The sequence below is a fragment of the Hylobates moloch genome, unplaced genomic scaffold, assembly GCF_009828535.3.
Source record: "Hylobates moloch isolate HMO894 unplaced genomic scaffold, HMol_V3 SCAFFOLD_2, whole genome shotgun sequence".
NCBI classification, from domain to species: domain Eukaryota; kingdom Metazoa; phylum Chordata; class Mammalia; order Primates; family Hylobatidae; genus Hylobates; species Hylobates moloch.
The window spans coordinates 17,432,242-17,504,330 of NW_026652277.1; the positions used below are offsets into that span (position 1 = coordinate 17,432,242).

At 41.3% G+C, this 72,089-nt stretch overlaps 2 protein-coding genes across 2 annotated transcripts in view; both read left to right on the top strand.

Moving 5' to 3' along the window:
- Positions 1–2,387: 2,387 nt before the first annotated feature.
- TMEM236 (transmembrane protein 236) lies at positions 2,388–43,514 on the top strand. The gene is made up of 4 exons (XM_032163393.2): positions 2,388–2,644; positions 17,754–17,826; positions 22,821–22,962; positions 42,931–43,514. The coding sequence occupies exons 1-4, from the start codon at positions 2,388–2,390 to the stop codon at positions 43,512–43,514; spliced, it is 1,056 nt and encodes a 351-aa protein (XP_032019284.1).
- A 13,052-nt stretch (positions 43,515–56,566) lies between these two features.
- Positions 56,567–72,089, top strand: part of MRC1 (mannose receptor C-type 1) — a 103,163-nt gene continuing 87,640 nt past the window's right edge. Inside the window, exons 1-2 of the mRNA XM_032165380.2 lie at positions 56,567–56,745; positions 70,212–70,613. Coding sequence (XP_032021271.1) covers positions 56,685–56,745; positions 70,212–70,613 — 463 coding nt within the window. The 5' untranslated portion in view covers positions 56,567–56,684. The remainder of the gene's footprint in view (positions 56,746–70,211; positions 70,614–72,089) is intronic.

Here is a 72,089-nt window from a genome sequence, read left to right on the forward strand (position 1 = left end):
TCAGTGTGACAGCAGGCATAGGGAAAGCCCCAGAAGGGATGGGGCTCAATGTCTGCTGGTGTGACGCCCCCCTCATCACTCTCGCTCCATCTGTGTTGGCCGGGGGGCTCTTACCTCTAGCCCAGGCTCCTCTGTGGTTCCCAGCTGGCCTCCTGCCTCTAGGGTAACACTGCTCTGTCCTTCCTCCACATCAGCATTGCGCCTCCTTTCCAGATGACCAAAGGACTGCTGTGTTCAGAAAACCTCGCTTTTTCACTACCGGCTACACACACCCCCCTAAATCCTTAATGGGACACGACATTCTTACCCCAACCTATTTTGTTGTTGTTGTTTTTGTTTTGAGATGGGGTCTTGCTCTGTTGCTCAGGCTGGAGTACTGTGGCACGATCACAGTTCACTGCAGCCTCAACCTCCCAGGCTCAAGCAATCCTCCCACCTCAGCCTCTGGAGTAAGTGAGACCATAGGCATGAGACACCGTGCCTGGCTAATTTTTTGTAGTGTTTGTAAAGAAGAGGTTTCACCATGTTGCCCAGGCTGGTCTCAAGCTCCTGGCCTCCTCAAGCTATCAACCCACCTTGACCTCCTAAAGTGCTGGGATTACAGGTATGAGCCACCCCACCTGGCCCGCAAACTATTTTTCTAACATTGCCTCTTCCTGTTTCCTGCTGTGCCACACTAGATTCTCACCAACCCCTGCAGCCTCCTTGGCTGTGTCTGAAATGTCACCGACACCACAGTGCCCCCATCCATCCTGACCGTGCTTATGTGCCCATCCTCTTCCCACAACACCAAGGTGAAGCAAGGTGAAGTTCACCTGTGTCCCTGTAGCACTTCGTTTACACTCTTCTGACCTTGGTTTTTTGTTGTGGTTCCTCAGTTTATCTCCTCCGTTGGACTTCAAGCACTTTCAGAACAGGAACTGCTGTCATTCATTCATCTTCACACCTTAACACATACTAAAATGCTCATTGTTTAAGTGCTCAAGTAGGTTTTTCTTTTTTTTTTTGAGAAGGTGTCTTACTCTGTTGCCCAGGCTGGAGTGCAGTGGCATGATCTCAGCTCGCTGCAACCTCAGCCTCCTAGGTTGAAGTGATTCTCCTGCCTTAGCCTCCCAAGTAGCTGGATTACAGGCATGTGCCACCACACCCCTCTAATTTTTGCATTTTTTTTTTTGAGACGGACTTTCGCTCTTGTTGCCCAGGCTGGAGTGTAATGGTGCAATCTCGGCTCACTGCAACCTCCGCACTTCCCAGGTTCAAGCGATTCTCTCGTGCCTCAGCCTCCCAAGTAGCTGGGATTACAGGCATGCACCACCACATCCGTCTAATTTTGTATTTTTTTTCTTTTTTTGTGCAGATGGGTTTTCACCATGTTGGTCAGGCTGATCTCGAACTCTTGACCTCAGGTGATCTGCCTGCTTCAGCCTCCCAAAGTGCTGGGATTACAGGTGTGAGCTACCGTGCCTGGACTTAATTTTTGTATTTTTTATTAGAGACGGTGTTTCATCATGTCGGCCAGGCTGGTCTTGAACTCCTGACCTCAGGTGATCTGCCCGCTTTGGCCTCCCAAAGTGCTGGCATTACAAGCGTGAGCCACCATGCCCGGTCTTAAGTATGTTTTTCGAAGGAAGGATATTCATGGAGACAACAGTCATCCTTTAAATATTTGATATGCATTTGAGCTAGTCACAGATAGCTGTTAATGTGTAAATCCTGATAACAGGCTTCTAATGTCACCATTTCAGTTTGCTGGGCAGCAAAACAAAAATAACATTAATTTGTGTTATACGGCAACTAATGCACAATAATGAATGAATATCTTAAGTATTAGGGAGAATCCTGGTTAGAAAGTTGATAAAGTGAATTCAAACTCCCTTTTCAAGGACTTGAAAGGGAGGGGTGGTTTTCCAAGATGAAGACTTAGGTTTGATTATCTCCCTTTGCCTGAATTTGCTTTTATGTAAAAATAGAGGGTTGGATTCTGTCCATTCCCTTTTAACTCTAAAATTATATTATTCCAGCAGTTTTACTTAACAAGAGTTGACTGTTACACAAATGGTTCCGTGCTAACATTAGCAATAAACACCTTTTTAAAACCCTGCTTTTACCCATGCTCCCAGGCATGCTCTAAAGTTCATTTGACTTCTAATAATGGATGTGCAAATATGTTGAGTGATCACTTCCACAACGGCCCTGTTCCTTTAAGAGACCACGGTTGTTGAGTTAGGAGATCATTGAACCATATGAGGGTCAATAAAAGAATAAAAAGTCGCTGGTTAGCGATTCAAGGACAAGGAACTTGATCCCAGTTCAGTGTCTGTGGGCCCGTATGCTGCCCACAGTCAAAGAGGGAGTCCCAGGTCCTTGGCAGCTTGCTTTTCCTCAGGATGGCTTCTGGAAGGCTCATTAAGTTCGTGGTTTTTGAGCTCCTAGAGTTTGCCGCTTTCTCCATCCCCACACTCGTGATCACAGAACAGTTTGCCACCGCCTACCAAGGAACAAGGGCTGGATCTGACAACACACACTACTGGCTGATCGTCTCCTGTTCTATTGCCTATGTTGCGTTAGTGACACTACTGATCTGGGTTCCTGTAAAAGTTATACTGCACAAGAAACGTTATATTTACAGAAAAATTAAAGGATGGTAAGTAAAAGAATTTTTTTTTTTTTTTATGTATGGAGTCTTGCTCTGTCACTCAGGCTGGAGTGCAGTAGGGCCATCTCACCTCACTGCAACCTTCGCCTCCCGGCTTCAAGTGATTCTCCTGCCTCAGCCTCCTGAGTAGCTGGGATTACAGTCGCGCACCACCACACCCGGCTTATCTTTGTATTTTTAGTAGAGATGGGTTTTTGTCATGTTGGCCAGGCTGGTCTTGAACTCCTGACCTCAAGTGATCTGCCTACCTCAGCCTCCCAAAGTACTAGGATTACAGGCAGAAGCCACCATGCCTGGCCCATAAAAGAATTCTTTAGTAGGGAATCCCCGTGATGCTGTCAAAGATACGTTTGTTTGTTTGTTTGTTGTTTGTTTTAACTTTTAAGTTCAGGGGTGCAAGCGCAGGTTTGTTACATAGGTTAACTTGTGTCATTAGGGGTTTGTTGTACAGATTGTTTCACCGGCATGCACCACCACGCCAAGCTAATTTTTGAACTTTTAGTAGAAACGGGGTTTTCATGTTGGCCAGGCTGGTCCCTACTCCTGACCTCAAATGATCCACTCACCTCAGCCTCCCAAAGTGCTAGGAATACAGGAGTGAACCACCACGCCCAGCCCGTAAAAGAATTCTTTAGCAGGGAATCCCCGTGATGCTTTCAAAGATATGTTTGTTTGTCTGTTTAAGTGCAGGTTTGTTACATAGGTTAACTTGTGTCATGGGGGTTTGTTGTACAGATTATTTCATCACCCAGGTATTAAGCCTAGTACCTATTAGTTGTTTTTCCTGATCCTCTCCCTCCTCCCACCATTCACCCACTGAAAGGCGCTGGTGTGTGTTGTTCCCCTCTGTGTGTGCATGTGTTCTCATCATTTAGCTGCCACTTATAAATGAGGACATGTGGTATTTGGTTTTCTGTTCCTGCCTTAGTTTGCTAAGGATACTGGCCTCCAGCTCCATCCATGTCCTTGCAAAAGACATGATCTTGTTCTTTTTCATGGTTGCATAGTATTCCATGGAGTATATATACCACATTTTCTTTATCCATTCTATCACTGATGGACATTTAGGTCGGTTTCATGTCTTTACCATTGTGAATAGTACTGCAACGAACATACAGGTGCGTGTGTCTGTATAATAGAATGATTTATATTCCTTTGGGAATATACCCAGTATTGAAATTGCTGGGTCAAATGGTATTTCTGTCTTTAGGTCTTTGAGGAATCACCACACTGTCTTCCACAATGGTTAAACTAATTTAGACTTCCACTAACAGTGTATAAGTATTCCTGAAAGATATGTTCTAACATACTGTGGGTAAGGATGTGAGCAGAGCGTAAGGATAGAATGTGACATTAACGGGAGGCTACAATTACTGCTTCTGTAAATGTATGGATATTATGGTATCTTCCATAATTTTTCTGCAGTCATTTATACTGAGTGAGAATAACACATGAGATGGGTGAGTAAGACTGGAGTTTGTGCCAGTTCATGCTATTCTAAGTAGTAAATGTTGGACTTAATTCTCCTGGACACTAAACCACATAAACTTATTGGAGTGAGCTTACACAACTCATAATCAGAAGATGGTAATGTAGAATTTTAATTTTGTGTAAAACTGAAAGTAATATCTATTTTTAATTATTTACATTGCATTTTGCAGGCTTACGTCATACTTTGACCATTAACTAAGACTTTTAAAACAACTGGTTCCTTTAGACTTTTTATGTACTTATTTATTTATTTTGAGACTGGGTGTGGCTCTGTTGCCCAGGTTGGAGTGCAGTGGCGTGATTGTTGCTCACAGCAGCCTCGACCTCCCCAGGGGGCTCAGGTGATCCTCCCACCTCGACCTCCTGAGTAGCTGGGACTACAGATGCGCACCACCACACCCGTCTACATTTTTTGTGTCTTTTTATAAAGATGAGGTTTTGCCATATTGCTCAGGTTGGTTCCAAACTCCTGGGCTCAAACAATCCACCCGTCTTGGCCTCCCAAAGTGCTGAGATTACAGGCGTGAGCCGCCAAAGCTGGCCTACTTAGACTTTAAAAATAAGTAATTTACGATGTTGGTAAATTCTATTACCCTTGTAGGGGAGGAAAGTACTTCAATAACAATACAGAGATACTTTAAATAAATCAAGATTTAATGTTGGTTTAACTAGCATCTTAGCTAACGGGTATACCGATCCACATAAGGGTATTGAGAACAAATAGTCTCTGATATCAATGTATTTTTCCTTTTAGATCTTCAGATTTGATTCTTACTCATCTTGGACTTCTCTCTTTTCTTTAATAAGTTAACATAAGCTAATTTTTCTTTCATACTGATGTTTTATTTATTTATTTATTTGAGACAGAGTTTCACTCTTGTTGTCCAGGCTGGAGTGTAGTGGCGCGATCTCAGCTCACTGCAACCTCCACCTCCTGGGTTCAAGCACCTCTCCTGCCTCAGCCTCCTGAGTAGCTGGGATTACAGGGTCCTGCCACCACTCCCAGCTAATTTATTTATTTTTTTAAAATTTTTAGTAGAGACGGAGTTTCACCATGTTGGCCATGCTGGTCTTGAACTCTTGACCTCAGGTGATCTGCCAGCCTCGGCCTCCCAAAGTGCTGGGATTACAGGCATAAGCCACTGCTCCCGGCCGATGTTTTATTTTGAAAGCGAATGACAGAACACATGTGAAAAGTGAGGCACTGGGAATTTGCACATACACGCAAGGGCAGAGATGTAAAAATAATAGACTCTGCAACAGAGCTAGACATACCATTGCTGAGGTTGGGAGGATGCTGATGGGGAGCTGACATGTGAAGTTCACAGTGCTCTCTTTAGGTACCGATCCCGGATGTGGCCACTTCTGTGAACCTTGCCAGGAGACTTCCATTTCCCCGAGAGCAGGGGTCTTAAGGGGTTTCCGGAAAGAAAGCATTTTGTTGTTGGCACTGCGTTTATCAGTAGGGTTTAGGTGCTTTCCAAACCTTGACCAGAGCCCCAGGGTCACCTAAGGGGTAGCTTGTAGCTGGGCTTGACTCTCCACCTCTCACACCCTGTAGGGGTGGCTTTGACTGTCCAAGATTCCTGGCTGGGTTGGAATTTTGAGGGAATGGTGGAAGGTTCAAATGACAACAGGAATAAACCGATGGGAAACTGGCCCGCCATGGCCCAGGAAGAAGCTCTTGGGTTTTTTTGTGTTTTGGTTTTTTGTTTTCACATGGACTCAGATCCCTAAAACTCTAGATCCTGAATGTCATTTAGGCAGCAAACCTTCCCATATAACTTACTGTTGTTATTATTAGGCTATAATTGATTCTTTATAGATCATTGATTATGTGCCATGTAAGTACTGATATGGGGTGGTACAGAAATATATACTTCATAGGCCAGGCCCAGTGGCTTACACCTTTAATCCCAACACTTTGGGAGGCCAAGGTCGGAGGATTGATTGAAGCCTGGAGTTAGGGACCAGCCTGGGCAACATAGTGAGACCTCGTCTCTACAAAACATCAGAAACTCAGCAGGACGTGGTGGTGCATGCCTGTAGTCCCAGCTATTCAAGAGGATGACTTGAGCCCAGGAGTTTGAGCCTGCAGTGATCTATGATTGTGCCACTGCACTCTAGCCTGGGTGACAGATGGAGACCCCCAACTCTGAAAAACAAAAAGAGAGAGAAATATCTACTTCACCTCATAAAGTAGTTTTTTTTGTTTCGTTTTTGTTTTTTTTTTTGAGATGGAGTCTAGCTCTGTTGCCCAGGCTGGAGTACAGAGGAGCGATCTAGGCTCCCTGCAACCTCTGTCTCCCAGGTTCACATGATTCTCTTGCCTCAGCCTCCTGAGTAGTGGGGATTACAGTTGTGCACAACCACACCTGACTAATTTCTGTATTTTTAGTAGAGACAGGTTTTCCCCATGTTGGCCAGGCTGGCCTCAAACTCCTGACCTCAAGTGATCTGCCCGCCTCAGCCTCCCAAAGTGCTGGGATTACAGGCATGAACCACTGTGTCCAGCCTAAAGTAGAATTTTTATGAGTTTATCGTTCTTATTCCCTAGAGAAAATTACTGATTAGAGAGATTCAGCAACTCTCCCAAAGTCAGTGAACTAGAGAGAGTGGAAGAGGCAGACTTTGGACCTAGGTCTACGTGGCTCCATAATGGGTACTTCTAGCCACTGTCCCAAACTGCCTCTTTGAAGGACAAGGTCCCATTCTCCTGGGGCAATTGAGATTAAGGAACAGAGTAGGCTTTCGCTTCTGCCCCTCAGTGCACGTGGTATACCAGTCACCTCTAGTGTCTACTCTGATTTCATTTTGTACATCTGGCTCAGGTACCGCCCCTGTGCTAAAGTGTTTTCGGTTGTCATAACTATATCTCTCGGTGATTTCTTTTGGGAAATACACTTCCAGTCTTTAGTTTCTGTTTTGCGGGTGTGGCTGGCCACACGTGTTTTAAATAGTGTTTAGACAGTGGGCAGGTTTTCTGTAATTTCAGTGAAACTGAAACCGTTTCCTTCTGGCCACATTGATGAGCATTATCATATAGTTATCTTTTACTGGCATAGAAGAGAAGCAGTAGTTTCTGATCACTGTTCTAGGAGCTTTACACCTTCTGTACTATTAAGTTTAAACTTTACAACAACTCAGCGAAGTGTACGTGCTAGTGTTCTCATTTTATAGACAAAGAAACTGGAACTTGAAGTAATTAACTTTGTCAACTGATAAAGCTAGCAAGTGGAGCCAGGCATGGTAGCTCCTCCCTGTAATCCCAAGACTTTCAGAGGCTTAGGTGTGAGGATCGCTTGAGCACAGGAGTTCAAGACCAACCTAGGCAACATAGTGAGACCCTGTCTCTACAGAAAAATAAAAAAATTAGCCAGGCATGGTGGTGCGTGCCTGTAGTCTCAGCTGCTCTGGGAGCTAAAGGGGGAGGATCACTTGAGCCCTGGAGATCAAGGCTGCCGTGTGTTAAGATCATGCCACTGCACTCTAGCCTGGGTCACAGAGCAAAACCCTGTCTCAAAAAAAACAAAAACAAAAACAAAAACAAAAAAAGCTATATAATGGGGGAGCTAGGATTTGTGAGCCTAGGTCTGTCTGATTCCATGCAATTTCCTCTATCTCATGCAACTTTCTTTTCCTTTATTTTTTCTGACTTTGAATGCCAAGTGTGTTTCAAGAAAAATGCAATGCGTTTTTTTGTTTGTTTGTTTTGCTTTCTGTTTTTTGAGACGGAGTCTCACTCTGTTGCCCAGGCTGGAATGCGGTGGCACGATGTCTGCTCACTGCAACCTCCACCTCCAGGGTTTAAGCTGTTGTCTCATCTCAGCCTCCTGAGTAGCTGGGATTACAGGCGTGTGCCACCATGCCTGGCTGATTTTTAAATTTTTAGTAGAGACAGAGTTTCACCATGTTGGCCAGGCTGGTCTCCAACTCCTGACCTCAAGTGATCTGCCCACTTTGGTCTCCCAAAGTGCTGCGATTACAGGCATGAGCCACCAGGTGCGGCCAGAAAAATGCAATGCTTTTAATATCATTAACATACATTTCACCCAGAGGTGTATTTGGCTCTTATAATATATGGGGTAATATATAGGGTGTCATATCTTGATTGCTACATGAAGATGATGCAAAAATAATTGCTACTAGACAAAGTAAGGATTGAGCATATGAATTATTTTTGAGGAATAGTCAAATAGTTGTTTATGTGAAATTTCATAGACTCTGAACATTCAAGATTTGATGTTGATGAGGCGTATCTGAGAGCTTCCCTGAAGGTCCAGGCTGGTGTCATGAGCCCTGTGAGGCTGGTCTTCAGGAAAGAGTGAGTCATCAGTCAGTAAAGGGTGTGCCCCAGGAATATATGTAAAAGAAAAGTGGCCTGGATTCAAATCCTAGCCTTGACATTGACCGTGAAAACTTATGTGAGTTATTTGAATTCTTTGAGCCTTAATTTTTTTGTGAGCAAAACAGAGACAACTTAGTTTCTTTCTTGGAGTGCTGTTTTAAGAAACTTCATGAGATCATGCGTGTAAAGTTCCTAGCATAGCAACTGGTCTGTAGTCATTAAATGAATGTAAGTGTTATGACCTCAGACTGAATTTACTATTTTCATTAAAAATGTGATCGTGTTAAATCTTCAGAATGACTCTGAAAAGTGGTAGAAGGGACAATAAAACTGAAGGAAAGTATATCCTGTCAGTAATATTCCTCGATTTTGGAGAATTTTGCAGGTTTCTTTTATTCTTTGAGAAGAATGAACACCAATATGGTGAGATCATTAGTATCTCAGAAATGTTTTACATTAACAGAATTATTATGTTTTATTTTATGTCATATTTATGTTTTATTCTGTTACTTTTTTCGTTTCATTTTTTCTCTAGGCCTACATGCCAGTGTTGTAAAGTTGACCAAGCAGACGTAATTCCCATTTTATGAGGGAGGAAACAATTTCAGAGAGCTTAAAACGTACTGGAGGCTGAACTTTAATCCAGTACTTTCCCCTTCTCTCGTTAACACTTCCTGATTTTTCTGGAATTATGGCTCCATTCTGTGGATGCCTGCCAGAATTCATAATCCACAAGTGAGATGCTTGGGGGAATGAAGAAAGCTATTTATATACACACCAAACTGTGTATTCCAGTAAATAAGAGAGTTATTTTCCTGGAGTATCAGTAAATGTGTGATAACATTGAGCTACAAGGCTAGCCTGAAACTGGAGCAGATCTTCATTGAGAAGGTACATTGGCAGTAGGATCATCCTAGAATATTTGTGGAGGTTCCCAGACTGTCTTGGGACCTAGAGCTATATTTCGGGTGTTCTTTGGGTCCTTTGGAGTACAATTAATTCAGACTATGAACATGTCAGGAATCCTGGGCAGGGCAAGTTTAAAAGACCCTACCATTTTGGGCAACATTTTACCTGGCTTAAGTTTTTAACATATTCCGTGAGATTTTGCTGTTGATCTGCTTTAGGTAATGGTGGTGGTGATCATAGCAGTAGTAGCTGTTGTAGTTGTAGTAAAGTAAGAGCAAATATTTACTGAGCAAGTACTATGTACCAGGCATAGTTTTAAACACATAGTCTGTATTATTTTAGTTGATTTTCTTATCTTGATATGCAAGAACAATGATAGTCTCCCCTTTACAAATGAGGAAATTGAGGCACAGGAGTTAGAAGATCACAGAGCCAATGAGTAGTTGAGTCAAGACTGCCCCAAGGGGACCATCCTGGCTAACACGGTGAAACCCCGTCTCTACTACAAATACAAAAAAATCAGCCGGGCATGGTGGCGGGCACCTGTAGTCCCAGCTACTTGGGAGGCTGAGGCAGGAGAATGGCGTGAACCCAGGAGGTGGAGCTTGCAGTGAGCTGAGATAGCGCCACTGCAGTCCTGCCTGGGCAAAGAGCGAGACTCCATCTCAAAAAAAAAAAAAAAAAAAAAAAGACTGCCCCAAGGGAGCCTTGAGCCCCTTACTGCTGCTCCACGCTGGCCCCGATAACTAAAACACACAGCACTGGTGACATCTGTGCTCTGCTGGACACACGGGTTAACCTGAAGGAAATGGAGCTCACTTTTCAGCACCTCTGAGAGATCATTAATTGGTAAGACCCCATTAACTAAACACTGCTGCTTACCAGTTACTTCTCAGAACATTCCAGTTTCTCTTAGTGAATCTATTGTCTATCGTGTTTAACATTTTCTCATAGATCTATTGGCTATTTGTATTTTCTAAAAATCATATATTTTTGTCCTTGATCTCTTTTTCTGTTGGTATATCCATTTTTTTTTGCTACTGATTTATGAATTCTATAAGCATTAAGGATGTTCATTTGTTTAAATTGCACAAGATCATCAAGCAATAAGTATGTTGAATTTGATGTAGCATACATTTCAGAGTTATCATTAGTCTTTTAATTTTACTTTGGTGTTTTTGATATGGAGAATTTTTATTTTTCACGTAGTTTAAGCTATCCATATTTCCTTTACAGTTTGGTCTTGGGCATTATACATGAAAAGGATCAACAATTTTGTCATAGTTGACTGCAGGCTTTATCTTCCTTGCCCTACTATATCCAGTGTATTAGTCTGTTCTCATGCTGGTAATAAAGACATACCTGAGACTGGGTAATTCATAAAGGAAAGAGGTTTGATGGACTCACAGTTCCGCATCGCTGGGGAGGCCTCACAATAATGGCTGAAGGCAAATAAGGAGCAAAGTCATGTCTTACATGGCAGCAGGCAAGAGTGCATGTGCAGGGGAACTCCCCTTTATAAAACCATCAGATCCATGAGACGTATTCACTATCACAAGAACAGCACAGGAAAGACCTGCCCCCATGATTCAATTACCTCCCACCAGGTGCCTCCCATGACATGTGGGAATTCTGGGAGCTACAATTCAAGATGAGATTTGGGTAGAGACCCAGCCAAGCCATATCACACGGTAAACCAGCAGGAGTGTATTTACTTTTTCTTTTCTTTCCTTATCCTATGCAGGAAGTCAGCACATTCTGGTAATTCTTCCTCTTCCTCTCTCTTGCATCAGCTCCTTGTTCTCCATGGCTGTTTCTCTCATCCCAATTAGGCCCTTATTTCAAGACCATCAAAACTTCAGTTTCTGACATGGTCCCCCAAATTTTCATATATTCAAATCCAGTGTCAGACCTGATTTGTCCTGATTTTTTCTGTTCAAGGCAAAATGAAGACCATTTCATTAACTAACGCTTGGGCTCTGGCAACCTTCACCCACTGGTCTTCTTGCCTCTTGCTCCTTTTCTCCCCCCCGTATTCCCTCCCACTCCTTGTCAATAGGGTAATTCTCTTCTTAAAAAAATTTTCTGGGCCAGGCATGCTGGTTCACATCTGTAATCCTAGCACTTTGGGAGGCCGAGGTGGGTGGATCACTTGAGGTCTGGAGTTCAAGACCAGCCTGGCCAACATGGTGGAACCCCATCTCTACTAAAAAATACAAAAGTTAGCTGGGTGTGGTGGCTCGTGCCTGTAGTCCCAGGTACTCAGGAGGCTGAGGCAGGAGAATCGCTTGAACCCAGGAGGCAGAGTTTGCAGTGAGCCGAGATTGTGCCACTGCACTCCAGCCTGGGCGACAGAGTGAGTCTGTGTCACAAAAAAAGAAAAGAAAAAGAAGTTTTCTGTATCTCAGCCCCACCCTTTAAAAATCTCCTCTTCCCCTTGCTTGTAAATCAAATATTGACATTATTCCACAGCGTCCTGGAGCTGGGTGAACTCTTAATGTTCATCTACAAAATGATTTCTCACAGTACAAATACCTCTGATTCTACAGAGAACTCACTACTTTCTGTGGCTCTACGTGGAACAGCCTTCCTTATTCCCTTATGTTGAAACAAAACCTATCACTATGTAGCTGTCTTTCCCATCCACTTTGTAGACTTCACCTCCTCTGCCCTTTCTTTCTCCATGGCCAGGAGCTGTGCCCATCACTGCCTAATTCCCCATTTCTATTGCTTTTTGAGCACTTCCATCAGCTCTCATAATGTAAACTGCCACTTGTAGGATGACAGCTCCCCAAATTGTGTCTCTAGGGGTGACTTCTCTGAGCTTAATGTGTCTGTGTTAAATTTTTGCACTGTTTGAAGGCAGTGGCATCATTTTGCCATCTCAACCACGCCACATCTCAGTCCGCTAAGTTTTCTCTTCTCCCGTGGGCAGTTTCATCAGCCATTCCTATCCTATGATTTCTGGACCTTTGACTCTTTTGAAAGTCTCCTTGGGATGCTGGCTGGATTTTTAATGCCTGGATATTATCTCAGTGACACCCTGATGTCCTCTTGATGCAGCTACTGACTTCACGTATTGATATAATGCAATTGGCTTCCATTGCAATGATGTCACCTGTTTCATAACTGAGTGTATGATTGACTAAACCTAGTTTTACTAGAAATCCTCTGGGTTAATAGTGATCTATGAGTCTGCTCTATGGGTTTGTTTAAATAGGTATACGTTTACCTATCTGAATTTCATATATATATATATAATTCAGGTTTTATTATATATATTTATAAATGTATATATTTAGGTTTTTGTCAAGACAGGGCCTTGCTCTGTCACCCAGGTTGGAGTGCAGTGGCATGATCATAGCTCACTGTAGCCTCAACCTCCCAGGCTCAAGTGATCCTCCCACCTCAGCCACCTGAGTAGCTGGGACTGCAGGTGTGCACTACCATGCCTGACTAATTTTTAAATTTCTTGTAGAGACAGGATTTGCTGGGTTGCCCGGCTCGTCTCGAACTCCCAGACTCAGGCAATCCACCTGCCTCAGCCTCCCGAAGTGCTTGGATTATAGACATGAGCCACCATGCCCAGCCTCCCTCCAGGAATTCTTCATGTTAGCCAGCATTGTTTCCAGGCTGCTGCAGGTACATGCCTTTGTGCTCAGGTACTGCCTCCATCCCCAGGGACTCTGTAGTCCACTGTGGAGTCTGGGCAGTTATATATGAAAAAACTAGAAAGTGATGTAAACCACTGTACAACAAACCACCAAATTTTATGTGGCCCACCACCAGTCCTTTATTATCCCAGAGAAGAGCATCATCAAAATTTAGTACTGACTGGGCACAGCCTTGGAAGGCTGAGGCAAGAAGATTGCTTGAGACCAGGAGTTTGTGACCACCCTGGGCAACACAGCGAGACCCTGTCTCTACAGGAAGTTTAAAAAAAAATTACCTGGGCATGGTGGTGCATGACTGTAGTCTCTGTTTCTTGGGAGGCTGAGGTGGGAGGATCACTTGAGACCAGGAGTTTGAAACCAGCTTCAGCAACATAGCAAGACCCTGTCTTTCTATTAAAAAAAGAAAATAAAACCCTCAATACTGACAGTAAGGGAGATGTCCTATTTGATTCATCCTTCCTACCCATCCCTTTCTACCCTGCCCCATCAGCCCACCACAGTGCCTTGAACTCGGCAGCTTTTTAGTGCATGTGGTTTATGGACTCAGGTTTATTAGAAAAACACTATGCTTTGGAGTAATCAGAGAAAGTCTCATAAGGAAAGCTTGATTTGCACTGAGCTTGGAAAGATGGGTGTGGGAGGGCCTCCAGAGAAGGAGGATGAGTACAAGGAATGAGTTGATATAGTCAATTATTTAAGGGCCTGTAATCCCAGCTACTCAGGAGGCTGAGGCAAGAGAATCGCTTGAACCTGGGACGCAGAGGTTGCAGTGAGCCGAGATCAGCCATTGCACTCCAGCCTGGGTGACAGTGAGACTCCATCTCAAAAAAAAAAAAAAAAAAAGAATGTATATATATATAAAAGCATATAGCATATCCTAGCAGTAAGTCAAGATTTTCAAACACAGGTTAACATAACTTCTGGTTAAATAAAACATAGACTTGGGTTGTATTTATTTATTAATGAGTCCATTCATTTAGTATTTACTGAATTCCTACTATGTGTTGGACATTCTCTAGCACATGAAGTTCTTGAACTTGGATGAGTAACAATTTACACTGTTTCTTTCATTAACCTCTAATTGAAAGCTACCAATCTTTTCTGATGTGGATGTTGATAACAAACCACAGTAGTATTAGCAGGACCTGTAACTTTATTACATAGAGCTTTTCAGACCATGTGTCACAGATCTTTTCATATGACACAACAGTTGTAGGAGAGACTTCAGCATATGGCTTATGATCTTCACTATCTTGAAATTATGAATGATTACAATTTTTACTAGATCTTAAGTACTCCTCCCAATTTTTTTTTTTTTTTTTTTTTTGAGACAGAGTCTGGCTCTGTCACCCAGGCTGGAGTGCAGTGGCGTGATCTTGGCTTGCTGCAACCTCTGCCTCCCGGGGTTCAAGAGATTCTCCTGCCTCAGCCTCCCAAGTAGCTGTGACTACAGGTACACACCACCACACCTGGCTAATTTTTGTGTTTTTCTTTCTTTTTTTTTTTTTTTGTAGAGACGAGGATTTGCTGTATTGCCCAGGCTGGTCTCGAACTCCTGGGCTCAAGTGATCCACCCACCTTGGCCTCCCAAAGTGCTAGAATTACAGGCATGAGCCACCAGGACTGGCCTGCTTCAAAGAAAATAAAAAAAAGACAATGTGTTCATAGATAGACACATATATTGTTATGAGGTTAATGAAAGGAATGATGCAAATTGTTTCTCATCCAAGTTTAAATTTTTAAAAGAATTTGGATTACTACATAATTCCTTAAAAAAGAACCACAAACTTATACAGTTTTTAAAAAAAGACTTTAGGTAATTTTTAAAATTTGGATAATTTTAATATAATTGATTTATTTTCTAAAAATCTGTATATTTTATTTTACTCATTTAAAAATGTCCTGAGAAGGGTTCGTAGGATTCACTAGGTTCTCTCAGAAGTTTCATTGCACAAAAATGATTCAGGAACATTATTCTAGATGCTGGAAATAAAGTAGCAAACAAGTCAGATAAGGTCCGGACTTCCACAGAACTTACCTCAGGGGATGAGGAAAGAGGAAGATGACAAACAATAAACAAAGAATCAGCAGATTTCTAGGTAGTCATAGGGCTATGTATACAACTCATATGTGTGTGTGTGTGTGTGTGTGTGTGTGCGTGCCTGTATGTGTTTCCTATACTATATATGAGAGTAGGAGCAATAAGAGAAACCATATCACGTTCAGCATGTAGACTAGGGTAATAAGTTTCAGTTTCCTTCTAACCACATTGTGTGTTCATCAAAGATTTTTTTAAATTGTGATAAAATACATATAATGTAAAATTTACCATCTTAATCATTTTAAGGGTACAGTTCAGTGGCATTAAGTACATTCACATGGTTGTGTGACTGTTGCCACCATCCATCTATGAAACTCTTCTCATCTTGCAAGACTAAAGCTTTATACCCATTAACCAATAACCCCTTCCTTTCCCCAACACTGGAGCAGTGACAAGACGTGTTTTACATTTTAAAAGCATGACTTCATTTCAAAAACATGAAGACAATGTTGCTAGGCAAGAATAGAACCACCAACAGGAAACCAGTTAGGAAATATGGCAGATGAGAGGTGACAGTGGATGAACTATGGTGTTGGCAGAAAAGGAGTTTGAAATGGACTTTGGCAGTAAATCAGACAGGATTAGATGATGGACTGGAACAGGTATGGAGGAGGACTTGGGTTCTCTTTCGGACATGGTAAGTCTGAGTTGCGTCTTTGCCATCCAAGTGGAAGTGCCTAACAGTTGAGTAGATAAGTCAGAGTTCAGGAGAAACACCAGAATATATTGTGGAGTCCTGGGCAAACGAGTGGTATTTGAAGCAATGGGAATGGATGAGATAATCCAGGAAGATAATATAGATAAAGAACAGGCCCAGGAATAATCTCTGGGGCATCGTCATCGTTTAGAGGTCAAGTTGAGAAGAAGAGAACTTTATGAGTGGCTTGTCCAATCTTACTTAGAGAACTTAGTGTTGTAGGAACTTGGATCTTGGCTCAGACAAACAGACAAAGCTACCAGTTGAAAATTCCATCAGACTAGTCTTAGCCAGGTTATACTGGGTCTGGCCATGAGAGAGGAGTAATCTCATCTTCTAATTTATATTTACACCTAGGATATCTAAGATGGCACTGGGATGGGGGAGGCAAGATAGCGCCAAAGAGAAATTGTTCTCTATTGTTTTATTCTTTATAATTTCAACTTGTATTTTAGATTCAGGAGGTACATGTGCACGTTTGTTACACTGGTATGTTGCACGATGCTGTGGTCTTGGGTGAGACTGATCCCGCCACCCACTTAGTGAGAATAGTACCCGATAGGTAATTTTTCAACCCTTGACCCCTTTCCACCCTCCCCTCTGTAATGGTCCCCAGTGTCTATTCCCATCTTTATGTCCATGAGTACCCAACATTTAGCTCCCACTTATAAGTGAGAACATAATGGTTTTCTGTTCCTGAGTTAATTCGTTTAGGATAGTGGCCTCCAGCTACAGCCATGTTGCTGCAAAGGACATGATTTCATTCTTTTTTATGACTGTGGAGAAATTAATAATTTGAAAGCATTCAACACAGCTTGTACGTAGAAAACATATAAATAGAATTAACATAATATATATTAACGAATCAAAGAGGAGGTAAATATTTCATTGTAGAAAACCTTTGAGTAGGTATCTTTTGTTGTCCCATAAATTAAGGATGCTAAACATACATTTAAATTTTCTATTTTTTAAATTAATTAATTTATTTATTTTGAGACAGAGTCTCGCTCTTTCGCCCAGGCTGGAGTGCAGTGGCGCAATCTCAGCTCACTGCAATCTCCGCCTCCCGGGTTCTCGCCATTCTCCTGCCTCAGCCTCCTGAGTAGCTGGGACTACAGGCGCTCGCCACCACGCCTGGCTAATATTTTGTATTTTTTGTAGAGACGGGGTTTCACCATGTTAGCCAGGATGGTCTTGATCTCCTGACCTTGTGATCCGCCCGCCTCGGCCTCCCGAAGTGCTGGGATTACATGTGATCCACCATGCCCGGCCACATTTAAATTTTCTGTGTCATAAGATATACTATTTTCTACATACAGAATCTCAATAGCTATTTGATTGGTTGATCATGCAAGGTTTAAGAAGTGGTCCAAAAACAACTTTGAAAAATTATGTCATTTTTATGCATGTATGGTTTTTTTTTTGGTTCTAGTAAAAAAAGTAAATGTTTTTAAGTGATCTTTAAATATCTAATAGTTTATCATCTCTAAATGTACATTTTGAAATATAAATTTTACAACATGGGATATGATATAACTTGAAAGTCATGCTGTTCATTTATTCAGTTGGTCAGGATTTTAATTAATGAATTATGAACGTGTTGAATGTCATTTGACTTGCGATTTGATGCTTTTAATAGTTTGTGGTTTGCTAATTATTTGGAAATCTCTCACCCCTTTGTTCTAGAAACAGCATTCTGTTTTCTGTGCGTGTTCCTCTTTGCCATATGCAAACATTTGGGAAATGGAAATAGGGAAGCAGCAGCTTCTTAGAAAAACTATAGATGAATGGAACAGGAACTGCAAAATTAGCAGAATGTAAGAGGAACTGTCGATCTTGTCCATGATTGCTTTGCCTTATTTTTTCTCCTTTGCTAGGAGACCTGTTCTGATGATGTGTGTGGTCCTCACCACACTGCCCTGCCTCACCTTTTCCATAGCAGTGACTGAGGTATGGAATTTTGATTTCTTCTGCTACAAGATTATGAGATTTTATAATTTCTTGTTATTGGAATTTGATAGAGCAGCGTGCTCAACAAATTTCTTGACATTTATGTAATCCAATCTTCTTCCAGGTTGCAATATGTGTTATTTAAAGTACTAAGATCATTGTTACCTCTGTGATTGTGAAGGAAAGTCTAGTAGCCATTTTTAAAAATTAATTTTGTGTTTGTGTGTGAGAGACAGAAATGATATTTGAATGTTTAAAAAGTGAAAAATGGGAAAGTTGATCTATATTTGTTTCTTCTACCAACCTGATGTTTTTCATGATTGTCCTCAATTCTAAATGAATACGGCAAGATCTAAGGGAAGGACCGCTTACATTTTAATACCTTTGATAAGATGGTCATTGATAATAATTTGCATGTGTTATTTATTTGAAAATAATGCTGAGTTTATGTTTTGACTAAATATAGCTTCAAAAGGTCTTGAATAGATACCTGCAGGGCAGGAATATCTTAGGCAGAACTTTCAGGCTGTAAGTACTTCATTATCCAAGAAGGTCAGAGAAGAATGCCCCACTAATCTTATTAATTTGCAAGGTGCTGTGGAAGATAACTTTTGTTTTCCCAAAGCATACTTAATTTACTTAAATTACTTAATTTACCTTGTGATATTTCACTTATATGTGAAGCAAATATTCATTAAGTGTATATTACAGGCCAGGCACTGTTGGGTACAGGGCATAGGGGACTCAGGAAATATGGCTGAGTCTCTGGTATAATTTTCTGACATTAGAGAGAAAAATAAACAGGGAATTAGAACAAGTACCACAAGTGTACAGGGCAGTACCGAGTAATGTATGACATTAGAAATTACATGGTTGTTAGAATGCATCGTAGGTGCTACTAGAATACATCATAGATGCTAAATTAGGACAACTTATGAATGCATAGAATAATTTTGGGAGGCCACACACATGTGCTTTGCTTCTGGTGAACTGCAACAGGTGAATATTTCAATCTAGATCTGTCTTTTCCCCTCCCAAAGACCTTGTAAATCATTTGGAAGTTTCCCAAAAGCTGTAAAAATTTAGTTTACAACCTTTTAAGAAACATCACTGTGGTAGACGGATGGCATATCTGGAGCTTGATAGACCTTTTTGGTTCTTTTTTTATGATGTCTCTTCCATTGTTACATCTTTTTCTTTCCTTTCCTTTTTTTCTTATTTAATTTTCACCGAAGTATAACACATAAACAGAAAAGTGCACGAAACACACAAGTACAGTAACAATGGAATACCACAAAGCAACCCCCTGGGTAAGCATCGCTCAAGTCAAGGTCAAGAAGGAAACCTTGGCCAGCTCCATGCCCACGCTCCTTTATTTTTATTTATTATTTTATTTTATTTTTGTATCAGTAACCCATTGCTTGCTCATTCTTTTTTTATGCTCCTTTCAGTGACTCCCTTTCCCTCCTTTCCAGAAGTCACTTCTAACTTGACTTCTGATGCTGCAGGCTAGTTTGCCTGTTTCTGAAATTTTTCCAAGGAGAAATCAAATGCTGTCTGGCTTCTTTTATTTAAAATATGGTTGTGAGGGTCATTCGTGTTTCTGTGAATACCTGAAGCTCATTCATTTTCAGCTGTAGAATATTTCATTTTATGAAAAGATCATAATTTACTTATCTGTTCTACTCTTGGTCACCATCTTGGTTGTTTCCAGTTTTGGCAATTACAAAGGATGCGGCTGTGAACATCTGTGAATATGTCTTTTGGTGTGCACGTGCAAGCATTTCTGTTGGTTACATATGCAGGAGCTGAATTGATGAATCATGAGATATTGAAATGTTAAATGGTGAGAGATAAGGTCAAACAGCTTTCCAAACAGACTGTAGTGATTTCTATAGCATCTCTGTAGAACTCACCAGCAGAGAAGGAGCATTCACCAGGGCTTGCATTGTGTCTTATTTTTTTGGAGACAGAGTCTTGCTCTGTTGCCCAGGCTGGAGTGCAGTGGTGCGTGTGATCTGGGCTCACTGCACGCTCTACCTCCCAGGTTCAGGTGATTCTCCTGCCTCAGGCTCCCCAGCAGCTGGGATTACAGGCACCCACCACCACTGCCGGCTAATTTTTCTATTTTTAATACAGACGGGGTTTCACCATGTTGGCCAGGCTGGTCTCGAACTCCTGACCTCAGGTGATACACCCGCCTTGGCCTCCCAAAATGCTGAGATTACAGGCGTGAGGCACCCCTCCAGGCATCATTGTGTCTTTTTATTTCAGCTCTTCTGGTGAGTCCTGAATCTCATTGTACTTTTAAATTACATTTCTCCAGTAATTAACGGCGTTGAGCATCTTTTCATCTTGCCCATTTTTTATCGTGTTGCTTATCTTTTAAAAATCTATCTGGAAGACTTATTTTCATATTCAGATTACACAAGCCCTTTTTTGATTATATGTATTGCAAATATCTTTATGTAACTTGTCTTCACACTTTTATATCTGTTTGATGAAAAGAAGTTCTTAACTCAAAAATAGTCCAGTTCATTTCTTTCCTTTATGGATAGTGCTTGGGTCACTTGTAGAAGATTTTGTGATTGTGAATCTGAACTTCAAAGTCTTAAAATCTTTCATATATATATATATATATATATATTTTTTTTTTTTTTTTTGACATGGAGTATTGCCCTATTGCCCAGGCTGGAGTGCGGTGGTGCAATCTCTATTCACTGCAACCTCCACCTCATGTGTTCAAGTGATTCTCACCTCTCAGCCTCCTAAGTAGCTGGGACGACAGTCGTGTGCCACCACGCCCGGCTAATTTTTGTATATTTAATAGAGTTTGGGTTTCACCATGTTGGCCAGGCTGGTCTTGAACTCCTGACCTCAAGTGATTCACCTGCCTTGGACTCCCGAAGTGCTGGGATTACAGGTGTAAGACACTGTGCCCAGCCTCCTAATTATATTTTGAAGGCTATATTGTTTCTTCATTCTTTTTTAGATTCACAATACATCTGGAACTGATTTTGGTATATGTTGTGCAACAGTGAGTTAATTTTTTTCCCCACATAACATTCAATGGACCAAGCACCATTTTACTAAAAAATCCATCCTTCCCACATTTCTCTGCTGGGCCACCTCTGTTATAAATCAAGTGTAGATATACATAATTCCTGTGCCAACTCTACACTGTCTTAGTTCTTGCAGCTTTATACTAGTTCTTTATATCCAGAAGAGTAAATCTTCCTAGCTTATTCTTTTTCTTCCAGAATTTCCTGCCTTTTTTATTTTCATATAAATTTTAGTGTCAGCCTGTCCTTTTCCACAAAAAGTTGGAATATTGATTGAAGTTGCATTGAATAGGATCATTTTTTAAAAAAACTCGTATATTTGAACTCTTTCGTCTTTGGTATTTAGAAATAATTTATCCATTTGGGGGAGATTTTCTCTATGTACAATCAAATAGTCTTTGAATAATGATATTTTGTCTTTCTTCTTTCCAATATTTACACTGTTAATTTCTTTCTTTCCTCTCTCCCCTTCCTTCTTTCCTTCCTTCCTTCCTTCCTTCCTTCCTTCCTTCCTTCCTTCCTTCCTTCCTTCCTTCTTCCTTCCTTCCTTCCTTCCTTCCTTCCTTCCTTCCTTCCTTCCTTCTTTCCTTCCCTCCCTCCCTCCCTCTCTCTCTTCTTTCTTTCTTTCTTTCTTTCTTTCTTTCTTTCTTTCTTTCTTTCTTTCTCTCTCTCTCTCTCTCTCTTTCTTTCTTTCTTCTTTCCTTCTTTCTTTCTTTTTTTGAGTCTCATTCTGTTGCCCAGGCTACAGTGCAATGGCATGATCTTGGCTCACTGCAACCTCTGCCTCCTGGGTTCAAGCAATTCTCCTGCCTCAGCCTCCTGAGTAGCTGGGACTACTGGCATGTGCCACCACGCCTGGCTAATTTTTTTTTGTATTTTTAGTAGAGATGGGGTTTCACCAAGTTGGCCAGGCTGGTCTCGAACTCCTGACCTCAGGTGATCCACCTGCCTCGTCTTCCCAAAGTGTTGGGATTATAGGCGTGAGCCACCGCACCCAGCCTACACTGTTTATTTCTTTCTCTGGCCCATTACCATGGCTAAGACCTCCAGGACAATGTTGAACAGAAATGGCCATGGTGGCATCTTTGTCTTATTCCTGATTTCAGAGGGAAGACTTTCAATATTTCATCATTAATACAACGCTTTCCATAGTTTTTTTTTATTGTGGTTTGTTTTTCTTTCTGTTTTTTTTGTGGGGCAGGGTCTTGCTCTGTCACCCAAGCTAGAGTGCAGTGTCGCAATCACTACTCACTGCAGCTTCGACCTCCTGGGCTCAAGTGATCCTCCCACCTCAGCCTCTCAAGTAGCTCGAACCAAAGGTGTGTGCCACCACACCCAGCTACTTTTTAAATTTTTCATACACATGGGTTCTGGCCTTGTTGCTCAGGTTGGTCTCAAGCTCCTGGGCTCAAGCAATCCTCCCACCTCGGCCTCCCAAAGTGCTGGGATTATAGGTGTGAGCCACCACACCTGGCCTTGCCATAGCTTTTTGTAAACACTTTAAGCAGATGAAGGAAGTGTCCCAAAGTCTAGCCGGAATTATCTGAGTTCTGTCTCCTTGGAAGACCCTAGACGTTAATATTTGTTCCTCTAGCTCTTTGAGGCTGGATTCTTAGCAGCTCTGCTCAGCAGTAGAGTTGGAAGGAGTTACCCCTTCAATATTACAGGGAGCCCACTACTGCATTTTTGCATGCATTTACCAAGGTCTGTCTTTAACTGAAAATATGCTTCCATTGATATGAATCCTTTTGACAGCTTTAGAAATGGTTCAAAACCTTGTGGCGTTTAAAACCTGACAAGTTAAAAACCAACCTTCTAGGTTTTTAGTAAATGTAATTATAATTAATTTAGTGCTACATTCAGACTATTGAAAGCATTTTGAGCAAAGAAAGCACAGTAATTTAATGCTTCTAAATGGTTTTCTCTAAACAGGTTCAAAAGAGCATTAAAGGGTCCGCTGATGTCTTACCTGATATGTTACCTGACCTGCCCGTATCTCTGGTTCTGTCATCCCTGATCATGGTTGATATTATTGAAAAACTCAGGATATATCCTCTTAGAGGGAGTCAAAAGAGTAAGTGTTCTTTTAAATATGAATATTTTTTAAAGTTTGATATGTCTTTCACCTTTCTGCCACTCTGTTATCTGACTACATGTTTAATGATACCTTTTCTTAGGGCTAACATGAAGATATCTAAACATAATTATTTTTAAACCTACCTTGATAGCTAGATAGCTGCTTTTGTTTGCTATTTGCATTTTAGTAGTACTGATAAATTAAAAATTATCAAATAGTTTATTTTATTTTATTTTATTATTATACTTTAGGTTTTAGGGTACATGTGCACAATGTGCAGGTTTGTTACATATGTATCCATGTGCCGTGTTGGTTTGCTGCGCCCATTAACTCGTCATTTAGCATTAGGTATATCTCCTAATGCTGTCCCTCCCCCCTCCCCCAACCCACAACAGTCCTCGGAGTGTGATGTTCCCCTTCCTGTGTCCATGAGTTCTCATTGTTCAATTCCCACCTATGAGTGAGAACATGCGGTGTTTGGTTTTTTGTCCTTGCAATGGTTTAAATTATCAAATAGTTAATACCAAAAACCTTAATGTTTATTCCAGCAAGAAATTATCCAAGTAAATTATTATAGTTGTATATTTTTCTAGGAAGTCTCTTAAACCTTATGTTTAAATGAATTAATAAAAAGCTTAGTTTGGAGACTTTTACTACAGGAATTAATATGACTGTGGTAGTTGTGTACTAGATAATCATGAGTTTTTAATTGTGAATTATAAAAATGCCAAAGTTCACACTAATAAAACCAAGATATGGCTGGGTGCGGTGGCTCACGCCTGTAATCCCAGCATTTTGGGAGGCCAGTATGGGAAGATGGCATGAGCTCAGGAGTTTGAGACCAGCCTGAGCAACATAGCAAGACACCCCCTATAAAAAAATAAAATGTAAAGAAAACCCAGCAAGATATGTCACATCTCCTCCAAAGTGATGAGTTGAAACTAAATACAGATGGGCCCTTACAAAAAGATATTTTGTTAACAGAATATTTTATTTATTTAGTCATAAATTACTCCAACTTTCATTAAATTTCATGCGGTAGTATCTTTGTTTAATTGGCAATATTTGTATGCTAGTTACCGTGTGGCTAAGATTTTGTCATGTTGTGCATTTGAAATGGGTAAGGTTTGTCAGGTTGTTTTCTGATGGGGTGAATGGAGTCAACTGAGTGAGCCTCAGGAGACAGCTTCAGAGTGACGGGGTCACCAATGGGGCTCGTCAGTCATTTATGGGTCAGATACCAGTACCTTCCAGTCACTCTTGCTGCTCAGATGGAAAGCAAAACTGAGGTGGAGGCCACTAGGAAATTGGAGAATCTGAGCCTGTCACTTTGTACTTCATCCTTGGGTGGGAGATGACGGTCTGTTATGTCTAACATAACACAGGTGACATGTAGGTAGATAAGATGGCAGCCGGGGCCATCTGTTGAATGGAAAGCACACCCAAGTCACATCTGCCCTCCAGAGTCAAGCACATTTGTCTTAAACTCAGAAGAGTTGGGAATCTCCAAATCCTTTACTACATCTCTAGATTCCTTAAAAATGCAAATCTATGTTTAAATTCGATTTTTTTTTCTATTTGAGCTGGGGTCTTGCTATGTTGCCTAGGCTGATCTAGAGTTCTTGAGCTCGGGAGATCCTCCTGCATCAGCCTCCTGAGTAGCTGGGATTCTAGCTGTGCACAGCTGCACCCAGCTTTAAATTGGATGGTTTCTGATGACTGTATTTTCCATATTAATTTAAATTTCCTGTCCAAGTTAAAAGATCTTTTTAAAAAAGAAAGACACATGTATCTTTTTGGGAATAAGTTAATGACATTTTATTTTTGTTAGTGATAATTTTTTTTTTTTTTTTGAGACGGAGTCTTGCTCTGGAATGCAGTAGCATGACCTCTGCTCGCTGCATCCTCTGCCTCCTGGGTTTAAGCAATTCTCCTGTCTCAGCCTCCCGAGTAGCTGGGATTGCAGGCATGCACCACCATGCATGGCTAATTTTTGTATTTTTAGTAGAGACAGGGTTTCATCATGTTGGCCAGGCTGGTCTCGAACTCCTGACCTCAGGTGATCTACCCACCTGGGCCTCCCAAAGTGCTGGGATGACAGATGTGAGCCACTGTGGCTGGCCATTAGTTGGGTTTTTAAAGGGGAATTTTCCTTGTATCCATAACTTCAATAATGACACTGAGAACTGAAGTAAGACGTGTAAAGAAGAAGTAGATCTGGGGGAGAAGACTCTAGCACATTTTGTACAACTGCTTCTCACTTGAAGAGCCTCCTTCTTGAGCTGTTCTCTGTCCAAATTTAGGAAGATTAGTGTCTGGTTTGGTAGTTCCACCGTTTAATAAATTCACACTTAAAAAAAGTAGCAGTCACTTGAAATGCCTTTGTAAATATGAATGATACATGCTTTTAATTTTTATGCAAAACTTGAACCCAAATAGTCTCCTACACTCATTTTAACATGAAATTAATGATATAAATTATATAAATGTTGAATCCACGAGGTTTTCTCATTTATTCCTTGGAACATGAATTAATATATAAATACATTAACATGTAAATCTTAAATACATAAATCTGAACCTAAGCAAGTATACCATAAATATGGTTTCACTACAGTTGGTACTTGCAAGTAAAAAAAATTGACTAGAGGCAGGGGGATGAACAAGATCTGGAATGATATGGCTCCCTTTAGGAAATGTGGGAAAAGTGAATATGTTCTTTGCTCTTTCCAGATAGTCTGAAATGCATACATGTCTGTCAGCTAGCAGCAGTTTGGACTTTATGCTAGATGTAACCAACATAATCTACAACGCTTTGATTTATGGACACTCTTACAGCATCCTAACCATCTTCATTCCAAGCTACGAAACTTTTATCTTTGTGTAGCTTTTCTTTTTCCAAAATTTTAAATAAGTTATTCTGCTGACGAAATATGCTTATGCTTAAAGCAGTCTTCACTGGACCAAGGAATCCTTTCTATTAACTTCCTATTACCAGTGGAAATTTCTCGGTGTCAAGTAACTATCATGCAACGGCTTCTAAGTGCATCGTTTCGTGGAGGTTGAGCCGTGCATGGGAGCATTTTTCTGACGCGTGGATCTCTGCAGCATGGCAATCTCACAGATGTACGTGGTACCTAGGAATGCCAATCCCCAGTCCTGTGCACAAATAACAAGAATACAAAGGATAGCCTGTGGGTACAAATGAGTGCACCTTAATTCTTCCATCTGAATTTTGCTAACTGAATCTCATCTATTAATGCTCATTTAGCATTGCAACCATACCTGTTTCTAGGACATTACCATTTCTACAGAGAGATAGATAGGTTGCCAACTCTCTCTCCAGGCCCAGCTCCCTGGTAATCATGACCTTGAACCACGTAGAGGCAAAGTGAGCCCCCATCTAAGGTCTTGTGATTGCTGCTGCTGCTCTGGGCAATTTCAGCTTTGTAGGCAGAGTGACCCATCTTGGCGGGGTACGCACTGGTTTGAGGCTCAACAGTGAAGAAGAGGACTTTCATCTCCTCTTCTTCACTGTCTTTTTTCTGCTCCCATTTCATTAATTAGTTAATTAATTAACTTTTTGGGACAGAGTCTTGCTCTGGTGCCCATGCTGTAGTGCAGTGGTATAATCTCGGCTTACTGCAACCTTTGCCTCCTGGGCTCAAGTGATCCTCCTGCCTCAGCCTCCCAAGTAGCTGGGAATACAGGAGGGCACCACTATGCCTGGCTAATTTTTGTATTTTTAGTAGAGATGGGGTTTCACCCTGTTGGCCAGGCTGGTCTCGAACTTCTGACCTCAAGTGATCTGCTTGTACAGCTTCCCAAAGCGCTGGGTTTACAGGCATGAGCCACTGTGCCCACCTGCTGCTGCCATTTTAAAGCAGACCCACAGTGGGTCTCCTGTGCCCTTATTTGTTGATCCAGACCCCTGACTACCCTGCTGCATCTGCTGTGCACTCAGCTTTTCATTCTCATGTGCAAACCCCTCGGCATGCTGTTTTCTACCACGCCTGCTCAGCTCTGCTCTAAATGCTGTTGGTGCTGCTGTTGTTTGTGTCTGGGATATTGGTGGATGCTTTGCTGGTGCTTTAGATTGACTTCCTTTCTTCTGCTAGTGGGAATATTGGCTTCCTGCCACTGAGTTCTAGTTTTCTAAAGAGGTCTCAGACAGAGCACTATAATAACTGTTTTTTCTTGGAAACAACAGCCTTTCAGCCCTTAGAGTGTATATGTACCAACAAATTGGCTGGGCTTCAGTGATTTTAGGTAATGGCCATTCTACTCCCCTGGAAACCACCATTTCCCCTCCCACCTATAGACCTCGTGGCTGAATGTGGCAGAGCCAGACTCCTTCTCTGAGGCAGCTTTTCTCCATGGGGGGTCTCATAGGTCCTCAAATCAGGCTTACCTATATTGCCTGAACCTCAATCCTTGCCACCATTAGAGTCCTCTCTCTGTCACCACCTAGATTCCTTAATCCCCATCAAAACCAGTGGGTGCAAACAGACCCATGAAAGTGTCCATGATTAGAGAGGGAGTTTTCAGTCCTACCCTCAAGACTCATTTAAATAGGACTTGCAGCCCGGGCCAGACACCCTGTTACAAAGTGCTACAATAGATTATAATAGCTAAACTACTATGGTGCCACAGATGAAGGAAAACTTCATTTTATCTAAGGTGTTGAAGGTAAGAAAAGACTAAAGGGAAGATCTTGGATTTGCAGGAGTTTGTAGGTAGACATGGTAAAGAAAGCTTTCTACATAGAAGAAAGGTTGGGCCTCCAAGAATTAAGGTGTGTATGTAGCAAATGGCCATGTTTGGGAAGTGAAAATGAAGCAGTGTTGTTGTCTGGGGTAAATACCCAAGGTACATCATCTCGTGCCAAGAAGATTAAGGACATGGACACACACAGGGAGTGAGTTTAGGAGTGGAGGTTTAATAGACAAAAGAAAGAAAGGAGAGCAGCTCTCTCTTTCGAGACAGAGGGGCTCCTAAGTGGGAATTCCAGCCCATGACAGAGTGCACTGGGTTTTATAGACAGGCTTTGGTAGGTGGTGTCTGATTTACATAGGGCTCACAGATTGGTTGGACGGGGTGTGATGTTTACATAGCACCTGGAAAAGGCTGGTCACCCCACCCTAATCTTATTATGCAAATGGACTTTCCACTTGGCTGGTGCCATGTTGCTTGCTCCTCACTGTACACGCAGCTGGCAAAGAGAAGGGAAGATGGTGCCACCATTTTGACCATGCCTAGTCCCAGGTGGCCTTTTCCTATTGGCACAGCTGCCGGCATTCACCCATGCAAGCTTCCAGCTTGCTTGTCTATGTCTGCAGCTCGATTTTACAGGCTTCTGTTTGTTAGAAAATGATTTGGGAGTGCTTTTCATTAAAAGGAAAACCTTACCAAGGACTCCCGTACCCTCATATCTGCCTAAATAATTTCTTCTTAACTCCTATATCAACATCAAGCTTGGTTGGATTTCACACCTTGAATCAACAAACCTGGTGCTGGAGGCAAGTTGCCTTCTTAAAACCGACCACTGTTCATTAAATTGTCATTTCAGAAACCTACAATGTTACTTCAAGAGTGACTGTAAAAATTTGCATGCAGCCGGGCACGGTGGCTCACGCCTGTAATCCCAGCACTTTGGGGGGGCCGAGGTGGGGGGGATCACCTGAGGTCAGGAGTTCGAGACCAGCCTGGCCAACATGGTGAAACCCCGTTTCTACTAAAAATACAAAAATTAGCCGGCCGTGGTGGCAGGCGCCTGTAATCCCAGCTACTGGGGAGGCTGAGGCAGAAGAATCGCTTGAACCCGGGAGGCAGAGGTTGCAGTGAGCTGAGATGGCACCACTGCACTCCAGCCTGGGTGACAGAATATGACTCTGTCTCAAAAAAAAAAAAAGAAAGAAAATTTGCATGCATGTGTGTATTGTATGTGTGTGTTTGGGAGAAGGGAGAGCTTCATCATGATCAGCAATATTTTTGTGTGTTTAAGAGTTGATGTTTTGTGTGAGATTTCATTTGGGGGAAAAAAAGGTTCCTCTGCTAAATGTAGAAATCATTAATCTATGGCTTCATTTAGCATTGTAACCGCACCTGTTTCTAGGACACTACCATTCCTACAAAGAGGTAGATAGGTTGCCAACTCTCTCTCCAGACCCAGCTCCCTGGCAATCATGACTGCACCACCTAGAGTCAAAGTGAGCCCCCATCTAAGGTCTTGTGACTGCTACTGCCGCTCTGGGCAGTTTCAGCTTTGTAGGCAGAGTGACCCATCTTGGTGGGGTACAAACTGGCTTGAGGCTCAACATCTTTGAAAAACAGATAAACCTTTTAACATGCCATATTGAATTTTTTCTTTCTAATGTTTCATTTTTCCTAAAGAACACATACTCATTTTAAAAAGTTATAAAATAGAGATAAACAAAAAAGAAAAGGTAAACCAACCATAACCCTACAAACTAGGAATTTATAACTGGATAGCATCTTGATGTACATTCATCTGTTAAGAAAACCTATTCTGCAACGCTTTTTTTTTCTTAATGTATGGTGGGCATCATTCTCATTATTACATCTTCTTTTTGTTTTATTTTTTTTGTTTTGAGACAGTCTCACTCTGTTGCTCAGGTTGGAGTGCAGTGGCATGATCTCTGCTCACTGCAACCTCTGGTCCTGGACTTAAGCGATTCTCGTGCCTCAGCCTCCCGAGTAGCTGGGACTACAGCCGTGCACCACCACATCCCTCTAATTTTTGTATTTGTAGTAGAGATGGGATTTCACCGTGTTGGCCAGGCTGGTCTTGAACTCCTGACCTCAGATGATCCACCCGCCTCACCTCCCAAAGTGCTGGGATTACAGGTGTGAGCTACCGCACCCGGCCTCATTATTACATCTTCTACTGTGTAGAAGGTGTTATTGGTCAAATTATATTCCATTATGTTAATGAACCATGATAATATATCTAGCAGATCCCCAGTTGTTGAACAACTAGATTTGTTCCAGTTTTCAACTATGATAAACTGTGCTGTTATGAGTCTCATTCAGAAGTAAAAGGGTTGAGAAGGACAAGGATATGGTTAGAATGCCTAAGGCGATGTGCTTTTGAGTTGGGCAGGGCAGACAAGTCACCGTTAAAGCACGTGTCCATGTGTAGTGCAGGTGGGCTGTGTTTAAAGCGCCCTGTGCTGCGTGTGGGAGTCAGAAACCTCTCAGTGAGGTGACTGGCAAAACAGAAGCTGGGGATGGAGAGAGTTAACTGCCTCTGGATGGGAGCCGAATGATACCAGGATGATGACTGCAGAGTGTCCTCAGAAGGCCTGGAGCATCTGCTCATGCCCAGACTCCTCAGCAAGAACACTGCCAGAAGAAAAGTGACTACTACGGACTGGCTACACATGCTGGGAATGTAGAGGGGCCCATAATGGGATCGTATGTACCGTGCGGTGTGGCAAGAGGGGTTTGGCTGCATTAGGGAGAGCCGCATGGCCAGAGATGGCTGGCTAGAGGTGAGGTCAACAGGCTATTTGAGTGGAAAACCTCAGCGCCCTGCAAAGGAGGCGGTTTCCACTATCACATCGACGAGAGGTGCCCGGTATGATGTTGGCAGTGTAAGGTTTTCAAATAAATCTGCTCCCAATGGCCCTCGTCCAATCTTTCTGTGTGGTCTTTTAATATCAGAAACTTGAGTCAGTGCCTGCAGGCACCTCAGCAGCATAGATGGTTATTTCCTTAGGTCAAATGTTTAGATGCAGAACTTCTGGCTCAAAGTCCATGCAAGCTTTTAAGGTTTTTGATATGTGTAGTTAAATTGCTCCCTCTAAAGAACTTACCCTCTAAATAGCAATGCAAAGAAATACCTGTTTCTCCTTAACCTTACAACCTTGCAACACTGGAAATTTATTCCATTTCCTCTCTTGCAGAATAGTATCATAGGCAAACTAGTATCTTATCGCCTTTGTAATTTGCTTTTTAAAGTAGTAGTTGTAGTTGTGTTTGCCGTCTTCTCATAGGCTTATTGGCCATTTGTATTTTCTTTTAAATCATATATTTAGGTCCTTGATCTGTTTTTCTGTTGGTATGGCCATTTTTCTTTTATTTTCTTCTTCTACTTCCTTTTTTTTTTCTACTGATTCATGAGTACTATAAATAGTAAGGATGTTAAGTTTTGCCTGTCATAGGTGTAGTGTATGTTTCAGGGTTCTCATTTGCCTTTTAATTTTACTATGGTGTTTTTCATATAGGGAATTTCAAATTTTGATGTCATCCAAGCTATTAGTATTTCTGTATGGTATAGTTATGCTTAAGAAGTCTTTTTTTCACTACAAGTAAAAATTATTTACAATTACTTTCCCAAAGCAGTTTACATTTAAATGTTTAGTGAAGAAAAATTGAATTCTCTATAGGACACAAGTTGGTTAATTTATAAATAACCAATAAATTAGACAAGATAGTCAACATGTTTATTTACCTGAGCTGGCAAAGTTTTCAGACTTCTCTGTCTATTGTATTTCTTCTGGTGTTTCCAACATATAAAAATGCACTTAATAGAGTGCTTTAAAAATATCAGTGCCAAGCACAGCTGTCCCAGATGAACTGAGTCAGGATCTCTGGGGATGGGATTAGGCATGTTTGGATTTTAAAAAAGGAAACCTCATTGAGTGACCCTGATTTATATCTCTAGTTAAGAGCAGTGCTTCTCATCCTTGGCTGTACATTAAAATCAACTATGGAAATTTAAAAGTTTTGATGCCTAGGATGCTGCCTGGTTAATGAAATCATAATTTTTTGGAGTGAGGCCCAGGCACTACTAATTTTTACAGTTAGTGATTCCCAGGTGATTCACAATTGGGAAAATAATAGGAGTGGTTAGGGAGAAAGCAAGCAAGGGGAATTTACATCAGATAATGCCCCAATTTCTTCATGAAATAGGAAGCAAATTTTCTGCTGAGAACAATGGAGATGGATGGAGGGGAGAGGACCCAAAAGAATGGGGAAGCTCTGGGGTAACTGCTGTGGGGAATGGAGATGAAGTGGACGAGGGACAGAGAGACAGATGGATGAGTAATGTTGAGTGTGCAGCAGAAATTGGAACCAGGAATTTGTTCTGGGGCCGATCCAGATTATGTGATTTTTTTTCCTCACTGAGGCTCAGAAATCTGGGCCTCGCAGGTTGAAAAGATAGAAGCGTTAGGGCTGACCCAGGTTTGGGAGTTTGCAGAACAGGAAGGAAGAAGGAAAAGGAACTGTTTCTTTCTGAGTTATTTCTTCTTGGTATTGACTTATCAGAATATAATTTCTGAAAATGAATGCCAACGATAATTTTTATGGAACGTCTAAGCTATTGCCATTGAATCGGGGGCCGCTGGTTATCACAAATACAGGGACTCTTACCCGTGGGTTTCCACCAGAGATCATCAATGTGTCTTCACAATACATATGCATGAGCTCTACCTACCGATCAACAGACTAGAAGACAGAACCTGGCATCTGTAATTTTTTAAAGCTCTGCCATCGATTATGATGCCCACTCTGAGAACCCCTTACTATAGAAAGTACTAGGAGCTGTCATAAATATCAAGTTAGAAGCGGAGAGGCCAATCCCAGCACAGGCCAATCCAAATTCTTAAAGGGAACTGGCTTTCCAAATTTCCTTGAAATGTAACTCATGATACTTTAACCAAATAGCATGTAAGAGATGTCATAGACATTAAAAGGAAAAAAAAAAAAGGACGCAGCTCTTTTTTCTGAATAAAATGAATGGCATTTTGAGTTCCTCTTTAGTTCTTTTTAAGAAATAGCTTATTATACAAGATGAGCCCCGAGTGTGAGCTGGATTTCCATAATGTGTTGTTTTGCAATGTGCTCAGGGGTGAGTATGAGGAACACTGTGTCCGGGGCCAACTGGGGGGGATATTTCCTTTCCTACCCTCCCTTTGCTATTTAGAAGAAGGAAGTTTCAGGAAAGTATGTTAGTTCTAGGATTTTTTTTTCCTCTTCTCAAGAAATAAGTGGCCATCTACTAGACTGGGGTAAGAGAAGGGTAGGATTTCTGATTTATATCTTCTAATGAAGTGCCAGCTGTCTGGATTAGACCCATGAGATTGGGCCAAAAGCTATACTGGAGTGAGCCGGGTGCCAACAGGCATAGAATGTCAGGTGCTATCAAAATTTTCGGTGAAGGCTCCCTTTGATTTTGACAGCTTTATATGATTTTAATAATTTGGCATTAAGTTGTTTTTTTTTTCCTAAGTGGGCAAAAGAATTGTGAATAATTTTAGTATATTAAATGAGACACTTGCAAGTCGCAGAATACTTTGGAAACAAATATTTCAGGGAGACTGATAGGAATAAGGGAATAAAAGAATTCAGCATGTGTTACTTTATAATGCCAAGCCTTGTGTTCCATATTATTATGGACCAAGAAAAGCTTATGGCCCCAGTTTGACATTAAAGGCATAGGTCACTGATTTTCAATATTTACATTTTCATATCTTAGGTCAAAGATGTGGATGTTCTTTTTCTCTTCTGTTTTTTGAGACAACGTCTCATTCTGTTGTCCATGCTGGAGGGCAGTGCCACAATCACAGTGCACTGCAGCCTTGACCTCCTGAGCTCAAGTGATCCTCCTGCCTCGGCCTCCCAAAGTGCTGAGATTACAAGCATGAGCCACTGGCTCAGCTAGTGTTCTTGATCATTTGCTGTTGACATTGTGTGTATACTAATAGTAAGGTCCTATCTAGAAGAACACTGCTTTTCTCATGCTCTGCTTCCACTTGCTGTTTTGGGAGCCTGAGTCCTTCTGTTTCTGGATGTGTGTGCATAGGCGGGTAGGTGGGGGGACTGGAGGGTTCTCAGGGCTTCTTCCTGTGAGATCACAAACACCAGCTTCTTGAAATCACACATCTGCCCTGATATGGTTTGGCTGTGTCGCCACCCAAATCTCAACTTGAATTGTATCTGCCAGAATTCTCACATGTTGGGAGGGTCCCAGGGGGAGGTAACTGAATCATCGGGGGTCTGTCTTTCCCATGCTATTCTCATGATAGTGAATAAGCTTCATGAGATCTGATGGGTTTATCAGGGGTTTCTGCTTTTGCATCTTCTTCATTCTCTCTTGCTGCCGCCATGGAAGAAGTGCCTTTCACCCTCCGCCATGATTGTGAGACCTCCCCAGCCATTGACAACTGTAAGTCCAATTAAACCTCTTTTCTTCCCAGTCTTGGGTAGGTCTCTATCAGCAGCATGAAAACGGACTAATACATGCCCTTCTTCCCCCTGCCTGGTGACCCCTGACACTACTGGTGCCTGGATGGTTTCTGGCATGCTTTGAAGCACTGCTGCTGCTGTTGGTGCCAACTGTCTGCCCAAGCACTGTGGACTGTGCCATGCCAGACAGCGCTGGCACCCTCTGTGGGGCCTGATGTCGCATTACATCCTCTCTTGGTGTTGAGCTATGCCGGTCCCTAGCCTGTGCTGCCAGGTGCTTCCCATGTCTTCCAGGGTGTGTTAGTGGAATCAGTCCTCACGGCCTTGCTTAAGGGGCCCCCTCCAGGACTGGGCCAGAGGGGCATCTGAATGGTAGACTCTGTGCAGAGCTCCACATTTTACCCATTGACTCTACCGGAACCAGAGCCCATGGTTGGGCTGAGCTTTCATGCTTTGGTTTCCTTGCCTTAGTGCAGGTTTTTTCCCCAGAATGCTCATTGCTCCCTCATGCTAACAGATTCCAGAAAAGAAATTCCTCCCACCTTTTATTCAGCAAATCTTTATGGTGGATCTGTTCCATATCAATACCAGGCACTCCACTGGTGCTGGGGGTACAAAGCTGAGCAGAAACAGGCAGAGGCTGCCTTTTGGGGAGTTCCTGGTCTAGACACTCCAGGGCTCTTAAACTACACTAGTAAATATGCATAAACCGGGCTGACGGAGGTTCTTAAGAATGCAATGACTCAGGTTTAATCCATTGTGCATCAGTTTCTGTCATCCACTCCTGCTGGGATTGCTAGCTCATGTCTGTATCCAAGCACTTAAAACTCCTGAGTATTTGGAATAAAGGAGGAAACGTGGGTAGAGGCATTTCAGACCATTTCAAAGTATTTATTTTTTGAATAATACTTTTATTTTTTGGTTTGTTTTTTGAAAATACATTATTTCTCTTTGGCAATGAAATAACTATATGCACCTTGACATTCTACCTTACTATATATATATATATTTTTTAAACATATTCAATAGTATTTTTATATATATTATAAAACAAATAAATGTTTCAGGGACACTGATAAGAGTAACAGAACATGAAGAATTCAGCATGCATTTATTTATATATTATATATTTTGAGTAAAATGTATCTAGAAATATATAGCATTATAAGTAATATAAATTATATAATTACTTTTGTATAAAATATATTGTAAATTAAATAACATTTTCTATTCTAACCATGTATCTTTTGGGGAGAAGGACCACAATATGAATGAAAAGCTGAAGATTAGGAATTTTAGATTGGAACTTTTTTTCAATATTTAAAAATTGATAATATTAAGATTTTAGCAATACTTGTCCAGTGTTAGATAAGTCTGTAAAGCAGCAGTAGAGGGAAAAATGATCTCTAAACCATCCAGTGGGCTGGGCATGGTGGCTCACACCTGTAATCCCAGCACTTTGGGAGGTCGAGGTGGGAGGGTTGCTTCAGCCCAGGAGTTCCAGACCAGCCTGAGTAACACAGCAAGACCCCATCTCTAAAAAAAAAAAGTTAAAAAAATTTAAACCATCTTGCTTTCTAGTTGTGTCCTCTGACAAAATAATTCTCTTAACATTTTACATCGTATAAGATACAGAAATGATACATTTATTTATTGTCAGATTTAAGCAATGAGTGGCAAGGAACTGAAATGGGATCTTAGGGTTTTTGAATTTACTGAACAACAATCTCATGCTTTCTGTAAAGAAGGTTGCCGCAACTATTTCACAGCTGGGAATGCATGCCTACAGGCTTTTCCAGAACTGATGATGGGTTGAATATTTGTCTTGAATTCATTATTATTATTTGGTGAAAATTTGTACACAGTTTTGAGCACAGGCAGTAGTATACTGGTCAGTGTTTAATCAATTGCCTTTGTGGAGTGGGGTTGAGGAGTGGGCAAGTCCTGATTTGTAGCATTTGCCAATGTCTGTGGTGTAAATTCTCCCACTATGACCAATTTCAAGCTACCAAGGTGATATCACTGAACGCTAATCACGGCATTAGGAAGAGATACACACAAGAGGCTCTTGTTAGCTGGTGTAAGCTGCCTTCACCTGTGTGGGTTATAGCTGTAGGGTAGCATTTTTCTTTGTGATGTGAACAGGCAAATATGAGCATTAAACTCAGGATCTTGTTTAGTCTCTGTAGTGTGACAGTCTTTCTCTAACTTGTGACCTCCCCGATATACCAGATAATGAGTTATAGTGTAACTATAGCCAAAGTTAAACAAATTATAGTCACTCTTACTATTTACTGCATTCTAATATATTCTATTCTGTCTCAGTTAATTTAAAACAATAAATTATTTCACTATTGCTACTTTTTATTTATTTAACACATACATGACCATTCTATATGCCAAACACTATTTTTAAGTGCTTTACAGATACTGATGAATTCCTTCATTAGAATGGACCTGCGAGGTTGATGTCCCATTTCATCATTTATTGCTTGGCAATATCACTTGTCTTCCCTACCTCAGTGAGAATATGTCAAAATAACAGTGTTTAGCTGGGTGTGGAGGTTCATGCCTGTAATTCCAGTGCGTTGGGAGGCTGAGGCAGAAGGATCGCTTGAGGCCAGGTGTTCAAGACCAGCCTGGGCAACATAGTGAGATCCCCATCTCTACAAAAAATTAAAAAATGAGACAGGGCCGGGCATGGTGGCTCACGCCTGTAATGCCAGCACTTTGGGAGGCCAAGGCGGGTGGATTGCGAGGTCAGGAGATCAAGACCATCCTGGCTAACATGGTGAAACCCCATCTCCACTAAAAATACAAAAAAAATTAGCCGGGTGTGGGGGCAGGCGCCTGTAGTCCCAGCTACTCAGGAGGCCAAGGCAGGAGAATGGTGTGAACCCGGGAGGCAGAGTTGGCAGTGAGCCAAGATCGCGCCATGGCACTCCAGCCTGCACGTTTGCCCAGGACATCAAAGCTGCAGCGAGCCAGGATTGTACCACTGCACTGCAGTCTGGGTAGAGCAAGATGCTGTCTCAAAAATAATAAATAAATAAATAAATGATGAAGTTGAAGTTCTGCTTTCTAAGGTTTAGTCCAGAGTGCTGTATTTGAATGGAAGCTGCTAGAAGGGTGAGAATCATACCTATTGATTGTTGCATCTTCCACAATTCCTAGGACAGTATCTTAGACATTCTAAGTGTTTGAGACAGTGAATAAATGAACGGATGAATGAGTGAGCCTGTAGTCCCAGCTAGTTGGGAGGCTGGGGCAGGAGGATCGCTTGAGCCCAGGAACTTGAGGCTGCAGTGAGCTATGATTGTGCCCCTGCACTCCAGCCTGGGCAACAGAGTGAGACCATGTCTCTAAAGTAAATAAATAAATGAATAAAGAAATAAATAACAGTTTCTAATTTACCTTGAAGTGTATTTTAATTTATTGCCTTTTTCCCCTTGTCCTCTGAAATTATTATGACTACCACTGCTTTGTGTGCTGAATGTTTTTTCAAAAATCATTTTAAAAGGACGGATAATTTTCTTCTGCTCCATACATTTTTCTCTGTGTTATGCGTAAATCATTCATTTTTAGATTCCTCTAACCATTTTCCCCTTGGGAGAAATAGATTTGGTGGATTGTTAATTAAGACTAGCCATATTTGTTTCTGAGTAATTATGTTTTGGCTGCTTTGAATTGGGTAACAATCTCTTTGCACATCACCTGCCTCTGCTGACTTCTGTGTCTTCATTCTACTGCCTCACATTCGCCTCTAAGTTGCTACTTTTGCAACAACCTAATAAACTTAGAATAAAATCCAAAACGTTTATCCTGGACCATAAGACTCTCTATAATCTGTCTCTGCCACAGACAATGTGGTACAAGGGTTAAGGGTTTGGGACTCAAGTTCTGGTCTTTCTACTTGCTAGCTGTGTGACCTTGGAAATAGTGCATAATCTCTCTGTGCCTCAGTTTACTCATCATCAAAATGGGAAAATAGGCTGCATGCAGTGGCTCATGCCTGTAATTCAGTGCATTGGGAGGCTGAGGCAGGAGGATCACTTGGGTCCAGGGGTTTGAGACCAGCCTAGGCAACATAGCAAGTCATCCGTGTCTCTATAAAAAGTAAAAATAAAAAAAAATTAGATGTGGTGCTGCAAGCCTGTAGTCCCAGCTATTTGGGAGGCTGAGGCAGGAGGATCGCTCGAGTCTGGGAGTTGGAGGCTGTAGTAAGCTATGATTGTGCCACTGCACTCTGGTCTGGGCAACAGAGCAAGACCCTGTCTCTAAAATAACATAAAATAAGATAAAGTGGGAAAACCATAGGGTTTTAATAAGTGAGTTAAAGCATATAAAGGGCTTGGAACAGTGCCTGATACGTAGAAACTTCTTAATAGTCACCACCTCTTTTCCTCTCCCACTTCCTCTCTGCATCCCCCACCTCTCACCTAACTCCTTTCTTTCAGTTCCTGCTAGCTGAAGGATATTTACACAGGCCATTCCTACTACCTGCAAGTTCTTTTTTCCATTCTTCACCAAATCAGTTCCTACTCATGCTTCCTATCTCTGCTTAACTCTCAAGTCTCAGACGAGCCTCTTTTGACTCCCCAGTGAATCCCCTTTGATTATCTCTCATCACAGAATTTACTTTCCTTTAAAGCCTGGCCACCATTTATTATTCTATATTTATTGGTGTGATTGCAGGAAACTCACAGTCATGAAGCTAGGAGCTACTTCCATGCTATTTGGGATGCCATTTGCCAACGTCTAGCCCAGGCTTGGTACGGCACTCTTGTATTTGCTCATTACAGGCAGTTGGGAGTCTAATGAATTCATTTTTAGCATCAGCTTTCTTCCTGGATGTTTTTAGGTGCCTTTCTTTGTGATTCCTTTTTCTTTTCTTCCTCTTTTATTAATTAATTAATTATTTGAGATGGAATCTTGCTCTGTCGCCGAAGCTGGAGTGCAGTGGTGCAATCCCGGCTCACTGCAACCTCCACCTCCTGGGTTCAAGTAATTCTCCTGCCTCAGCCTCCTGAGTAGCAGGGATTACACACGTGCACCATCGTGCCTGGCTAATATTGTGTACCTTTAGTAGAGATGGGTTTCACCACGTTAGCCAGGTTGGTCCGGATGTCCTGGCCTCAAGTGATCCCCCTGCCTCGGCCTCCCAAAGTGCTGGGATTACAGGCATAAGCCACCGTACCTGCCTCTGTTTTTATTTAGATAACATATTGTTTTCCTGTTCTCTTTGCAAGAGAAATGAACACTCTAGAAAATGCCTCACTACTGAACTGTTATCATGTGCCTTTGTTTTACGTTAGGTATTAAAAACTTTTGGAGAGCAAGTTAGAGGTAAAAATAAATCCATAAATAAACAACTAAGTAAAGTATGTAACAGTTGCCTACTTAGCCTCTTGTCTGCTAACAAAATGACATTTTCTTGGTCATTTAGCTTACACAGTGATGACCAAAAGTCGTTTCAGCAACTAGAATCAGATGTGGGAAACTAGATCAAAAGGCTGCTATTTTTAATTTTTACAGGGCCGTGTCAGCCTCTCAGGAGGTGAGGAGATCTCTCTTTTTATGCTTATATCTTCTATAGATTTTGCACCAATGAGTATTGTTTTACTCAAACAGAACAAGTAATAACTAACAACAATGGGAGAAAGAATTCCAGCTCTAAGTGGACATTTAGAAAGTACTCAATTGGTGAGAAAACTTATCCTGGAGCTAAAGGGAATAGTGTCAAATCCATGACCCTGTACTTTGCTCCGAGATGTACTTGCTGGTCCCTTCCAATGACCAAAAGATTTCTCAGCTTCCTTAACTCTCCCCAGCCCTCTGGGAGGCCATCAAAGCTTTCCAGTTAATAGTTCTAGTACTTCTCTCTTGGAAAGAGGAAGCAGAGTCCCTGTACCCGCTAATTTAATTTGAGCTGTGGAGAGATACGAAGTTCACAGACCTAATCTCACATGTACACATGTATCTCATTAAAACCAAACTCCAGCTAAGAATTCATTGTTCATAGCAGCTGCTCTTAGCATCTGAAATGTTAAGACTCTCCCTGACTGTTTAAAAAAATGTTAATGTGTCACTTTTGGGGTTTCCACTTCCTGGCTTTGAAACAATGCTGAATTCGCAATCATCTCTCAAAAGCCCAAATTATACACTGTGTTCTGAATGTTGACAAAGCCATTTGGATTTTCATTATGACAGTTTCACCTACCAAGAGAGGGGAACAAAAGTTCTCTAGGACATGACATATTATAAGGCAATATTTTCTATGTTGATTTTTAAATTCATTTTTATTTATTTTATTTTTTGAGATGGAGTCTCACTTGTCACCCAGGCTGGAGTACAGTGGTATGATCTTAGCTCACTGCAACCTCTTCCTACTGGGTTCAAGCAATTCTCATGCCTCAGCCACCAGAGTAGCTGGGATTCCAGGTGCCCACTACCACTCCCAGCTATTTTTTTTTTTATTTTTAGTAGAGGTGGGTTTCACCATGTTGGCCAGGCTGGTCTCGAACTTCTTACCTCAGGTGATCCACCTGCCTCAGCCTCCCAAAGTGCTGGGATTACAGGCATGAGCCATCACGCCTGGCCCTATATTAATTTTTTAAATAATATAAGAGGTGCAGTGGATACAAATGAGCATCTGAGTTTAAAAACAAATGGTTTTATGAATTTTAGAATAACAAATTGTTATATAATTTTCTCCCTTACTTGCGTATTATTTATTAAGATGATTCCCACTCAGGCCACTGTGAATTCTAATATTGGTAAAGAAGTTTCTATGGTCTTGGGTGCTGACATTTACCTATCAATGATTCATACTGGAAGTAATGTGTCATCAAGAATTTAGATTATCTTTTTAGTTTATAAAAATGCTCAATTCACACTTAAACTTTAAAACTAATTAGTTACTTGTATAAAAGAAATTAGAAATGTATTGTATCCTTTAAACAAACTCCTACTTACAGTAGTTAAGCACTTTATTAGTTATCAATGATAATTTATTTATTTTAAAATGTTTTCACGTTCAGTTCCATGCGCTTCAACAAATTTTTATTGACTTAGTCTCTTTGACCTTTAGAGCTATTCGGTCGAATGACTCCCTTTAAGTTTTGTCTTATCACGTCATATGGCAGCTCAGCATGTTTGCTGAATAAACTTTGTCAAGTCCTGATAATTTCTTAGCAACCAAAATGGTGTTTTAGTGGATAAATGTTTGAAAAAGAACTCGTTATACCTTCTGTGCATAAAAACAATGCCATCGACATTGTTTTAGGTCTTGAGATTTGAGAATTTGTACATAATCCAACCTCAACACCCATGTATACATGGAGAGGAACACACACACACACACACACACGCACACACACACACAATGGTGTTGCATCACGTGCCCTATTCATTCAGATCACTGGTGTGTTGATCATGGCCACAGAAGAGATGCTTTAGGTTAACCAATCCTAACGATCACTTCAAGAATATTTGCAAAAGAACAGCTGAAAAACCTTGGATTCAGCATGTCACTCTTCACTATGAATCTCTAGTGGTCAAACAGATTCCCTCTAGGCCGGGCACCATGGCTCACACCTGTAATCCCAGCACTTTGGGAGACCGAGGCAGGAAGATCACGTGAGGTCAGGAGTTTGAAACCAGCCTGGCCAACAGGGAAACCCCGTCTGTACTAAAAATTAGCCAGGCATGGTGGTGTGCACCTGTAATCCCAGCTACTTGGGGCGCTGAGGCAGGAGAATCGCTTGAACCCAGGAGGTGGAGGTTGCAGTGAGCCGAGATCATGCTGCTACACTCCAGCTTGGGTGACAGAGCAAGACTATCCCCCCCCAAAAAAAAGAAAGAAAAAACAACCAAAAAAAAAAAAAAAAACCAATGGATTCCCTCTTAGCACCAAACTTCACGCCTGGAGATCTAGGGTATGGTCATCTCTGTGAGCCTCTTCTTACAAAATGACAGGGCCTTTGTCTTTCAGAATGGCAGGGTTGGATTGGGGGACTTTTAGATTCACTTGATTTTATGACACTCAAATGTTTTATAATTAGCTCATGATCTATTGCATCTAGACAGGTAATAGCAGCCATAAAGTTAAGAGTTTGTCAATTGGAGTCAAACAAATCTAGGTGTGAATTCCAGCTCTGCCCAATACTAACTGCATTTGAATATCGGCATTCTTTAACCTCTCGAGCCCCAGTTTCCGTAGTTGTAAAATGGGATAGTAATCCCTATTTCTCAGCTTTATTCTGAGGATTAAATGAGATAATATGTGAAAGTGTATAGCTTAGAAACCAATAATGTTTGTTATTATGGAGTGGTAAAAAATGACTTCGGACCTGAATCCAGGAAGATACCAAGACAGCAAGAGCCTTCTCTACCTCTATGCTTTTTCAGTGTGCTACTTCAGTGTTATCTTGAAATTCCATGGGTAAAATCGGCCTCAAATAGTAGAATATGCGGGGAGGGAGAGCATCAGGATAAATAGCTAATGCGTGTGGGGCTTAATATCTAGGTGATGGGTTGACAGGTGCAGCACGCCACCATGGCACACATTTGCCTGTGTAACAAACCTGCACGTCCTGCACATGTATCCTGGAACTTAAAATAAAATAAAAATTGAAAAACAAAAGAATATGGAGAATTCCACCTTTAAATGGAATTTTAAGTTTGAATAACATTTGAGCTAAAATGGATACATTTTAAAAACTAAAATGTAAATAAATCTGTTAATTGCAGGTAGCGAAAATGGACACATCCATTCAACCTCTTTGCAACACATAAAAACCGTGACGGAGCAAGTGAGGCAAAGTCAAGGAAACGCTGCATCTCCCCAGGCAGCCAACAGCACCCAGGTGTCGCAGCCATCAGGAGCCATGACACGGAGCCAGGTGTCTGTGTTCATGGGACCCCAGGAACCCTCCTGTGACTCCGGAATCCTGAGAATAATGTCCCGGCGAGATGTCCGGGCAGAGTTATTCTTATGGAGCTTTCTCCTGTGGTCTGACACGATAGAAATGGTGCGTGTGGCTGGTCACCCCAACGTCTACAAGTCAAGCTGGCTATACCCAGTCTACATATTCAGTTTTATTTCTCTCCTTCGAATTACATTCACTCCCCAAAACCCTCTTCTCAATTCCCTTAGCGTCCTGCTGCAAGATTTACCGTTTGTTTTTGTTAGACTTGGTTTAATCATTGCCCTGGGGACTATCACACCTGTACTGGGCCTGTGTAAAAATATCCTCGTGACTCTGTCTTACATTTACTTCAATTACCTAACCAGACTCAGGTTTTTTTCTGCCTTTGAAATGTCTCCATTTTAAAAAGAAAATGGGATCTAGGAAGGCCTCTTTGTGATACCTGTGTGCACATTTGTAATCCTTCTTTTTTTCTTGGGGTGTAGGTGTTTGCACTATGAAGGAAATGACTAGATTGTAGAGAATAAGCCATTTTTACTAACTCTAACGTATCAGTTTTTTTTTTTTTTTTTTTTTTACATATACAAATGGTGCTAAATTTAAGTAAAGTAATATTCTTATAAGTTGGCTCTCAGGTATTTCTAGAAAATGTTAGCAGTTAATTTTAGTTAGTTATGTATACTGAGGTCCCCAACCCCTGGACCATGGTCTCAGTACTGGTCCATGATCTGTTAGCAAGCAGACCGCACAGCACGTGGTGAGCCTTGAACTGAGGGTTCCCGCCTGCATTCCACCTCCTGTCAGATCAGCAGCGGCATTAGATCCTCATAGGAGCCCAAACCCTATTGTGAACTGCCTATGTGAGGGATCTAGCTTGTGCTCCTTATGAAAATCTAATACCTGATGATCTGAGGTGGGACAGTTTCATCCCAGAACCCAACCCCACCCCCAACCCCGGCTGTGGAAAAATTGTCTTCCACAAAACTAGTCCTTGGTGCCAAAAAGGTTGGGGACCAGTGATGTATACCACACTTTTTCTAAGAATGCTCTTCCACAGAGCCTTTTAAAAAAACTAAGAACCTTTTCCATCAAGTTAGTCCAAGAATAAGATTTTTATCTTTTATATAGATAGCATTATATGAATTGACTGATTAAATTTAGTTTTAAAAACACACTTGAAATTATTGAATAATTTTTAGGTTATAGTTTGTTTTTTTTTTGGAGACAGTGTCTCGCTCTTGTCCCCCAGGCTGGAGTGCAATAGCGTGATCTCAGCTCACTGCAACCTCCGTCTGCTGAGTTCAAGCGATTCTCCTGCCTCAGCCTCCCAAGTAGCTGGGATTACAGGTGCCTGCCACCACACTGGCTAATTTTTGTATTTTTAGTAGAGACGAGGTTTCACCATGTTGGCCAGGCTGGTCTCGAACTCCTGACCTCAGGTGATCCACCTGCCACGGCCTCCCAAAGTGCTGGGATTACAGGCGTGAGCCACCATCCCTGGCCAGATTATACTTTTTAAAAATTTGAACATTGTAGTTTTAGGGGTTCCTTCAAACATGGAATTATATTCTTTATTCCATTGTGGCAAGGGACTTTTATTCAATAAATTGATTTTAGCATAAAAAGTAATTCACTTTAATAGATATTTGGCTCAGTTTAAGGCTTAGCTGTGTTGCCAGTACTGAAGTACTAATATGAGTCTTGTTTAGTATAATGAAATCAAGGTACATCAGTAATACCAAAATAAAGTTTCATAATAAAAAGCCATAAAGTGAACACAGAGATTCCAAAGTAAAAGAATATTTTATTTGTGGAATTTGATACTTTGATAAGTAATCAAAGTACAAGCCCTGTTTAAAATTAAAAGTTCAGCTTATAAATATAATAGCCAATGTATCAGTGTCTTATGTGATACTATATCATGGATATATTGATGTTATAAAATAATTAGGTACAAAGTCATGCAACTTGCTTTCACCCTGTTGGGACACTCCCTGATATTCCCAGTTAGCACTGTTCATTTGATAGGAATTTTCAGATGCTAGAGAGATTTGTGAGAGGCTTATGAATGCAAGAGTAGTGATTTATGTAGCCAGTTTCTTCAATGATCTGTGATAACAGATAGCTTAAGAATTTGACATATGGCAGGCTGTGGTGGCTCACACGTGTAATCCCAGCACTTTGGGAGGTGGAGGCAGGTAGATTGCTGGAGTCCAGGAGTCTGAGACCAGCCTGGGCAACATGGAGAGATCCTACCTCTACAAAAAATACAAAAATTAGCTGGGCATGGTGATCTGCACCTATAGTCCCAGCTACGTAGGAGGCTGAGGCAGGAAGATTGCTTGAGCCAGGAGGTCAAGGCTACAGTGAGCTATGATCATGCCACTGCACTCCAGACTGGGCGACAGAGTGACACCCATCTAAAAAAAATAAAAGAGAATTTGACCTTGTGTTATTCTACGCTCCACCAAATACCTCTCCCCCTGCCACCCTGTCTCCCTTTCCCTCTGTTTTAGGATTTTTCTCACACTGTAAAAGAAGGTTTACTCACAGTTGTTAAAAGCTTACCTTCCAGCTTTCTGATTTGAGGTAGGTTCTTTTTTTTTTTTTTTTTTTTTTTTTGAGACGGAGTCTTGCTCTGTCGCCCAGGCTGGAGTGCAGTGGTGCGATCTCGGCTCACTGCAAGCTCCGCCTCCTGGGTTCACGCCATTCTCCTGCCTCGGCCTTTCCGAGTAGCTGGGACTACAGGCGCCCACCACCACGCCCGGCTAATTTTTTGTATTTTTAGTAGAGACGTGGTTTCACCGTGGTCTCGATCTCCTGACCTCGTGATCCGCCCGCCTCGGCCTCCCAAAGTGCTGGGATTACAAGCGTGAGCCACCGCGCCCGGCCGAGGTAGGTTCTTTAACCTCTGTGGGTCCGCATTTCCACATCTAAAAGATGAATATAATACTAGTACTACATTAATAGGGTTAGGAGGATTAAAGGGTAAAGAATCCTTTGAGCACATTATCTGGCAAACCATAATAACTTGATAAATGCTAAGCATTGGAATGGGTACCAAGTCTCCAAGAAACAAGTATCTCAATGCATTTTTAGAAATTTCCTGTTTTATTCTTTTCTGTGGCCCTGCTCACCCTCTGGGAATAATCTTTTAAACTTTGCATTTGTGAAAAATAATACATACAATCTTAAGGTTACTTCAGAGTATACTTTTTCATGGAGCAGTATTGTATTCAAAAGTGATCGATCTGCTGAATATATAAATTAAAATGGACACAAGCCTCCATTCATCGGACATTTGAGTGTCTGTCCTCTGAGTTTCCATAGAATCTGAATTACAGCACTTTATTCATACTTACATTATGTGTTTACTTTTCTGAGTGTCCTGTTAATCTTTATTCCTTAAAGGAAAGCCTGAGGGCATCTTGTATAACAATGCATCTCTGTCTTCATCAGTCAACCTTGCAGGTGCTTACAAGGCTTATAACTTAAAAAAATTATAATGCAAGGCCCAGCGCAGTGGCTGAAGCGCTAACAGTTTCAGAGGCCTTGGCAGGTGGATCACTTGAGACCAAGAGTTCGAGACCAGCCTGGCCAACATGTTGAAACACTGTCTGTACTAAAAATACAAACATTAGCTGGGTGTGGTGGCACGCGCCTGTAGTCTCAGCTACTTGGGAGGCTGAGGCAGGAGAATCACTTGAACCTGGGAGGCAGAGGTTGCAATGAGCTGAGATTGCGCCGTTGCACACCAGCCTGGGTGACAAGAGTCTCAAAAAAAAAATTATAATACAAGTAATTACTTCCGAATCCTGCCATGGGTATCTTTTTATTATTAAGAAAAGCCTATCATCAAGGGATTCATTTATGATATTCCTAAATATGAAAATATTTTATGTAAGTATATATTTATCTCCATATTAGAACTTAGCAACGGTGCTCAGATAAACTCAAAAGTACTACTTGAGTTTAGAATGCATTTTGTATCTAATATTTTAATATGAATGTGCCTGATATTTTTGGAAGTCACAACACTTTATACAAATAATGAAGGCATGCACAAAAGATTTGTGAGTAGCTAATTTAATTTAATTTAATATTTTACTTAGAGTGTATACATGTTCACAGAGTGCAAGTCTATGGGATTTAATAGATATTATAGCAAATTACACTGGGAAAACATTGATAGTTCTACACTATAATTAAATGTTATATATATTATTTAAATTATTAGGTTGGTGCAAAAGTAATTGAGGTTTTTGCCATTGAAAGTGGTGGTGCATGCCTGTAATCCCAGCTACTCGGGAGGCTGAGTCAGGAGAATTGCTTGAACCCAGAGGGCAGAGGTTGCAGTGAGCTGAGATCTCGCCACTATGCTCCAGCCTGGGCAACAGATTGAGACTCTGCCTCAAAAAAAAAAAAAAAGTCAAGTACAGTTAGTTATAGGAATGTACATTTAAAAATTAATCTATGATTAGGCTATTAATATATAGTCTGATTATTTTATTGCATTATACTTATAAAATAGTTTTATAATTTTATAAAATTTTATTGATGCTGTAATTTTTATAAAATTTTATTTTATAATTTTACAAAAAATTCTAATATCTGTAATACACTTTTTAGTGTCTTTTCTTTCTAAAAGTTAATGTTTGAAATTACAATGTGTAAATGTTATCTCATCTTGTTTTTCTTATTAGGGCCCCATTTCACTGAATGACAATTGCAATGAGGCATAGGAAAGAAAAGGGAAATGAAATTGCTTGCTGAAGTCCTACTATGTGCTGGGCACTATGCTGTTTGCCTAATAAATAATTGCCTTGTGCTGTGTACCTTGGAGCAGGGCCTTACATAGTGAATATATCAATAGCTTTTCACAAAAAGAGCAATATACCACTTAGAAGCTACAGAACTTAAAAATAGCTACTTATACTCCATAGAAGATGTAGTAAATAATAGAAGAAAAAAATGAAATGGCTAAAGACATTTTGTTTTACAATGGGGCTATTTTTACATGTTAATTAAAATTCTATGTATAAGCAAATCTCTTGTGATGTCTGTTTCATTATGAGAGGGTGCATTTGCATTAGTCAGTTCTCTAGAGGGACAGAACTAATAGGATAGATGTATGTATGAAAGGGAGTGTATTAAGGAGTACTGACTCACACGATCACAAGGTGAAGTCCCACAGTAGGCCATCTGCAGGCTGAGGAGCAAGGAAGCCAGTCCAAGTGTCAAAACCTCAAAAATACGGAAGCCGACAGTGCAGTCTTCAGTCTGTGGCCAAAGGCCTGAGGGCCCCTGGCAAACCACTGGTGTTGGTCCAAGAGTCCAAAAGCTGAAGAACATGGAGTCCAATGTTGGAGGGCAGGAAGCATCCAGCACAGGAGAAGAATGGAGGCCAGAAGACTCAGCAAGTCTAGTCCTTCCACGTTCCTCTGCCCGCTTTTATCCTAGCTGCGCTGGCAGCTGATCAGATGGTGCCCACCCAGATTGACGGTGGGTCTGCATCTCCCCGTCCACTGACTCAAATGTTAATCTCCTTTGGCGACACCCTCACAGACACACCCAGGAACAATACTTTGTATCCTTCAATCCGATCAAGTGGACACTCAATATTAACCGTCACAGCCTTTATACAATGTTCAGCTTCCGGGTTGCCTGTCTCACATCCACCTTCTGTGCTCTGTAGTAATCGAATCCAAACACACAAACAGTAGAGTCAGAAGGTGAAAAAATAGAGAAACAGCCATGTACACCTGCCCACACAGAGACACTGAGAACCAGACCCAACTGCATTAGAAAGGTGTTTCCAATGTTTACAAGGCGAGATTAATTAATGAATTCTAAATCATACAATGCCCCTTCAGGGTGAACAACGCACAACCTCTATATCCCTGAGTACCAGTGATTAATAGCTTTAGTAACCTGAGATATTTGTATTAACAATTATTTACAAGAGCTTTTACATATGTTACCATATCTATTCTGAAGATTATTTTTTGGAAATTTCATTAATTTGTCATTTGACAAATTTGAGTGCCTGTTATAGACTAGGTATGGTTTTATATGAATTTGAGGATAATATTTACTAAAGTAACACTTGCTGTGAAAGTGTGCATTTATATATACACAAATCTTAATTTCCCAAGATATGCCTATTTTTAATAAGATTATTTTTTATTTTAACTCGTAATTATTCTTATATTGAAATGGAAATAATGGATTTTTTAGGAATGCCTTCTTTCTCTACAAAACTTTTTTTTCTTTTAAATATTTAACTCAGATGCTTTAGAGGTGTTCAGAATATTTGAGTGAATAAATAGAAAATTTGCATTTCAAATTGCTGAAAATTATACATAACCTTACATAGTTAGTGTTGCTCTGAAGAACCAGCCCAACATGGTTGTGTCTTGGTTTCCATCTGTAAAGTACAGGTCACTTTCAGATTATAAATACATATTTAATCTTACTCTTAAAATTTGTTTCTGCCGGGCACGGTGCCTCACGCCAGCACTTTGGGAGGCCAAGGTGGGCGGATCACAAGGTCAGGAGATCGAGACCATCCTGCATCCTGTCTAATATGGTGAAATCCCATCTCTACTAAAAATACAAAAAATTAGCCAGGTGTGGTGGTGGGCGCCTGTAGTCCCAGTTACTGAGGAGGCTGAGGCCGGAGAATGACGTGAACCCAGGAGGCGGAGCTTGCAGTGAGCTGAGATTGCGCCACTGCGCTCCAGCCTGGGTGACAGAGCGAGACTCCATCTCAAAAAAAAAAAAAAAAAATTTGTTTCAAAAATTAAATGGGTCAAATAGCCTTTTAATTAAATTACTTTGTAAAATTTAGTATATTAAAACGATGTGTGCCAAGACAAACAGAACCAAATGAAACAAATTATTGGTTATAGAAATACGAAATTCAAAGGTCCTTCAAATAGTATGAATCTATGCACTGTAGATTACAATAAATCTAAATATATTATCTGAAGACAGTTACAATTGAAGCCTGATTTTATGTAAGTAACTGAATGCAAAGAAATTGGATTGCTATGATATAGTCATTTTCTATTAAACTGTAAATGCATTGTTGATGTTTTGCTATATTTTGGTAAGGACTGAAAAATATGAGGTATAAGAACATCTAAATCTTTAAATTTTTACTCAAAAATATCTTTTTTTTCTTTTGGCTGAGTAGGAATTATGTTGATAAGAGTTGAATAAATTTGTTCGTTCAAAGATAGGCTTACTGAAAACACCATTTCTGAAGGGCTTACCAGTTTTATCTGTGAGAAATGATGTAACAGGTTATGAAAAAATTTGCCCAGCTGTTTTTCTCAGAACGATTTCAGGGCAAAGCAGACATTAAGTTCATCTTACGTGAAACTGAGTGGGTAGGAGGTGGCTGATGTTTGAGAAAGTCCAGGAGGAAATGACACAGTTGATTGTCTTGCCAATAAAAAAATGAGAATTTCCTTTATATTTTAGCCTGAAGAAAGGACTAGTTAAAAATAACCACCATCATCAATAGCTAACCAAAATTCAGAACCAGAACTTAGTAGAAGAGTGTAGACAGGATGGCATGAGTTGGATTTTTAAAAAAATGTGGTAAAGGATACATAACACAATTATTATTGTAGTCATTTCAGCTGTACCATTCAATGGCTTTAAATATATTCACCATGTTGTTTAACTATCACCACTCTGTATTTCTAGAACTTTTCATCATCCACCGTCCAATGGGCTCTGTGCCCATTAAACAATAACTCTCCATTCTCCTCCATCGTCTACCTCCCACTCCTTAGTAAATGCTCTTCCTCCTATCTCTCTGAATTTACCTATTCTATGTACCTCACGTAAGTGGAATCACATAATATTTGTCCATTTATGTTTGGCTTATTTCACTTAGCAAAATGTTGAAAGGTTGTACATATAGCAGATATCAGGAATCCTTTTTATGGCTGTATAATATCCCACTGTATGTTCATACCACATTTGTTTATCTACTAACAGACTCCTGAGTTGCTTCTACTTTTTGGCTATCATAAGTAGTACTTCTTTGAACATTGTTGTACAAATATCTGTTTGAGTCCCTAATTTCAGTTCTTCCGGGTATATACCTAGAAGTAGAATTGCTGGATCATATGATAATTATAGTGTAACTTTGTGAGGCATTGCCAAGCTGTTTTCCACAGTGGCTACACCATTTTACATTCCTGCCAGCAATGCCCAAGGGTTCCAATTTCTCATATTCTCACCATCACTTGTTATTTTCTGTTTTTTTAAAATAACAATTCTTTTGGGTGTGAAATTGTATTTCATTGTAGTTTTGATTTACATTTTCCTAATGACTAATGATGTTGAACATCTTTACATATGCATAGCTTATGGCCACTTGTATATCTTCTTTGGAGAATTATCTGTTCAGGTCCACTGACCATTTTGTAATTGGTTTTGTTGTGGTTATTGAGTTGTAGTTGTTAATATATTCTGGATATTCATCCCTTAATCAGATATGTGATTTACAGATATTTTCTATTTTGTGCTGTCTTTTCACTTTCTAGATAGTGTTCTTTGATGGACACAGTTTTTAATTGTGATAAAGGCCTTTTTATCTACTTTTTTGTTGCTTGTGCTTTTGGTATCCAATCCAAGAAATCATTGTCAAATCCAATGTTGTGAAGATTTTCTTTCCTGATGTTTTCTTCTAAGAGTTTTAGAGTTTTTAGCTCTTATGTTTAGGCATTTGATCCACTTTGGGTTAATTTTTGTATTTGGTGTAAGGTAAGAGTCCAGTTTCATTCTCTTGCCTGTGGATGGCCAGTTTTCCCAGCACAAATGCTGTTCTTTTCTCATTGAATGCTTTTGGCACCTTGTTGGAAATCAACTGCCCACATAGGTTTATTTCTGGCCTCTCTATTCTATTCCATTGGCCTGTATGGCTATCCTTATGCCCGTAGCACACTGTTTAGATTACCGTCGTTTTGTAGTATGATTTGAAATCAGGAATTGTGAATCCTTCAATTTCATTCTTTTTCAAAATTGTTTTGGCTGTGCAGACTCCCATGAAATTCCACATGAACTTTAGGATGGGGTTTTTAATTTCTGCAAAAAAAAAAATCGTTGGGATTTTGATAGGGATTGCATGAATCTATAGATTATATTGGATAATATTGACATCTTAACAATATTAACTCTTCCATTTCATGAACACAGGGTATCTTTTCATTTTTTTAGGTCTTTTTCTTTCAGCAACCATTTGTAGTTTTCAGTGGACAAGTCTTTTGTGTACGTAGTTAAATTTATTCCTAAGTATTTTATTCTTTTTGATCCTATTGTAAATGGAATTTTCTTAATTTTATTTTCAGATTGTTTATTACAAGTGTATGAAAATTCAACTGATTTTTGTGTTTTGATTTTGTGTCCTGCAACTTTGTTAAATTTATTAGTGCTACAGTTTGTGTGTGTGGTGTGTATGTGCATGTGTGTGGTGTGGGTATGTATGTGTGTGTGTGTGGTGTGCATGTGTGGTGTGTATGTGTGTGTGTGATGTGTATGTGTGTGTGGTATTTGTGTGTGTGGTGTGTGTGTGTGTGTGTGTAAGCTTTAGGACTTCCTACATTTAAAATCAGGCCATCTGTGTACAGAGATAATTTCACTTCTTCCTTTTTAATTTGGATGCTTTTATTTATTTTTTTCTTTCCTACATGCTCTTACTAGAACTTCCAGTACTAAGTTGAAGAGAAGTGATGAAAGCAAACAAAAGCACCAATCAGAACACACAGTCCTGACATTTGGAGGGCTAAATACTTGTTGCCCGGCCTGGCCTCACCAAGCTGCACTGGGCGTGTGGGCTGCTTCCCCCTTCACAGCTGCCTGACACAGCCATAACCACAGGGAGAGGCTGAAATTCGCTGAAATGTACCAGCCTCTTTATCAAGCTCTCCCTTGGATGCTCGAAGTTTCTGACTAGACTAGTTCCGAAATACAGATGGTCCTTGACTTAGGATTGTTAGACATAATGATTTACCCACTTTATGATGATGCGAAAATAGAAATGGTGCATTCAGTAGAAGCTGTATTTCAAATACCGTACACCCATTCTGCTTCTCACTTTTAGTACCATATCCAATAAATTACATGAGATACTCAACACTATATTATAAAATAGGTTTTGTTCGATGATTTTGAAATAGAAGAGTTCCCTTATGACCCTCGCAGGGCGTGTGACAGGAATGAGGCTTGTTCCTTTGGTGCCCTGCTGCTCAAACCCCTAGGGGAAGCATGCAGCATGCAGATGGGCAGGTGCAGAGGCTGTGGGGAGTGCTTTTGGGCTCCGGCCCCACGGCAGCATCTAGGACTCCTGAAGCCCAAGTGGGCCTGTGTTACAGTGTGCTCTTTCAGTTATACCATCTGCAGATAGCTTGTGTTAGTCAGCTCAATAGACCCTCTGCCTTATCGCAAGGACAGGGAGCCAGCGTGACAGCCTGAGTTCTTGCCCAGTGTACTGGAAGAATCAGATCACCTGTGGGCTGGAGGGTTGAGTGCAAGGTTTTATTGAGTGGTGGAGGTGGCTCTGAGTGAGATGGATGGGAAGCTGGAAGGGGGGAATGGAGCGGGAAGGTGGTCTTCCCCTGGAGCCAGGCTGCCTAGCAGCTGGACTGCTCTCCAACCACCACTGGCCAAACTCCCCTTGGCGTCCAGATGTCCTTTTTCTCTCTTTCTCTGCTGTACCACCCCACTGCTCTCCACTGCTGTGTTCCTTCACTCTCAATGTTTAGCGCTTGTGTCTGTGCCCGCTAAGGTCTCAGGTTTTTGTGGGCACAGGATGTGGGGTGTGGTGAGCCAGAGTGGTCTTGGAAATGTAACATTTGGGCATGAAAATAGGAGTGCCTGTTCCCACTTAGGTCCATGGGCACAGGTCCGAGGGTGGAGCCCTCGCCAGGGATCCTGCCCTTCTCTACCTAGCACTTCTCTGCCTCCTGTCCATATCAGTTTTGCCCAATTGGAAGCTAATGTAAGTGTTCTCAACACGTTTAAGGTAGGCTACACTAAGCCGTGATGTTTGGTAAGTCAGGTGTATTAAGTGCATTTTTGACTTACCATATTTCAACTCACATTGGGTTTAACAGGGCCTAATTTGATCATAAGTAGAGAAGCATCTGCAGTTGCTTCAGTCAGTTCCTGTCCATTTGATGGCTGCTTAGATGGAGGGATGAATTCCTGGAGCTTCCTACACCACCATCTTCTGTGACATCCCTTCCCCAAGATTTGGATTTATTTTTTGCCCTGGTGGCCTCTTGTAGCCTGATAAATCTTTGTTTCAACGAGGTCAAGGTAATGGGGTAAATTCTTTGTGGGGTGGTTGGCTGCATTTTGTTTAAACTTCACAGATTTTAGTACTGATCCTAATTTTTAATTTTACTAATGTGATATACACACTTACGTAATTAAAAAACAAACCCTGGGCCAGGTATGGTGGCACACGTCTGTAATCCCAGCACTTTCAGAGGCCAAGGCGGGCGGATCACTTGAGGTCAGGGGTTTGAGACCAGCCTGGCCAACATGGTGAAACCCCGTCTATACTAAAAATGCAAAAAATAGCCGGGCATCATGGCACGTGCCTGTAATCCCAGCTACTTGGGAGGCTGAGGTAGGAGAATCACTTGAACCCGGGAAGTGGAGGTTGCAGTGAGCCCAGATTGCACCACTGCATTCCAGCCTGGGCAGCAGAGCGAGACTCTGTCTCAAAACAAACAAACAAACAAACAAACAAAACCCTGAGTGTGATTATATACATAATTCAATTACATTGCATTTGCTTCTGAAATTTATATAAATCTAAATTAGGCAGTCACTTTTTGTGTAGGATTTATTTATATTTGAAAGCCACAAATGACCCATTTAAGCTATTTTTTTTTCATAGGTCAGTGAAACAATGTCTTAGAAAGAAACATTTTTGTTTTCTCTGTTCTGTTCTATGACATTTTTTTTTTAGTCACGTACAGCCTTAGTGACAAAGAAACATTGGTCCTCTGTCCTACATTTTCACTATCTTTTTCCCTCTGGTCAGAATAATCTCAAATTTACATGTTAAAAACAATCAGTAAGAGAACTATATCACATTTTTAATAGGATGGAAAGTTTTCAACTTTATCACAAAGACAATGAATGTGGAGGCTTTCCGTTTGAAGATAAAACTATTCATTTAAAAAATTTTAAAAATTACAATGTTTCCAGTAGCTTCTTTTTGAATTACTAACATATTCCACACTCTAGTAATGGTTTGGCCAGCTAATTGTTAGTTTTTGCTTTAAAATGTTCTAAATTCCTGTTTTACTTTTGAAAAATGACAACATAGATGTTTGGAGGGTTATTTTCTGCTTAATGAAAGATCTAGAAACATTTTTTATTCCAAGAAAAAATTTCACTTGCCTTTAAATAAAGATATACCTTTTGACCAAACAGATTTTCTTTTTCTTTTTTTTTCTTTTCTTTTTTTTGAGACAGAGTTTCACGCCTGTCGCCCAGGCTGGAGTGTAGTGGTGTGATCCTGGCTCACTGTAACCTCTGCTTCCCAGGTTCAAACGATTCTCTTGCCTCAGCCTCCTGAGTAGCTGGGCTTACAGGTGGTGTGCATGACCACACCCGGCTAACTTTTGTATTTTCAGTAGAGACGGGTTTTCGCCATGTTGACCAGGGTGGTTTCAAACTCCTGACCTCGGGTGATCTGCCTGCCTCGGCCTCCCAAACTGCTGGGATTGCAGGCTTACTGCAAACCCTTTACCACTGTTTTTTCTGGCTTTCTAGAGAACTTTCTAGCAAAAGGTTTCTAGAACTTCTCCTTCCTGGCCTAACTGACATTCCCTGTTAGGTGTAGCCTCCCTTTCACTTTTCTTCTGCCTGGAGGAAATGAAGCTGCGTGGAACTTTCTCTTCAAACTTTCCAAGAAAAAAAAGAAAGGCTCTAAGCACTGAATGTGGAGACTAAGGGGGATGAGCTTCAACTCTGCAGCGTTTCCAGCGTAAAACCGTCCTTTCCAGGGCCCGTGTGGCTGTCACTTCAGAGTGGAGGTTGTCTGCTGAGGGACCCCTGACTCAGCTGCTTCCCAGGGGAAGCTCCGTCTTCCGGCACAGGTAATGGCCTGCAGCTCGGTCTCCACCCAGCCCCATCTGAGCAGGCCGGGAGCTCCCGGGCCGTTTCACTTCTCTCCTTCCTGACTCCTCACCATCACCATCGCCCTCTCGCCTCCCCACCCCGCCACTCCTCTCCCACACGTGCCCCTTTCTCCCCTTCCTCTGCGTCTGCTCTTCTCAGAAGTAAGCTTACGAAGCAAAGTTGCGACTTTGAATTCCTGTTTTTCCAGCCACCCTCATGTGACAGGATGTCTCCTCAGTAGACGCTTTCCCTAAATTCAGGAGCCCTTTAAAAGGGAGGGCTTCCGCTGTAGTTCTTTTCAGCTGGGCAGCTCTGGGAACTTGGATTAGGTGGAGAGGCAGTCGGGGGGCCTCGTTGTTTTGCGTCTTAGTTCCGCCCTCCTGTCCATCAGGAGAAGGAAAGGGTAAACCCTGGGCCATGAGGCTGCCCCTGCTCCTGGTTTTTGCCTCTGTCATTCCGGGTGCTGTTCTGCTACTGGGTAAGTCTGCTCTGAGGCAGGGGGCTCTCTGACTTGGGGGGCCGGAACCCCACCTTCCTCTTCTGGGTTACTGTGAATGGGTTCGTTTCAACACCTTTGTGAGGAGGAAACGGGGTTCCCCTGCACCACACAGTCCACGGCTAAGCCTGCTGCCTTCACCTGGCGGCCAGGCATGGGAGGCCTGGAGCTGGAGGAGGGAGGACGATGCGTCTCAGGGCTCGGCTGCTGCGCGGCTGGGAGCCCTACAGACCTTCAGTGTCCTCCTGACTTCTCTCATCGCTCGTTGTTCCTTCCCTGTTTTCTTCGTGCAGAAATTTCCTGCTCTGTGGTTTACTCTTTTCTGGTTTTCAATTCACACTATTTCTGTCTCACCGCCAACAAACACCTTCTAAGTGTCTTTGGCTGGAAGGAGGGCAGCCCTGATGTCTCCCCGCGTCTTAGGTCCAAGGATATCATCGCAGATCATCCCCCCCCCAAAAGTGATTCTAAGCGATTTCCATGCTTATTTTTTTTCTGCCAGAATCATTCAGACACTTGATTGTTAGAAAGTTCATCCTTATCTGTATTCTAGACTATTCAAACTGCCGCATAAGCAGATCGATTCCTGTTTTTCTTCTTTTTCTGGAGATTAGAGATTACTCATTAGGAACAGCTCCAGAGTTGTTCAAATTCTCAAATACCTTTTCCAGTCTGTCTTTTCTATTTCTCTAGACTCAGCTGCTTAAACTTCAGGATGGGAGTGCCTCGGGGGATTTTCATTGCTGGTTCTATTTGGAGATGATATAGAAGAGATTTCAAATATGATTTTTTGGTTTCTGATCCCCCTTTATTTCTATGAAATCAACAAACACTTGCAGAGAATGGTTTGTGCCTACGATCTACTCTATGCACTGATGTGAAGGTGGGTAGGAAGTTTCCTGGGAAGAGAGTATTTTAGTACCGCAAAGGTTAAATCATATTAAGTATTGAGTAGTAGTGATTATAAAAACACAGGTGAAGGTGGTATGGTTTACACCCTGTCTCTCTCACTCACTAGCTTTGTGACCTTGGGCAGGCTACTTTATTTCTTTGTGCTTTAGTTTCCATGTCTATAAAACGGAAAGAATAATATTACCTGCCCCCATCAGTTTTTGTGACGATTCAATGAGTAGCAATATGTGAAATGTTTAGAACAGAGTATGACCCATAGTAAGAGCCTTATAAGTGTTAGCTATTAAAATCAGTGGCAGAAAAGCAGTACATAAAAGGCCAAATAAAAAGGATAGACGAAATTAATTTTATTTTTATTTTTGAGACAGACTCTCATTTTGTTTCCCAGGCTGGAGTGCAGTGGTGTGATCTTGGCTCACTGCAACTTCCACCTCCCGGGTTCAAGCGATTCTCGTGCTTCAGCCTCCCGAGTAGCTGGGATTACAGGCATGCACCACCATGCCCAGCTTTTTGTATTTTTAGTAGAGACGACGTTTCACCAGGTTGGCCATGCTGGCCTTGAACTCCTGACTTCAAGTGATCTGCCCTCCTCGGCCTCCCAAAGTGCTGGGATTATAGGCGTGAGCCACAGCGCCCAGCCCTGATTTTACTAATATATTTTATTTCACCCAGTAACTCGGAAATATTATCACTCAACATTTAATCGATTTGGGATATTTTCCCATTCATTTGTTGAAACTAACTCTTCAAAATCTGGTGAGTATGGTATACTTATAGCACATCTCAATTCACAGTAGTGTCATTTTAAGTGTACAATGGTCACATGAGGTGACTGGCTGTCATACTGGGCTGCACAGATACAGTGCCTAATTTTCTTTAAACTGACTCAATAACGTTTCTGAGCTATAGGAGTATTTCCCTCTTCCTGACAGCAGGATGCCCTCCTCTGACTAATGTCTTCCTCTTCATAGGCACAGATATTGGGGAGAGAAGGGGGATGCTGAAGATCTGTTTACTTGGAGAATAAACAAACAAAAAATTCAAGGGACCCCCTTCCAGATTTTTTTTTTCCTACGTGAAAGCCTGTAATTTGTGTTGTTTTGTTTTTTGAGACGGGTTTCACTCTGTCACCCAGGCTGGAGTGCAGTGGTGTGATCATGGCTCACTGCAGCCTTGACATCTGGGCTCATGCAATCCTCCCACCTTGGCCCACTCCCACCTCTCCAGTAGCTGGGACTTTGGGCTTAAGCCACTATGCCAAGCTAATTTTTAATTTTTTTTTTTTTGTAGAGACAGGGTCTCACTATCTTGCTCAGGCCGATCTCAAACTTCTGGGCTCTGGTGATCAACCCACTTTGGCCTCCCATAGTGCAGGATGATAGATGTGAGCCACTGAACCCAGCCTGTAACTTTTATTTTATCTTTTCTTGGCCCACGAAGCATGTGATTGGAGGAATTTGTGTAAAGGCAGGGCACCTGCTTAGTTAGCAGCAGGTTAAAGCTATGGGAAGCCTCAAGACCTCTCCCCTGGCTTCCTGCCCACTAGGAAAACCCATGGGAAGGTCTCCCTACTTGCAATCGGTTTATTTCTCTTCAATCCACAACCCTTCCTTCCACCTTCAGGAGAGCATCCCACAGCATTAGCACCGTAAGTCTCTGTGGGCTGCTGCCAACAGATGGGCTGGTTCTACCCAGTGGGGTCCAGGAGGCTAGAGGTGAACAGGGCTAGACGCTCACCTTTCCTACTGTTGTTCTTGCCGCGCTATCTTTTTTAGCACTCAGCAGCAAGGTTTCCAGCTCAATTGGGTTAGAATCATGGTAGATGCACCATGAGAGCCGGTGGGACACAGAGGTTAGACCACAGCAAAGAAGTTTAACCTGGAAATGGGAGGGTTTGGCTCACAGGTAGTGGTGTATTGGCAAACTTAACTCCCGGTTCCTAGAAGGAAAGAAAGGAAGCACTGATTTGATTTATGCTGTGTACTGATGTCCATGCTGTAAATATTCCCACCATGGTTGATTTCAAACTACTGACTTGATGCCACTGGGGGCAGAGTTGGGAAGAGACGCCAACAATAGGCTTTTTTTTTTTTTTTTTTTTTTAGATGGAGTCTCTCTCTGTCACCCAGCCTGGAGTGCAATGGTGTGATGTTGGCTCACTGCAACCTCTGCCTCCTGGGTTCAAGCAATTCTCCTGCCTCAGCCTCCTGAGTAGCTGGGATTACAGGCGACCGACACCACACTCGGCTAATTTTTTATATTTTTAGTAGAGATGGGGTTTCACTATGTTGGCCAGGCTGGTCTTGAACTCCTGACCTCGTGACTTGCCCACCTTAGCCTCCCAAAGTGCTGAGATTATGGGCATGAGCCACCATGCCTGGCCAACAATAGGCTCTTACTAGCTGCTGCTATTGGTCCCAGGGCAACATGGAGCCTTTCTAGGCTCTGGGAAGGTGCTCAGTGGGTCAGGTAGTATCATAAAAAGCCTAGGACATCTGCAAAAAATGAAAATGAGAGACGTCTTGGTGGACAGAGAAGCCTTAGAATCATGGAGCATTCAAGCAAGAAGAAACTTGGAAATGATGCATTTTGACATCATCATTTTATAGGTGAAGCACGAGGCTCAGGGAGGTAAAATGTCCAGAAGGTGACTGTTCAGCAGGTAGACATAGATCCAGGACTTTGCTCAACAGCTTGTACTTTTCCACGTCCCCTTAGATTTCTTGCTACAACATTAGATCAAGTAAGTGCAAATTAGGTTATTCCTGTTGCCGTTTGCGGGGCTCACATTTGGCTGGAAGGGATCCAACTGTGGTTCTGACATCGACATCACGCTAATGGTATAATCCTAATACTCCTCTATTTAATTTCCCTCATTGAAATGCTGAGAAAGGTAATTATTATCATGTAATTATCACAGTAGTGGTTTTTCACAATCACTCTTGAAAACTTTGATTCCAATATAAATGTATGTCTTCTGTTAAATATTGATTCTTCAAGGTATTTTTTCACAAAACTGAATTAAGTGGGAGAAAAATACAAGCACCTTTCTCCTTTTTAAATTTGTTCTCCATCTTTCTCAGTGTTTGTATCTAGAAGCCTGAGCTAACTTTTATGCTTTGGAACATATGGCTAGATTTTATATATATACGTGTATATATATACACGTGTATATACACATATATATATACACGTATATATACACATATATACATATATGTGTGTGTGTGTGTATATATATATATATGTGTATATATATATATGTATATATATATTTTATTGAGGCAGGGTCTCACTCTGTCACCCAGGCTGGAGTGCAGTGGCATGATCATGGCTCAGTGCAGCCTTGGCTTCCCGGGCTCAAGTGATTCTCCCACCTCAGCCTCGTAAGTAGCTGGCACTATAGGTGCATGCCACCATGCCTGGCTAATTTTTGCAGTTTTTGTAGAGATGGGATTTTGCCATGTTGTCCAGGCTGGTCTCAAACTCCTAGGCTCAAGTGATTTGCTCACCTCGGCCTCCCAAAGTGCTGGGATTACAGGCATGAGCCACCATGCTCAACCTTAGCTTTTAACAGTTGTGCAACTTTTGGTTTAATCTGCAAATATTGTACATGAATGACTGTAGTAGAAACTTAGACCTCAGGGGCCCATAGCTTCCCATAAAGCAGATGGGAAGATGTGACCTTTCCCTATGTGAGAAAGCTGAAGCTCTGAAGATTCAGTGGCTCGCAGAAGTCAGGTAGTCAGTAAAGACCAGAGCTAACTCTTCATTATGATCTTCAGACTCGGAGGCTAAGAAGTAGATAAATTCACTACCTGGAGTGTGTTGATCAGGAAAGATATAATGTGGTTCAAAATAACACTATGTTAAAAGAAGGACTTAAATCCCTTTATCTGTATCAATTTTTTTTAGACTTTTCACTTCAAGAGGGGGAAAGGAAGGAATTAATATTTATCAAGTGTGTATTAGATGCAAATGATATGCTGGGTGCTTTACATAAATGATCTCATTTAGAAGTTCATGGTAGCTCTACCAGACAGCGTTATTATCCCCATTTTACAGATGAGGAAGTAGAGGCTAGAATGACTAATAGCACTAAGGCAACACAGCTACAAAATGGTGGAACCAGGATTTGATAGCAAGTCTATCAACCCCAAAGAAGATAACCCTCCACACCACGCCCCCTGAGGCTGGAAACCCTGCGGTTCCGTGTTCTCAGTCCTTCCGTCCCTCTCTTTTTTTTTTTTTTTTTTGAGACAGAGTCTTGCTCTGTCGCCCAGGCTGGAGTGCAGTGGCGCCATCTCGGCTCACCGCAACCTCCGCTTCCCGGGTTCAAGTGATTCTCCTGGGATTATAGGCGTGCGCCACCCTCCCCGGCTAATTTTTGTATTTTTAGTAGAGACAGGATTTCGTCATGCTCACCAGGCTGATCTTGAACTCCTGACCTCAGGTGATCCCTCCTGCCTTGCCCTCTCAAAGTGCTGGGATTACAGGCGGGAGCCACAGCGCCTGGCCAGTCCCTCTTTCTACACTGCTGCAACAGTTCTCTGCTCTTTAATTTCATCTTATTCTGAAACATCTCACACAGTCTGTACGACTGATTTTGCCAAGTTAACAATAATAATAATGAATCTATATTAAGCAATTCCTGTGTCAGGAACTCTTCTAAGCACTTTATTTAGATGATCTCATTTCATTCGCACGATGATGAGGAGGTACTGCTATTTCCCCCTTTATTTTATAGACGGGGAAGTGGAAGCACAGTGTAATGTTGAACTTGGCCAAGGTCACACAGCCAGCGAGCAGCGGAGTCTGTTACCTGGGAGCCAAACCCTAGAGCTCTGATTATGTCATGATCAGATTGACATGATACATACATAAGGCGAACGAATCAGTTAGTGGGGCTATGCACGGAAGAAGAAAGAGCAGTGTAGTGTCAGCTTCTTACCTAGTAAAGGGTTTTGTTTATTTATCTTAATGGGGATCTGGGGAGGCTGGCATTCAAAGGCTGAAGAAATAGGAGTGAGAGGAGAAACTAGCTGTGGACAGGTAGGAGGGTTCGGAATCCAGGACACGGGTATGGTGGTCGGCAGGAGGAAGGAAGCCTCTTCTACTGACATGGGGGTGAATGGCCCCGGGAAGGTGTAGATATTCATATCTTTAACGTGGTAGGAGGCAAGTTGGAAGAGTTTCTTGGCCTCTGTTTTGTCCTTGCAGGCAGACCCATACTGGGTTCATATTTTGTATTTTTTCCAAATGGCCAATTGCAATGACCTAACTCAGTAGTTTCCCTGAATATTTTGGGTCTGAATGAAGGATCAAAGTGACAAATGAAGTAATTCTCCATTTTTTTCTTTTGTTCAACATTTCTTTTCTTTCTTTTTTTTTTTTTTTTTGACATGGTGTCTCGCTCTGTCGCCCAGGCTGGAGTGCAGTGGCACGATCTTGGCTCGGTTCAAGCTCCGCCTTGTGGGTTCAAGAGATTCTCCTGCCTTAGCCCCCCATAGCTGGGATTACAGACATGCACTACTACATCAGCTAATTTTTGTATTTTTGGTAGAGACGCGGTTCCGCCATGTTGGCCAGGCTGATCTCAAACTCCTGACCTCAGGTGATCTGCCTGCCTTGGCCTCTTGTTCAACATTTCTTAGCCTAAGACTCTGACTAACACCCCCCATCAGCCCCCAGCACCTGGCATAGCTTCTTGAATGTACTAGGTGCAGGGTAAATATTTGTTTTTCACTTAATTTGGGGTCTTTGGGGAAAGCATAGGTACATTTATTTAACTGAGGCTGGTGAATATATTTCTTAGTTTGGGTTCCCCAAGAAGCTATCCACAGACAATTGCACTCTGGTTTGAGGGCAAGTTAGTTTATTTGGGAAGTGAGCCGAGGAAACACTGGCAGGGGAACGGGGAAGTGAGACAGAAAGGGAAGGTGTGTGGACACCCAGTGACCGCTGTGGGCAATGGAGCGTAGGAGCCCTCGGCGATGGTGTGGGATGGGTGCCTCGGACTCATCCCTTCCAAGGTGCAAGAGATTTAGAGCCTTCAGCAGTTCTCCTTGGCCTCTGATGAAGGCCTCCTCCTATAGGGCATTTGTTTTCTGACCCATCTAATTTGTGCCATGTTTGAGCCTAGCGGGCACTGATAGCCAGAAAAGGCCCCCAGGCCAAAAGACGTGGTGCTGGCATTTGTGAGTGGGTCCTGCATGCACCTACATAGTGAAGGCCACGGAGAAATAGTATAAATCTGGAGGCATCTGCTACAGCTACTTGCTGCTTTTCCTCTTATCCGGCTTCTCTGTCTTCCAGAAGTTACTGTCTTTTGTGTTCCAATGTCAGCATTTTATTTGCTGATAGTCAGGAAAATCTAAAAATCTATAAGAAAATGTGGCATATCATACTTATCACCCTGAACAATCACCTTTAATAACCTAATTTTCTTTGCTAGTAGGCTTGGGAATTTAATGACTTGCTCAATGTCGTGGACTAATTTTAAAAATGCTTAAAAGAAAATCCAGGCCAGGCGCGGTGGCTCACGCCTGTAATCCCAGCACTTTGGGAGGCCGAGGCAGGTGGATCACTTGAGATCAGGAGTTTGAGAACAGCCTGGCCAACATGGTGAAACCTCGTCTCTACTAAAAATACAAAAATTAGCCGGGTGTGGTGGCACATGCCTGTAGTCCCAGCTACTCAGGAGGCTGAGGCACGAGAATCGCTTGAACCTGGGAGGCAGAGGTTGCAATGTGCTGAGATCACACCACTGCACTCCAGCCTGGCGACAGAGTGACTCTGTCTCAAAAAACAAAACAACAACAACAACAACAACAACAAAATCCACACCTATGTTACTGGATGTTTAGTCTTTAATCATTTTTAACCTGAGATATTGGGTTGAAACTTACTGCTTCTTTATTAAATGTATTTTGACCCTTGATATTTTTGCCCCTGGAGTTAACCACAGCAGAGAGTGTGCTCTGCGTGGCAGGAAACTTATCTCTTTCGTTTGTCTTTGTATTGTCATTAGCATAGCATCTGGCATGTGGTCATTGTTTGTCAAATATTTGTTGAAAAATCAATGTGAGATTAGTAAGATCAAGTTAGGATGGAAGGAGAATCACTGCAATTCTGGAAATAAATTTCTGATGTGTAAGGATTAAAAAAAGAAACTCACATATTAGATCCTACAAATGAGATTGCAGAGAAATGAAAACAGCAACCGACTGTGTTGATCCGTTCATCTTTGCCTATTTCTGTTACAAAAACATAATTAGTATGGACAAAAATAGGATGTTTATAAATGTTAGTGTGGTTAATATTGGTAAAAATGCCACAAGCTGCTTTTTGGCCAATGTCTTGAATATGCCTTCAGAGGAAGAAGTATGACATTTTAAGTCAGACGTGTTGCAGAGATGATGATAAAAGCAAAATGACATGCTGATTACTGGGGGAGAAGAATAATGCACGATGAATGTATCACCATAGAGCAATAGTTTTACATTTCCTTGTATTGTCTAGCAAAGGCAATATCAAACTTACACTGCTTCCTAATGGCAAAAGATAAATAAAGGAAACAAGAATAGATAAGTGTGTATTGAAATAGAACCTTTTCGTTTCCAATTACTCTTTTTGTAAGTATACACATTTCTAAATTTCTCTTCAGTAAAAATAAGCTTTCAGGGGGACAAACGAATATTCAATATACCTGTAACCATCCATCTATCATTAGATAAATAATTTATCTGGGTTACTGGTCAAGATGCTTCTGCTTTAATAAACATTCTTTCATTCATTCAACTAATTACTTGTTGAGAGATCATTTATGCTCTCCAAAGAGGGACTGCAGCACTAAATCAGAAAGATCAAGTACCTCATCTCATGAAATTTACATTCCAGTAGGGGACTACGGACAGAGCATTAGTAAACAAATTGAAGAAGAATATATTTTAAGATGGTTATGGATATTATATGGTAAATAAAAGAATAAAATGAGTTAGGATGATCAGCCTGCTAAGATGTTGACACTTGGCCGGGCGCAGTGGCTCTCACCTGTAATCCCAACACTTTGGGAGGCCGAGGTGGGTGGATCACTTGAGGTCAGAAGTTCGAGACCAGCCTGGCCAACATGGTGAAACTCTACCTCTACTAAAAATACGAAAATTAGCTGGGCGTGGTGACATGCACCTGTAATCCCAGCTACTCGGGGAACTGAGGCAGGAGAATAGTTTGAAATCAGGAGGCCGAGGTTGCAGTGAGCCAAGATGGCGCCACTGTACTCCAGTCTGGGTGAAATAGCAAGGGTCTGTCTCAAAGAAAGAAAGAAAAGGAAAGTTGACACTTGAGCTATGACCTTAGTGAGCATCCCAAGAAGAGGGAACTCAAAACATGCAGTCACTAATGTGGAAGTGAGCCTGGAGGGTTTGAGGAGCTGAAAGGTGGTGTAGTTGGTGGTGAGGGCTGATAGGTCACTGGTTCCCTTTCTAATAAACAATGATATAGGGGCTGGATGTATTTTTCCTGGGTACAGGGGTTCCCTTTTGCAAGGTTTAAGTTGTTGAGAACTTGTAATTAGAAACCCAATCTCCTTCCCACCCAGAAAACCTCTCTATAAAGGTAGATGAGAAAGAAAAGAATTTTATTATTGAAGTGAACATTCAACCAGAATATGGTGTACATGACAGGCAATCTGCAAAAGAGATGCGAGAAACAGAAAGAAATCTCACTCTTGTAGGTAGCTCAGTGAAGACCACCTATTATATTAGGTAGGTTTTGCAATTTGGCATCAGGTGACAAGTCAGGCCTGGCTCCTCCCAGAAAACTGGGAGATCAGGTGTTATCTTTTTCGATGATTCCATTTTCAAGAGAGGAAGACTAGAGCCAGACCATGGTGGCTTGGCCTGGGATGGTGGAAATGGAGCAAAGAGAATGAATTAGGATATGTGTATTAAGTCAGAGTTGTGTGTGTGTGTGTGTGTGTGTGTGTGTGTACACAGGGAAGAGGAGGGTGGAGAGAGGGAGAGAGAGAGACTTATTTAAGGAATTGGCTCACACAATCGTGGAAGCTGGCAAGTCCAAAACCTGCAGGGGTAGAGGAGTATGCGGGAAACTCAGGAGAGAATTGATATTGCAGTTTGAGATTGAAGCAGTCTAGAACTGGGCGAGGTGGCCCATGCCTGTAATCTCAGCAGTTTGGGAGGTCGAGGCGGGAGGATCACTTGAGCCCAGGAGTTTGAGACCAACCTAGGCAACAAAGTGACACCCCTGTCTCTACTAAAAATAAAAAATATTAGCTGGTGTGGTGGCACAGGTCTGTAGTCCCAGCTACTCGGGAGGCTGAAGTGGGAGGATTGCTTGGGCCCAGGAATTCAAAGCTGCAGTGAGCTGTGATTGCACTACTGCACTTTAGCTTGGGCAACAGAGCAAGATCCTGTCTCGAAAACAGATGAACAAACAAAAACAGAAATAAAGCAGTCCAGAGGCAGAATTCATTCTTCAGGGACTTCCCCCTTTTTCTTCTTCTTCAGCTTGTTTCTCTTAAGATCTTCGCCTGATTGGATGAGGCCCACCCACACTGAGGAGGGTGAGCTGCTTTACTCAAAGTTGGCTGATTGAAATGATCATCTCATCTTTAAAAAAATTCCTTTATAACAACATCCAGTCTGGTGCTTGATCAAATTTCTGGGTGCCAAGACCCAGCCATGTGGACACATAAAATTAACCACTGCAGTATATTTTTGGGTAGAGCCGGTAGATTTCACTATTGTCTTAGAATGCAAAAACAAGCTGAAAATCCAGGAAGACTCCAAGGTTTTATCTTATGGATCTCAGGGGATGGTGGTGCCAAGAATGAGAAAGAGAAGTTTGGATGTTACTCATTAAACGCTGTCTTAAAGTGAAATTAAGATGGACTCAGATAAAAATTAGACATATAAAAGTCAAACAAGTATAAAAACATCTGAAGGAGGAACATTATTCGTGCATAAAGATGCCTTCTCTTAAAAGACTGGTTACCAACCGGTTAATTGACTGAATTTGACCAGTTAATAAGACTGTTATTTGACAATACAATGAAAATGGCCAAAGTATAAGGTGGAAGATATATTTACTATTATTACCAATGAGGTATTACTAAGCAAAGCTATCTGAAAAGTGGAAGATAAGTCCAGGTTAAAAAAAAAAAAAAAACAGTAGGTGGAATAACACAAACAAGTTACATTACATTTAGAGGCTAGTATGGTGGAGTGTACATATATCTATGGCAAAAGTTTCAGAGTTCGTCACATTTTGAGATTAGAGAAGATAATTTACCTTTGCATAAAGCAAATGATCATAGTCACTGTTTTTTAAAAAATCGTTTTTATTTTCCTATTTCCCATGTTTCATTGTGAGCAAAGCCCTATATTATCAAAATTCTCATTTTATTGCCAAGGTAGAAAATTACTCATTTTGTCCCACTAGGGCACGAGCAGTTACAAAATGAGATCGAGTGTGGAAGGAAGCTCAGCTAGACGGGAGGAGATTGGGACAGGTATTGTATGTTCGGTGGACAGATGTCAATTGCAGAGAAGCCAGCAGAGGCAGGTGTCCGGATCCAGGCTTTAGTGAGTTCGGATTCCAAGAAATGAAAGTACCATGAATGAGTAACCCAGCAGAGGAGCCCAGGCAGAGGTGTGAAGTTGCAGAGAACTAGGAAATCAGGTGGCATAGAGGCAGCGAGAGTAAGTCTTACTCACTCTAAGTAAGACAGCATTTAATGCGTTAACATCCAAACTTCTCTTTCTCATTCTTGGCACCATCATCCCCTGAGATCCATAAGCTAAAAACCTAGGAATCTTCCTGGATTTTCAGCTTGTGTTTGCATTCTAAGGCAATAGAGAAATCTACCGGCTTTACCCAAAAATATACTGCAGTGGTTAATTTTATGTGTCAACATGGCTGGGTCTTGGCACCCAGATATTTGATCAAGCACCAGACTGGATGTGGCTATAAAGGTTTTTTTTTTTTTAAAGATGAGATGATCATTTCAAGGTAGGAGAGAGGCAGGAGATCTGGAACTAGTGTGGACAAGAGCATATAGAGGAGCATGTCAAGAGAAAACCTTTTGAGGCAAACATTTATTATAAGCTTTGAGCTTATGGGTCTAGAACTGATCTCAGAGTGTAAGTGGTGCTAACCTCCTTGGGGCGTTCAGAACAGGAAATAGAATACGGCTTCAAAAAGGCTTTGGAAACACTGAAGGACTCTACTAGTGGTCTGATTCTAACTTTGTTTGATTTGGCTGGAATTATTTAATTAAAAATAATGAGCTCATTTAGTCAGAACCTCAAACATCTGCACTACTGCCAGCTCATTTTGAAAGAACAAGGTGAGTACATGGAATTTAGGAAAACTTCACAAAATGTGTTTATGTTTATGTCACAAAATTAAAGCACTCAGTTACTTTCATTTCTATATTCCTTAACAATAAAGAAAAGAGAGAAAGCCCTACATGAACTCAATTTTGATTTAATTAAAGGAAAAAAAATGCTTACCAGATCCTTTTTTCCTCTTTTGCAAGAGGAAGTTCCGTTTTGCCAGCTAGCAGCTATGTGCTGTTAAGTATAAGCCATCCTTACATATTTACTTAAATCACCAGTTCCAAATTACAAATATAAAAAATGTTATTTTTAAAGTTATTCTCATAAAATATTCTCTCCAGTGATATAAAACTTACATTGATTTATCCTTTATTGCAAACTTCACTATTAAATTATTAACAAATAATACCACAGTGTGTTGAGATGTGTCACACTTCAAAATCCTATTCTAGTCCAGGCGACATGGCTCCCACTTGTGATCCTAGCTCTTTGAGAGGCTGAAGTGGGAGGATTGCTTGAAGTCAGGAGTTCAAGACCAGCTTAGGCAACACAGTGACTCCATCTCTACAAAAAATAAAAAATTAGTTGGTTATGGTGGTGCAAGCCTGTAGTCCCAGCTACTTGGGAGGCTGAGGCAGGAGGCTCACTTGAGCCCAGAAGTTGGAAGCTACAGTGAGCCATGATTGCACCACTGCACTCCAGCCTAAGCAACAGAGTGAGACCTTGTCGTTTAAAAACAACAAACAAACACATACCTTTTCTAGGACATACATGCGAGTAATTTTTCAGTTTATTCATATTACACAAATTTTCTTTTCCCAGTTGATATTATTCCTTTCTATTTTCTGCCTTGTATGTTCCACTCCTGGACAATTCTTGGGCATGTAAGGTGGGCCTTTGCATGAGACTCCTCACAGTGGACTAGGACATTTTGAGGACATCCAGCTGAGTGCCGGTACCTTGGCAGGCCCTCAGTCCAGTTCTCCCTCCAGCTTCAGGGATTCTCAAAGAGAGCTGGCCCAGGCTCAGTCATCAGTACCTCTTTTCCTGCAATGTTAAGTCTTTAGGGAAATAGAAGAGTTGGAAAATTTGACCTCAAAGATTGTCCTTGTTACATGAATCCACTTACCCATGCTTGCTTTCTTCTTCTTTTCCTGCTTCTGTCTTTTTAAACAGACACCAGGCAATTTTTAATCTATAATGAAGATCACAAGCGCTGTGTGGATGCAATAAGTCCCAGTGCCGTCCAAACTGCAGCTTGCAACCAGGATGCTGAATCACAGAAATTCCGATGGGTGTCCGAATCTCAGATTATGAATGTTGCATTTAAATTATGCCTGGGAGTGCCATCAAAAACGGACTGGGTTGCTATCACTCTCTATGCCTGTGACTCAAAAAGTGAATTTCAGAAATGGGAGTGCAAAAATGACACACTTTTGGGGATCAAAGGAGAAGATTTATTTTTTAACTATGGCAATAGACAAGAAAGGAATATTATGCTCTACAAGGGATCAGGTTTATGGAGCAGGTGGAAGATCTACGGAACCACAGATAATCTATGCTCTAGAGGTTATGAAGGTGAGATGCCTGGAATTTTTACCTTTGTGTTGAAATTTTCTCGTCTTCTTAGTTAGAACCTAATTCAAGAAAATCATCATGCTCTTGTTTGGCGTGTACTAGAAATATCAGTTGATCAGCATCTTCGTGTTTTCAACTATTCTGTAGGACTACTCTGAGGACATGATGGTGCATAAATGTGGTTAAAAAGTCCTGACTGATACTTTAGCTATTTTTACTTAATGGGAAGGCATTCTTTTAACTTTCTCTGAGGTTTTATTTTTTTAACTATGGGCTACATTTTTCAGAAAATCATTTTCATTGTAGTCTTTGACCCAAAGCCTTCTAGTTAACCTTATAAAGTTGCAGTGATAAATACGTTTAGCCAAATATTTCTTTTCCTTTAAGTTATCCCTGGAAAAATGATCCATAGAACATTCTTTCCCAATTTAGATTGCCTAAGATGAAATCTCAGCAGATTCCTTGGCGACATGGGATTCTAAATGTTTCTGATTTATTTTGTCAGGTTATGGGTATTTAGAGACTGTAATAATCAGAAGATTATAAAATGCGAAGGATTAGCTTGTAAATTAATATGCAGTCTACTTAGCCATCAGAGAAGGTGATACCTCCAATGCGGTGGGAAGAATCCTCTTACATATAGTTGGTTTCTTGACCTCTTGAAGGTTAGATAAGATCAGGGTATTTAGTTCTTTCTTATGTTGACCAAATTTCACTATGTGGTGGCTGCACAGAAAACAAAACAAAAATACAACACAACTTGAAGCCTTGTTACAAAGGCTGGTCTCTTGAGTGAGATGATGTTATAATCACATTTTAGGTTTGGATACTTGGTTATTGTGAAGTGTTATCTAGAACAACCTCAAGGTCAGAGAAAGAGCCTACTTTTGGGGACAAGAGATAACCTGTTTCCAAAATTGTTGTGTTACTGGGCTACTAAGATTGGTTGAACCTAGCTTATCTCAGCTAAGACTGAGCATAGCAATTTAGTTCTTTATAAGGCAATAATTTGTGAGCTTTCTATTTTCCATCTAGTTACAGAAGAGGAGAGAGTAGGAATTGAAGTACAGTGAGAGAAGGGCTCAGAAATAAGTTATTTTGAAGTATTTTTCAAACATAATATAGGTTTAGAAGTGATATGAGAGGTAAGCTAAGTGAACACAAAAAAACCTTTCAGGAGAAACTCAACAGAAAATTACAAGGAAGGAAAAGGGTGAATTAAACTTGACCGAGTCAAATTCCACAGATGGGACAATTGTGCTAATTGAGGAGTTTAACTTGAGGAAGATCGGTGCTAAGAAATCGGATTTTTATTTTATTTTAAAATATAATATTATACTTCCCTCACCCCCTACCCTTTCTGTTTCCCCACCGGTTTTGAGACAAATATGCATAGGGTTTGGGCTAACAGTTCTCAAACTTTAATATGCTTAAGAATCACTTGGAGAGTTTGTTAAAAATACAGATCCTAAGCAC

Bases quoted from the DNA above. Each gene is read 5' to 3' on its own strand.
- TMEM236 (XM_032163393.2), top strand. From the start codon at position 2,388: ATGGCTTCTGGAAGGCTCATTAAGTTCGTGGTTTTTGAGCTCCTAGAG. The intron at 17,827-22,820 runs GTATGGAATTTT...TTCTCTAAACAG, and splicing joins TTTCCATAGCAGTGACTGAG to GTTCAAAAGAGCATTAAAGG. The intron at 22,963-42,930 runs GTAAGTGTTCTT...TGTTAATTGCAG, and splicing joins TCTTAGAGGGAGTCAAAAGA to GTAGCGAAAATGGACACATC.